This window comes from Camellia sinensis, chromosome 1 (assembly GCF_055761805.1).
Source record: "Camellia sinensis isolate YWXY chromosome 1, ASM5576180v1, whole genome shotgun sequence".
Lineage (NCBI taxonomy): Eukaryota > Viridiplantae > Streptophyta > Magnoliopsida > Ericales > Theaceae > Camellia > Camellia sinensis.
Window position 1 is genome coordinate 128,405,951 of NC_138961.1, and position 72,089 is coordinate 128,478,039.

Below are 72,089 nucleotides of genomic sequence, written 5' to 3' on the forward strand. Positions count from 1 at the left end.
AATAATTATTTAAAAAAAATAATTGAAAAAAAAATAATTGAAAAAAAAATTATTTCAAAAAAAATTAATTAAAAAAAAGATTAATTGAAAAAAAAATATTTGAAAAAAAGATTAATTGAAAAAAAAATAATTGAAAAATAAATTAATTGAATAAAAATTAATTGAAAAAAAATTAATTAAAAAAATTATAAAAAACATTTAATTGGGAAAAAAATATTTGGAAAAAAATTAATTGAAAAAAAAGATTAATTGAAAAAAATTATTTGGAAAAAAAATTAATTTAAAAAAAATTGTTTGAAAATAAATAATTTGAAAAAAAAATTAATGGAAAAAAAATTGAAAACTGAAAGCGTAAACTCATTTTTTAAGTTTATGTTTTTTTCTCAAATTTATAAACTGAGACAACCATTTATAAACAAAAAAAAATTATCAAACAAGTTTTTATGACAGTTTTTAAAATTTTTGTAAATATAAATTGAAAACTGAAAGCGGAATGGTTACCAAACAAGCCAATTGAGTTTATTTATTTATTTATTTATTTTACCTCATTTTTTTTTAATTTTTAGTGATTTTTTTGTTACTTTATACATATATATATATATATATATATATATATATTAACTTTCTAGATGCATTTAAAAAGTATAATATTTGTTTCATTTTTTTTAAAAACAAAAAACTAAATTTAAAAAATATAAAAATTCAGTACATTTTCGTAAGTACAGAGGAAATTAAGAGTTGTATAATGATAACATACATTTATTAGGTAGTTGAGAAATAAATAATAATTCATATAATGTGTTTTACAAATTCTTATTTACTAGGAAGATAATGTTAACATTATCATATAATATTCTCAAGCTATCTAAGTAATTTCCTTAATACAAACAAGGAGATTAGGGAGCAGTTGAGAGAAGTAGCAAGAGATCAAATGGTGACATACCTAGTTCTGCACTGGTTCCTTTGATCTTTCTTGAAATCATCATCAAAATCACACCCATCTTTGGAGAAGTTATTGATTGGTCTCGGGATCCCAATCTTTATTCTATTGAAAAACATAAAGAAACATGAAGAATTGTGATTGACTAAAAATTTGATCACGTGACGTTCCAGATCAACAAATAATTTTTCTATCCTTCAGGTTTCATTCTCTGTCAAAGTAGCTGTCCAATAAATTGAATACAAATACGTATCTACTATTACTGGTACTGCCTATCCCCTTCAACTGGCAACAATTATTTAATTTTTTTTTTTTTAATTTTATGGGGAACGAATTACAACAATAATTATAGCTTTTTCTGTTGCTCCTCAACAAAGCCAATCTCATACAATTATCTGATCGATTGTTTTAGTGACCCCAATGCCGTTCAATGGGATGCTTTTATGTACAATTATCTTGCAAAAAGATGCCGCATAACATTTCATTGGGCTACATCCGGCTTGGAAAGTCTCTCTTATTCTTTGTCATTTTTTTTTATACTACGTTAAGTGTTAATATGTTATTGTTTATTTAATTTTTAATAAAATGTAGTTTTAGAAATAAATAAAGAAAAACTTGATACATGACGGGTCAAAATAAAAATTAAAATTAAAATAAATAAAGTGGCCAAATATAATTGAGGTAAAATATAATTTACCATGACAAATATGATAACAAGTCATAATTTTCGTAATTACATGATCCGTAATATCTATGTCACATTGCTCATATTGTATGCAGTTCATGATTTTTACTTTACGTAAATTCCTGGGAAAATTTCTGGGCTTAGCCCTGTTAAATACCAAAAAAAAAAAAATTTATGGACAAATTTCATTTTGTCCCTTATAATTTAGCTCGTGTACGGATTACCTTTCATATTTGAAAATAACTACATAACTCTTTTATAATTTATGGACTGAAATTTACCGTTAAATCCGTTAACGATTTAATAAAAAAGAACAAAATATCTTATATATAAGTAACCTAAGTGTGTAAATTACGAATATTTTCGTTATTTGTTTGGAAGACAAAATGTAATTTTACTCCTTGTACTTTATTTCATGTGCAATTTATCCCATTAAAATTTAAAAATGAGCATATAACTTCTTATGTCTAGCACGCTTTTTACACTTGTTAAGTTAGACAAAATATTTAACGGTATATTTCAATACACAAACTACAACAAAATTATGTGAATATTTTCATATGAGAGGGATAAGGGATAGTGAAATTTGCCCTAGATAAAATATTGATTACTTTAATCTCAAAAATTCGTAACTCGAGAGAGAGTTAGCAAGAGATCAAATGGCTACCTTACTAATTCTGCTCTTGTTTCTCGACCTCTCGGCAGGACTCAGAGCAGGAGCAGCAGCAACAGGACGTGAGGATTGCAAGCCAACAACACGATGCAATAGTAACGGCCCAGAGATACGGTACCCATTCCGGCTAAAGGACAATGAGCAGCAGCAGCAGCCAGAACACTGGTTATCCTGGCTTCGATTTTTCTTGTGATCATGAAAACCACACCATGCTTGAGCTTCCATTCTCTGTTAAAGTAGCAGTCAAAGATATCGACTACATATCTCAGTTGATACACACGTATGACCCTCCTCATGACTGCTTTCCTCACCTGCTTCAAAACCTCAACTTATCTACTACTACCTCTCCCTTCCAACTGGCATCGAATAAAAACTATAATTATAGCTTTTTCAGTTGCTCCTCAACTGAGCCAATCTCAGACAAACCGATGACTTGTCGTAGTAGTGACCCCAATCACAAAGTTTATGCCTTTCCGTCGGACTATTTTATGTCCTATTTTCCCTTATTGTCTTGCAAAAAGATGTCCTTTAAGATTTCATCGCCAATTCCATATCGCATATTTGACCAACAGCCGGATGAACTTACATTGAAATGGTCCAAACCGACATGTGGGATCTGTGAAAAGCAAAGCAAGTATTGTAGATTGAAGGATAACAGCAGGGACAATGAAACTGAATGCGTTGACGACACAACAAAGTCACCAACTACAGGTACTTCTCTACTTTCTCATATTTTACTGGCTTTTAGATCATCTCTCCCATTACATGCTTAGAATGAACATCTTTATTCTAGTCTAATATAAATAAATACTAGAGGGCATGTCTAAAATTTAAAATAATGGTTAGTAGTATTTGAAAGAGTTGGATTTGATAATTATACCAGTTAATTGAATCAGTTGAATTTAAGAGAATTTTAAGAGAATTTATCTAGGGTATTTTGAAAAATAAATAAATAAATAAATAATGTGATAGTTTATATACCAAATCAAGTTTAGACTTTATATAATATATAATAATAACCAAAAAAAAAGTTTACAATGTGCACCTTCTAAGATATAATTTGTACCAAAAATATTTTTTGTTGACTACAAAAACTATTTTCATTAATTTTCATTTTCAATCAAATCAATCACCAGAAAATATAGAAAACATAATTTCTATCAAAACAGACAGCGTTAGCTTTTGAATTCATGTAGCACTATGAGATTTAAATTCAATGTTTCTTGGAGACAGAACTTTAAGATCATATTAGTTCACAAATTATTTGGAATGTTTAATTAATCAGGAGAGTGTAACTTTATTTATTTATTTCTCAAGACAGTCCTCACATCTTATTTATTTTGGAAGCACTATTTCATTTGTGACTACGGATAGACATAGGTTTATGATTGATATTTCAGCTCACAAGATAAGCTGGGTCAGTTTTTTAGGCTTGTTTAATTTTTGGGTTGGACTTGGAATTTAGATTTCTAGCCAACTCTACAAATAAAATAATTCTATAATTTTAAATGTATTATTTATATAAAAGTATTAGAAATTAATTATTTATAATTCCATTCTTCGAAGAATTTTTTAGTTCGAAAGCTTATATTATGCTGTTGAATTTATTACCCAATTTTTAACAATTAATTACTTAAGCTAACTTTGTTTCTCTTTTGTGTTGCCCCTTTTCCCTTTGTTTTTCCCTTTGTATGATGACCGTTATTATTGTTATTTTTTCCTTTTTGCTCATTTCACGAAAGGCCTATGCTGTTATTTATAGTGACCTCAATCTCAAATTTGATGAGTGGCTTATAGATGGAATCAATTTCCTCCTTTTTTATTATTTTATTTTATTAAATCACATGTTTATAGGATTTGGGAATTACAATGTCCTTAGGACTAGGCTTGGGGGAAACTTCCATTTGTGCACCAATTTTTTTTCTCAACTAATACTAATTTTTTATGTTCATATATAAATTATTGAATACAAATTAATAAATCAAATATCAACTACATAACAGAAAATCAATTATTCAGATATCAAGTATTAAATTGGGGTTTTCCATTTGGTAGTTGATATTTGAACTATTAATTTTTGTCCGGTACTTGATATTTGAATAAGAAAATGGTGTGAATTGAGAAATTTTGTGATGTAGAAATGGAAGCTCCTGTGTCTAGGTTAACCACATCAGCTTGATGCTTCGTTTGCACCAAGTTTGAGAAGACACAAAGGCCATGCTTGTTTGGGCAGACATGTGCATGAGATTGGACTAATAGTCTAATCAAGTTATTAATCCGATGTTTGGTTAAAAAATTGAAGTATCGAATAACAATTCATTCGGGTATGGTACTCTACATATGATGGACTATTCAATCCCACATAGGGAGTGGGACATAAATTGGGAGACTAAGTTAAATTCTAGACTAACTTATCAAATAACCATAATAGAGGTATTATGGTCAATATATTGAATATTCCATGTCCTGTCATGTCATATACATTCCAATCCCCTTAAACAAATATTGGGTTGTATAATATTTTGTTAATCCCTCCTTATAATCCTAACTCAATCCAAACATAGAATAGGATACACAATCCAAAATGATTCATAGTTTGAGGACTATTAGTCATGGGAATGCTAATCCAACCAAATACAGTCTGCTCAAACAAACATGGCCAAAGTCTTTTAATAGGTAGTGTAATCCCAAGCCGACTAATGCCCACTGGGCTTCTCATCAAATGCAAGGGAAATTATATAATACTCCTAAAACACCTCGTGACCATACTCCAAATCAATTACCAATTACTTAGGGTGTGTTTGGTAACGTTTACGTTTTCAGTTTATATTTACAAAAATTTTATAAACTGGTTTTTGTTTATTTTAAAAAAAACATAAACTACAAACGCGTTTGGTAATGGACAAAATGTTTAAAAAAAATTTAAAATTAAAAAAAAAGTGAGAAATGACAAATGGTGGCAAGTGGCGGCGGAAGACGGTGGTAAAAAGTGGTGACGGTGGGTGGGTGGGTGACGGTGGCGGATGGGTGGTGGGTGGTAGCGATTGGGTGGTGGTGGTGATGGTGGCAGGTGGGTGGCGGATGGCGGGTGGTGGTGGGTGGGTGGGTGGGTGATGGTGGCGGGTAGTGGGTGGTGGTGGTGGTGGTGGTGGTGGCAGATGGGTGGCGGGTGGTGGTGGTGGGTGGTGGCGGGTGGGTAGTGGGTGGTGATGATAGGTGGGTGGGTGACGGTGGCGGGTGGTTAGTGATAGCGAGTGAGTGGTGGTAGTGGTGGTGGTGGTGGCGGGTGGTGGTGGTGGTGGTGGGTGTGTGGGTGACAGTGGCTGGTGGTAGGTGGTAGCGAGTAGGTGGTGGCGGATAGGTGGCGAGTGGTGGTGGTGATGGGTTGGTAGGTAGTAGTGGTGGTGGTGGGTGGTGGGTGGTGGGTGGGTGGCAGGTGGTGGTTGGTGGGTGGGTGACGGTGGTGGGTGGTGGATGGTAGCGAATGGGTTGTGGTAGTGGTGGTGGCGGGTAGTGGGTGGTGGTGGCAGGTGGGTAGCAGATGGCGGGTGGTAGTGGGTGGTGGCGGGTGGGTAGTGGGTGGTGATGGTGGGTGATGGTTAGTGGTAGCGAGTGGGTGGTGGTGGTGGTGGCGGGTGGTGGGTGGTGGTGGTGACAGGTGGGTGGCGAATGGCGAGCGGTGGTGGGTGGTGGCGGGTGGTGGTGGGGGTGAGTGGGTGGGTGACGGCGGCGGGTGGTAAGTGGTAGCGAGTGGGTGGTGGCGGTGGTGGGTGGCAGGTGGGCGGCGGGTGGTGGTGGTGGTGGGTGGTGGCGGCGGGTGGGTAGCAGGTGGCTGGTGGCGGTGCGTGGCTGGTGGCGGCAAGTGGTGGATGGTGGTGGCAGGTGGGTGGTGAGTGGTGGTGGCAAGTAGGTGGCCGGTGGTGGTGGCGGGCGGTGGATGGTGGTGGCGGGTGGTGGATGGTAGTGGGTAGATGGCAGGTGGGTGATGGGTGGTGGCGGGTGGATGGCAGGTGGGTGGTGGGTGGCGGGTGGTGGTGGTGGTGGTGGTGGCGAGTGGGTGGCAGGTAGGTGGTGGGTGGTGGCAGGTGGGTGATGAGTGGTGGTGGTAGGTGGTGGTGGGGGGTGGGTGGTGGGTGGTGGTGACGGAAGACGGTGGTGGAAAATGGTGGTGGGTAGTGGCTAGTGTTAGGTGGTAAAAAAAAAAGAAAAAACTCAAAACTCAAAACGGAAACACGTTTTTTGTGTTTTCATTTTTTGGCCAAATTTATAAACTGAAACCACTGATTTATAAATCAAAAATTTTACCAAACAAGTTTTTATTTGAGTTTTTAAAATTTTTGTAAATATAAACAGAAAACTGAAAACGTAAGTGTTACCAAACGGCACCTTAGCGCTCATATTGTTCTCCATCCCCAACATAAATTGTAGGCCCGTACCACTTTTCACCAATTAAAATCTTATAGAGTACCACGTGTTCATACTACAGGAGTACTGAATAATCATCTCATATTCAAGATGTAAGAATTTTAATTAGAATAATGATATATAAATAAAAAAATACACATAAATTTTAGGGAAAATTATAAATAAAAAAAAAAAAACTCAGCATTTTATTTTGGTAACAAAATAAATCTTGAGTTTTAATTTTGTCAATTTAAACCTTTTTTTTTTTCAATCTAAACCATTCACCTATTTTTGTTAAATAAAACTGACGGAAAAAATGATATTTTAACTATTAAACTCAATATAAGTGTACATAAAATGTCTAAAATATTATTTTCGTTGATTTTTTTTTTATCAGCAAAAGAAAAGACTTTATTAATGCATTCAACATATAACACATATGAAATTACATCAATAAATGAGAGGTAATAGTAAAAAGCATCATAGTATACTTTCAGGGACGGAATCAGTATTTCATTTCTAGAGGAGCTAAAATTTGAATTAAAAATTTCACCATATACACTAGCAAAAATGTATATATAATATGATATGTAAGTTATATATAAACACAAAAAAAAAAAAATAAATAAATAAATAAAATTCAAACACTATGGAAGTAATTTGGTATTGGATAAAGAAGTTTTTTTTGTACAAAATAAAAAGAGAATGCAAGGTCGGAGAAGAGTGAGATATATAATTTTTGTTGAAGCACACAGTATCTTTCACAGAAGGAGGGGAGCGATGGCCCTTCATAGTCTTTTCCTAATTCCATCACTAAATTTTAACTATGTTGACACCAAGAAGAACACTCAATTATTTGCTAGCTCCAACCTAAAAGGTTGGTAAGAAACCAACAGAAAAAGGGGAAGCAAGCAAATAACAATCCTTAACAGTACATCAGCAAATGCCCCCAACTAGTTGAGCTCACCACGTTAGCTAAGAGCCTTAATAAATCTCAGCAGCAAGAACCAGCAAGAGCTGCTTCCACCTGTGTTCCAGTGCATCCTTAATAAAGATGGATTCTCCTGCAGATCAATGCTTCCAGCTTTGATTAGCCATAGTCTCCTTAAAGCTGTGTTTGGCTGGAGGATTTGGAAAGGGAGAGGGAAAAAGTAGTGAAATGTGAATAAAATATATCTACATTTCACCTAGTTTTACACATTTTTTTCCTTTTCTTTTTCCAAATCCCTCAACCAAACACGGTGTAACAGAACCAAACTCTATGAAGAAGTTCTCATCTCCTACAAATTAGCAACCACCTCATGGACCGTGTACAGAAACTTCTTGGAGTGGGATTTAACCCTAAGAGCAATTCTAATTTTTATCAATTTGCATAGCTTTTCAAATAAAAAATGCAACCAATTAAAGATACAATCATTCGTAGTTCCCCATATAGACCATAGTGCAGCCAATGGTAAAGCCCTCTAGATCATATTTACTGATTTCTTCCATTTGAATCCCCATCACCAGTAAAGTAACCCCTCCAGCATGTTTGTTTTGAGGGATAAGAGGGTGGGATTGGACTATCAGTCCCACCGGACTAATAGTCCATTGTTTGTTTGAAAATTTTTGCTCCGGACTAATAGTCCCCCGGGACTATTAGTCCCACAAACATGGGACTATCCTATTCCATGGGGGTGTGGGATAGAAACCATGGGATTGGTATCCCATGGGATTATTTTGTGAAATGTCCATTTTACCCTCCAAGCATTACTTAGTGAACAATTAGAAAATGGTAAAATAGTCTTTTGAACATTTATAAATTATTTTTTTAGTGTTGTTAATTTAAAACTATATATTAAATAAAAAATTTAAATTATAAATTATAAATTAAATTTAATTAAAAATAATAAATTATAAATTATGGCCTTATAAATTAAATTTTTTTAGTGTTGTTAAAAAATTAAATTTACATATTAAATAATTTTTTTTTTAGTATTGTTAATTTAAAATTATATATTAAATAAAAAATATAAATTATAAATTAAATTTATTTAAAAATAATAAATAATAAATTATAAATTATGGCCTTATAAATTAAATTTTTTTAGTGTTGTTGAAAATTTAATTTATATATTAAATAAAATTATTTTTTTATTGTCGTTATTTAAAATTATATATTAAATAAAAATATAAAATATAAAATATACATTTAATTTAATTGAAAATAATAAATTAAAAATTGTGGCCTTATAAATTAAATTTTTTTAGTGTTGTTAAATTATAAATTATAGATTATAAGGGTAAAATAGTCTTTTGAACATTTATCTTTATCCAGTCCGTCTAACCAAACATTGGATTTACTAAAAATAGTCCAATCCAGACATCTAATCCCATGACTAAACAAACATAGGATACAAATCCAATCCAACCAAATAGTCCCGGGACAATGTATCCTGAGACTAACAGTCCGATGGATTACAATCTCCCCTTATCCAGTCCGTCCAAACAAACACACCCTTTCAGGTATCACCCATTGTATTCCCCCACCATCTCATAAAATTTGACCACACCCTCCAAATGACAAGACGTAACATTAGAACATGGTTAACTCTTTCCAGATAAGAGTTGCAAAAGGCACATTCATTTCTAGCATTAGGGTCCAGAACACCTAATCTTTGAATTTAATCTGTGGTTTTGATTCTACCCTTCCAGACTGGCCACCCAAAGAATTGAAGATGCTATTTCAAATAAGATTAGTGACCTCCATAGTATGCATATGAACATTTCTACTATATAATGATAACACACTAAACAAACCTGAAAGGAGAAGCCTGCCACATGATGCAATCATCTCTAGTTGAAAAGGAAGGCTGTATAGGTGATAGCAATGAATTAAGTCTTCCAATTTCATCAACTTCCCAAGCAAATAAGGCTCTTCTGAAACTAAGACACCGTCCTTCTAAACCTTCTCTCCCATCCACCATACTTCTCAGAGATGCATCCTTCTCTAATGATAGTGAAAACAGTCTAGGGAATTTATCTTTCACTCACCAATTACCAGCCCATTTGTCTTCCCAGAACTTGACTCTATTTCCATTACCAATAACAATTTCAGAGTTATCCAAGAAGAAGTTCAGCAAATTGGGATTGGATTGAGCAACACTAACATTCCTGTCGGGAAGGAAATAAACCTTCTCGTATAATCCTGTTGATCAAGTCTACGCTCCTCTGTACGTCGTCGCTTTATCACCTGAAAACACAAACGTGGGCTAGCCGGCGGGTGTGTGCCGGAAACCTCTCTGATGCCTAAGTCAGCAAGCTTGACAAATAGACAAAAGCTCCGTGTATTCAGAAAGCAAAGTTGTGTGTTACCTCTTCAAAGGTGATGTTTGTGAGCTTTTATAGGTTTCGTGTGGCACAATCCTAGTAGGACTTCTACTTCTCCATACAGAGTCCTCCTAGGATTCATACTCCTGAAAGATAATGCTTATCCTTCAACACCCCCTCACTGCTTAAACCAAGTGAGATGGTTTTTACAATGGCCGAACTCCAACATGACCGAAGTAAACATGACTATGCATAGCCGCAGAATAAGCCGAACTAGCTCTTCCTTTTACTGCTCTTATGTCGGCTTCTCATGCACAACCCATGGCGTAGTTAGACCGAACTAGAATGTCATGACCGGTGTAACTCCAAGACCGGTCTAACTCCAAAGTACCGTTAGACCGATCTAACTTCGATCTTCTGTCGGACCGGACTAGCTTCACGGCTTTAGGACCGGACTAACTTCAAAATATCCACACGACCGGAGTAACTTACATGGCCATTTTACTCGGCCCTTTGTACTGCGACTCATAACGGCCCATTACCCAGCTCGGCCCAATTTTCACATAAATTACCCTCTCAATTGCCCCTTAATTCCATCTGCCTAGCATGTTTGGGATTATCTGTCAACCAGCCAAGCTATAAACTTTCAGCCTTTCCAACCGAGCTATAGATTTTTAGCCTATCCAGCCGAGCTACTTTCACACCGAGCTCAGGCTGTCCGGTAGTAACGTCTCTTCAATCACAGAGACTGAAACGCTTCCCATTCTAATGGCACGTGGCATGCTCTGATTGACTGAGGACGGCTGTCACGCCGTCTTCATACTTCGTGAAATTTGAACAGTCCCGCCTTTTTCTCTTTACCTAAAACGAGCCTCTTCATTTTGACATACTTTGTAACTTTTCCCTTTCTGAGCCTCAATTGCTTCTTCATTTTGACACACTTTGCAACTTTTCCCTCTCTCAGCCTTCATTGCTTCTTCAACTTCTGGGCTCGTGTTCTCCATAGCTGTTATTCTCTCTCCAGCTCTTGCCTCTTCATCGGGTAAGCACTGTACATCTACTTTGTTTTCATATTTTGTTTTCTGTGTTTTTGCAAAACATATTTGTCCATTTTGCTTTGCTCTGTACTTTTCTGGAAAAAACTTAACAATAAAACACATGAGTACATGTAATATCCTGTAGAAAACTGGTTTTCGATCCAAAATCATGATGCAACCGAACTAGGACACCGTTTAAGCTAGGTAAAAGTCTAGTCAGTTTACAACCGGACTAACACTTCATGTTTACACCAGTAGTTTTAATAAGTCAAACCACTTCTTGCGTTACCTCAGCCGAGGTAACCAACCGAACTAAGTTTGCACTTAGCATACTGAGATACCTGAACTCTAACCGATCTAGGCCTTTGGGGCTAAACCAGCTTTCTTAGTTTTTTAGACGGAACTCAGAAAGCTGCCCCTAGACGATCAACCGGTCAAACAGATCCGTTTCCACAACTGAGATATCGAAGCGCTTGCCATGGCCGAGCTAATAAAAGCCCTGCTCAAACCGAGCTACCAATCACCTTGCAGAAACCGAGACAAAACCTGTAGCATCCCACACAGTCGAAGTAGGACTTCTTTTTATCTTGCTTTTAATTTGTAGCACAACCCAATGATCTGTGCTTAACACCTTTGTTCTTCACTTTGCAGACTTAGGTTGCCCAGACACTCATCTGCGCGCTCAACCGAGCTACTAAGCAAAGTTTTGCGACTGAACTAATTTATATATAAAAAATAAATGGGGAAGTATAGATTTGTAGTAAATACCCCAGGCGGTCTAGCCGAATTCCGAAAAGATTACAATATACCCGACGACGTCCACCTAACCTTAGCCGAAAAGGATGTCGTACCTTGGGGAAACCAGGGCTTTGTACCTTTTACCCTTCTCTCAATAATAGAAACCGGGCTAAGATTTCCAGTCCAACCCCTTATTTGCGAATTCCTTAGGCAAACCAAACTATGCCCAACCCAGCTTTCCACCAACTCCTACCGTATAATAATGGGAATAGCCGAACTAAATCGCCAAGCCGGTCTCAACCTCGGTCTGGCCGAAATCTTTCACCAATACTCCATTGGTTCGAAGGAAGACGGCTGGGTGTACTATCTTAGAATACGCCGTCGTCGTGAGAAAATAATAAAAAACACACCGAATAAAGACTTGAATGACGACGATTTTTTCTGGGTGTCTGGGAACTTTGAGGATCACCAAGCCCAGATTCTTGGCCGAAGCATCAATTGGAAAAAGGGAACACCTGGTATAATTACTTCGGTTTTCTTGCGTGCTTTACTATATTTCGGTTTTCAATTTTCAGCCGAACTAACAGTTGTCTTCTTTCGTAGATTCTGCCCACCTCCATTCTCTATACAGCTACCCAAATTTAGCGACCTTGCGCGCCGCACTACGGTATCCAGAATGTAGTTGGGCCAAGCTGCTAGAGTTCGAACCGACCTATAGATACAGCGGCCCCCAAAAAGCGAGAGTGACCGACTTTCTGCTAGAGGAGGCCCCAGAACCGGACTCAACCTTGCCAGAAATCAGACTAATCCCACTGACCGCTGAAGAAGAAATGGCCAAGAGAAACAGAGTTAGGGCCCTCTTGACCGAAACCAACGGACCCGAAGTACCGCCACCAAGCCAAACGCAACCTGCCGTTGTGGCCCTTCCTTCTCAATAGCCTTCTTCATCACGCCCATCCAAGCGCGCCCGGTCTACCCCGACCGAATAGCGTCTTGTGGATGAGGACGAATCCATCCCTCCACCAATTCCACAGCCGGAGCCTTCTGACCGGGCTGGCTCTTCCAGGTGGGCACCGAAGCTGAAATTTCAGAATCGCCTTATTCAAGATATCGATTCGGTGGTTGCTGAGAAGGATCACTTGATGGCCTTCAATCTTGCCAAAAGTGTGTGCCTTCCAGCAGACATGGAACACCACCAGAACCTGACCGAGCTAAAGGCCATCCGATCGGCCACTAAGTCCATGATCCTGGTAAGATGCCCTTCTTCTCTAAAAATTTTTCTAACTTTCAGTTCGGTTTCGTCATTGATTTCTTTCCATTTATTTCAGTCTCTTCAGAAGAGCCAAATTGCCTATCAAAAGGTATTGGAGCTCAGGAAAACGGCTAAGCAGACTCTGGCAGAAGTTGAAGTAAAAACAACCGAGCTGAAGGAATCCCACCAAAAAACGGCCGAGCTGGAGGTTGAGGTAGCTCGTCTAACCGGACTAGTTACCTCGGCTGAAGCTGACAAACAAAAGGCGTTGATCGTAATGAAAGACAAGTACCTTCGTGAGCTAGTCAAGCTTGAAGGGAAAAAGGACGCCGAAATAGCCGAACTGAAGAAGAAGGTGGGAGATGCCAACGCCGAAGGTTTCAAGGAAGCGGAAGGCCTCTACATTCCACAATGTGAGGGAGCGAAAGACTTATTCTTCAAGTGCGGCTGGAGAAGTGCTGTGCAGCAGCTCGGCTGTGGGCCCGAAACCGAGGTCTACAATGCTCCTCAGTATTTCATTCCAGCCTCACTAGCAGAGTATGCTGCTTCCGTCCAGCAACAATTTTTGCAGTATTCAGATGATTAAGATGAAGAAAACGAACCAACTGTTACTCCGGTAGTCAACGAGCAAGGCAACGATCAATCAGCTCGGTTGGAGCCAACAGTTGAAGACCTGACTGTTAAGCCGCCAACTGACATAGTTGCTACTGAGACTGATCTTTCATCTGCAATCGGTGCTCAAGTTGATATTGACGCCGGCCTTGAAGACCTTTTCACTTGATTCTGTACTTTCTTTTCTTTGTTACTTTTTGCTCTTGTAACCGGGCTATGGCCCCCCCTTTGTAATTGCTCTTTGATGAATGAAAATTTTCTTGTTTTGAACTCTTATTTCGGTTGATCTGAATGTTTGTACTTGCAATGACTTTTTCATGAGCTTTTCACTTCCAACTGTTATCTCAGTTTAAATTTCTGTTTGAGCTTGTCTTCTTAATAGTATTGTGGTCGAGATACTTTAATCTGGTCTTAGCTGAGTAATCTGACTGAGCAGTCCAGCCAACCACTCTTTAGCCGATGTACTTACTTCGGCTAAAGAGTACTAAGAATTGGTTTAATCCAGCCAACCACTCTTTAGCCGATGTCCTTACTTCGGCTAAAGAGTACTAAGAGTTGGTTTAGTCTAGCCAACCACTCTTTAGCCGATGTCTTTACTTCGGCTAAAGAGTACTAAGAGTTGGTTTAGTCCAGCCAACCACTCTTTAGCCGATTTACTTCGGGCTAAAGAGTACTAAAAGTTTGGTTTAATCCAGCCAACCACTCTTTAGCCGATGTCCTTACTTCGGCTAAAGAGCACTAAGAGTTGGTTTAGTCCAGCCAACCACTCTTTAGCCGATGTCCTTACTTCGGCTAAAGAGTACTAAGAGTTGGTTTAGTCCAGCCAACCACTCTTTAGCCGATGTCCTTACTTCGGGCTAAAGAGTACTAAGAGTTGGTTTAATCCAGCCAACCACTCTTTAGCCGATGTCCTTACTTCGGCTAAAGAGTACTAAGAGTTGGTTTAGTCCAGCCAACCTTTAAGTTAGTTTTTCCAGCCAACTTTAGAAAAGAATGTTTGGTTATTTCGACCAAATGTCCTGCAGCCTGGATCCTTATCCTGGGCTTAGGAAGGGTGTTGGTTTAATCCAGCCAACCTCTAAGTTAGTTTTTCCAGCCAACTTAGAATAGAATGTTTGGTTATTCCGTCCAAACGTCCTGCAGCCTGGATCCTTATCCTGGGCTTAGGAGGGGTGTTGGTTTAATCCAGCCAACCTCTAAGTTAGTTTTTCCAGCCAACTTAGAATAGAATGTTTGGTTATTTCGTCCAAACGTCCTGCAACCTGGATCCTTATCCTGGGCTTAGGAGGGGTGTTGGTTTAATCCAGCCAACCTCTAAGTTAGTTTTTCTAGCCAACTTAGAATAGAATGTTTGGTTATTCCGTCCAAAAGTCCTGCAGCCTGGATCCTTATCCTGGGCTTAGGAGGGGTGTTGGTTTAATCCAGTCAACCTCTAAGTTAGTTTTTCCAGCCAACTTAGAATAAAATGTTTGGTTATTTCGTCCAAACGTCCTGCAGCCTGGATCCTTATCCTGGGCTTAGGAGGGGTGTTGGTTTAATCCAGCCAACCTATAGATTGGTTTTTCCAGCCAACCTTACTTTTGATGTCCCTAACTCACTAATACAATCTTATACAAAAAATAACTATGCTGAAAAGAATTGATTTTGTTTTATTGAGAGAAAGGAAAATTACACATACTCGTAAAAAAGAAAAACTAAAAATAAAATAGTTTGAGATTGATAGTGTTCCATGGCCTTGGAATGGCTTTGTCGTCCTCATCTTCCAGGTGGTATGCCCATTTGCCAGCTAATCCGACCACTTTGTAAGGTCCTTCCCAATTTAGCCCTAACTTGCCATCTCCTGATATCAAGGTGTTTCTCATCACTTTGCACAGTACCCAATCTCCGATCTTGAATTGCCTTGGATGCACCGTTTTGTTGTATTTCCTGGATAACTCTTGTTGGTATGAGGCAATGTGAACCAGTGCTTTTTCTCTTCTTTCTTCAGCAAGGTCGAGCTCCAATGCTATGGCTTCTTCATTCAAGTCTGGATCAAAATTTTCACTTCGAATTGTGGGGAGGCCAACTTCTAATGGGATTACTGCTTCCATACCGTAGGCTAAGGAGAATGGTGTTTCTCCTGTTGACCGCCGAGGTGTGGTGCGGTAAGCCCATAAAACATGAGGAAGCTCTTCCGCCCATTTGCCTTTGGCTTTCTCCAACCTTTTCTTCAACCCATCTAAGACTACTTTGTTTGAAGCTTCTGCCTGGCCATTTGCTTGGGGATATGCCGGTGTAGAATTATAGAACTCTATCTTGTACTCTTCACAAAAGCCTCTGAAGATTCTGCCGTCGAACTGAGTGCCATTGTATGAGATTAGGGCTTTTGGTATGCCAAACCGAGTGATGATGTTTTGCCAGACGAACTTCTTCACATCTTTTTCCTTGATTGATGCCAATGCTTCTGCTTCCACCCACTTTGTGAAGTAGTTTGTTGCTGCGAGAAAGAACTTCCTGTTGCCGGGTGCTGTTGGAAGTGGTCCTACTATGTCCAAGCCCTACATTGCGAAAGGCCATGGGCTAGTCAATGGTAGGAGTTCTCTAGCTGGTTGATGTATTTGGTGTGCGAATTTTTGGCATTTCTCGCACTTCTTCACATATTTCTCTGAGTCTGCCTGCATGTATGGCCACCAGTATCCTTGCGAAATGGTCCTGTAAGCTAGCGATCTTCCTCCTTGATGGCTTCCGCACGCCCCTTCGTGTATCTCGTATAAGAATGCTTCCACTTTGCTGGGGTGGACACACTTTAGATAGGGTCCTGAAAATGATTTTTTGTATAATGCCAGAGATGGGAAGAGCCAAAATCGCTGTGACTTTGCTCTAATTTTGTTGGCTTCTTTCTTTTCTTCCAGTAGGACGCCATCTTTCAAGAATAGTATGATGGGATCCATCCATGAGGGGCCTAGATCGGCGCAGCATACTTCTTCTGCTTCGGGGTCTTCGATGCTTGGTCTTGGTAAGTAGTTGATGAGCAATGGATGTGGGATGGATGTATCTGCCATTGAAGCAAAGCCTGCTAGTTCGTCTGCTCTACCGTTCTCTTCCCTGCCTATCTGTTCTATCCTCACTACTTCAAATTTCTTGATTTCTGTTCTGACCAATTCTTGGTACTTGGCCATCCTATCATCCTTTGCTTCATAGTCGCCAGAAATTTGGTTTACCACCAACTGTGAGTCGCTATAGACCATTAATTCTGTGGCCTTCATGTAGTATGCTGATTTGAGTCCTGCAAGAAGTGCTTCATATTCCATTTCGTTGTTTGATGCTGGGAAGCCAAGGTTGATTGCTTGCTCCACAACCAGGCCGTCTGGTGAGATGAGGACTATGCTGAGTCCTGCACCATGCCGGTTGGATGCTCCATCCACAAAGAGCTTCCACATCTCACCAACGAACAACTTCCAGTAAGTGGAGGGGTCGGATGATGTCGTGGGGTCAAGAATGTTGTTGGTGTTTTCTTTAAGATCCATGCTTGCTGTCTGCCCCTCGCTATCTAATTGTACCAAGTCTTTATTTGTTGGTGAGTCTTGGTTTGGTGTAGCTTGGTTTGCTTCTTCCTTGCTGTCTTTAGTCTGGTTTGCCTTGGAGTCTGACTGAGTACCTTCTGCTAGGGGTTACGCTATTCCGGCGTCAACTTCCATTCCTAGTTCGGTTGTGTCAGTTAGGTCGACTGGGCAGATATGATGTCTTCCAAGAGTAAACTCTGCGACGAAGTCCGCCAAAGATTGGGCCTTTACTGTGGTTCTGGGTTGGAACTTGATGTCGAATTGTCCCAACTCTACTGCCCACTTCAAGATTCGCCTAGAAAAGTTCGCCCTCTCAAACAAAGCTTTTAGTGGAAAAGCTGTGAGGACAACTATGGTGTGGGCGTGAAAGTAGTGTGCCAATTTCTTGGAGGCCATCATTAAGGCCAATGCTAGTTTTTCCAGTGGCAAGTACCTTGTTTCGGCTCCCAGCAATGTCTTGCTGACATAAAAGATGGGCAGATGTTGGATTCCTTTTGCACGAACCAACACTGCGCTAATTGCGTGCTGAGAGACTGCTAGGTACAAGAAAAGTTCTTCACCAAGTACTGGGGTAACAAGCAGTGGTAGGGAAGACATATATTCCTTCAAGCTTTCCAGAGCTCGGTCGCATTCTTCGTCCCACTCGAACTTGACTTTTAATGCTTGAAAAAATGGTTGTAGTCTGTCTGACGACCGGCTCATAAATCGGTTGAGTGCAGCCGCCGTGCCAGTGAGATGCTGCACTTCTTTTATTGAGTTTGGTCTCTTCAAATCCTGGATTGCTTTGATCTGAGAGGGGTCTGCTTCTATACCCCGGTTGGTAACAAGGAAGCCCAGGAATTTGCCAGATCTCACTCCGAATGCACACTTAGATGCATTGAGGCGCAACTTGTGCTTATTCAGGATTTCAAACATCTCTCCTAGGTCCTTGAGATGGTTATTCTCATCCTTGCTTTTGACCACCATGTCGTCGATGTAAGCCTCCATCGTTCTTCTTAACAATGGTTCAAACATCTTGGTGACCATTCGTTGGAATGTTGCCCCTGCGTTCTTCAGGCCAAAGGGCATGACCTTGTAACAGTATAGTCCTCTTGGAGTTGTAAAGGATGTGACCTCCTGGTCTGGTTCATGCATGGCGATTTGGTGGTAGCCGCTGTATGCATCCAGAAAGCTAAGTCAGTTGTGCCCCGCCGTTAGGTCTACCAGTTGATCTATCCGTGGTAGAGGAAAGCTATCTTTTGGGCACGCCTTGTTGACTGTTTTATAGTCGACGCAGACACGTCATTTGCCATTCTTTTTTGGCACTACGACTGTGTTGGAGATCCATCTTGGGTAGTGCACTTCTCTAATTGCTCCTGCCTCCAGCAAGTTACCTACTTCTTCCGCCACTATCTCGGCATGGTGGAGTGCCAATCTGCGTATGCGTTGGATGATTGGTCTGGCGGATGGGTGGACATTAAGTTGGTGACAGATGAACTTTGGATCAATGCCTGGCATGTCGTAGGGCGTCCAGGCGAACACTTCGATGTTAGAGGTTAAGAATTCTGGGACCTCTAATCTCTTAGTGTTGGATAACGATGAACCGAGCAAAAAGAACTTATCTGGGTTCTTTTCATCTATTTTTACCTCTACCAAGCCCTCCACTACTTTCTGATCCGCCGCTTTGCCGACATCTGCGAATAGCTCATTGCTCTCAGGTTCTTCCACCGAATGAACGTATCCTTTGACAGCGCGGCTGCCATTCACCATGACGAAGCATTGCTTCGACATGATCTGATCTCCATAGACTTCTTCAATTACCCTGGTATCGTTGGGGAACCGCATTACCTGGTGGTAGGATGACGCCACCGATCGCATGACATGCAGCCATGTTCTGCCCAAGATGATGTTGTAAGTGAAGGGGACCTTCAATCCCCAGAACTCTACTTGTTTCGTCACGCTTCCTGCTCTGACTGGAAGAATTATTTTACCGACGGGCCATTCTGGCATGGAGTTGAATCCAATTAGGGGGGATACGGCAGGCGCCAAGTCTTTGTCTTGCAGCTTCAATTGTTTAAATGTTTCGTAGTACATGATTTCACATGAACTACCTTGGTCAATCAGAATCCGCTTGACGTCAAAATCCTTGACTCGGAGAGTGACGACCAGGGCATCATTGTGAGGGCAGTATATCCGTTCCAAGTCTTTATCCGAAAAAGACATGACGTTTGTTGCCTATGTCTTTCCCTTTTTGATGGCAGGTTGGGCACTTAGCACCTCTCTTAAGTGTTCAACATTTTTGATTGATCCCCTGAGCTCGCATACACGCTCAGGCTCAAAGACTCCATGTATCACATTGATAACGCCTTGAGGTAGGGCGTCGATCGGCATTCCGTTGGGGTGGTTATGGTCCTGGGGGGCTGGTTGGGCCCCTCCTTCGATGTATTTATCCAGGTGACCTGCTGCCACCAACTCCTCTAGGTGCTGTCTCAATGGCGTGCAATTTTCAGTGCGGTGCCCCTTTTCTTTATGGAAGGTGCACCGTGATCTTTCATCATAGTCCTTCTGAGCTTCCCCTAGCTTGGCTGGCCATCTGACGAAAGGCTCATCTCTTATTTCACTTAGAATCCGATAGGTCGGTTTCTTGAAGACCGTGGTTATGGCCGTGCGGACCCTCAACAATCTTTTATCCGGGTCCTCTCCATTGTCACGCCTACCACGTTCGTTTCTGTTCTGACGATCTACCGCATTGACCTTTGCTGAGGTTTTCTTTTCTGGTACTGTGGTCGTGCCAGATTTTATTTTGGCACGTGCGCCATCTTCTTCTACCCTGATGTGCTGATGCACTCTTTCCATCAAGGCTTCCATGGTGAGGGGTGGTGTCATGGTGAGATTGGTAGGGCAGTCCCCAATTTGGTTGAATGTCTCCCAGTAGCGACTATTGTAGGACCTTAATGTCTCTTTTTCACCCATGTCAATGGAGAGTAGCTGGTCGATCTCCACTGGGGTCTTGGTGTTTGTTCTGAACCTTGTGACAAACGCTTCTGCCAATTGCGCCCAGGAGGCTATGCTGCCTTCTGGAAGTTTTTCAAACCAAGTCAAGCCTAGATCGCCAAGGCTTGATGGGAAGAGGATGCACATTAGAGCCTCGTTTCGCCGATATACCGGCATGACCTGGCGAAAGTGGCTTAGGTGAATGTAGGGGTCTGTCTTCCCCTCGTACGTAGTGAATTTGGGCTGAAGGAAGCCTGTAGGTAGGGGCGCGTTTTCAATTGCCGGAACGAACGGCGAGGTTTGCAGCCTTGCTAATGCTTTGTCCGTCGGTTCATAGGCAGGGCATGGTAATGGCATTCCAACCTCGATGCTTCCATGCGATCAAGGAGCCAATCGTTGAAGGGCAGAAATTCTGCGAGGGTCGCGCGCCCTAGTGTCCTCCTTCCATCGTGCCTTTTCTTCTAGCGTGATCCGCAAATCGGATGATTTGGGCAACTCCGTCTGTTTGGATGATGTTTGGTGTGAGTGTGAGGGTCGGTAGGTACTTCCCTCTGTGTAAGACCTCAATGATCTCGTTCTCTCAGACCTGGAGTAACGAGTTCTGGAGGTTCCAAACTGAGTATCGCCTGTCCTGAGGCTTCTATTTTCTGCTTGTGATGGCGTTGAATGCCTTCCATGGTCTTCTGAGCGGCGAGGGGCCGTCTTGTTTTTGCGCCCCTCTCCTGTCGCCACTCTTTTTTCCTTCATCTGGCGCTTTAAGGCTTCCATGTCAGCCGCCATCTTCCTTATTAATTCGTCTTGCTCCTTCACGCGGTCCTCCAGAACTTGAGGATCAATCCTCCGCCTTTGTCTGTCAGGACTTTGTGAATGAGAGTGATGGGGGCTGTGAGTCCGCCTCCCCCTAGTATCTCTCATGGAGTTATGTCGTTGGGGCTCCAAGTCCGCCATGGGAGGGATAGAAGGTAATCCTTCACGCCTTGCACCCCTATCTGGTGTTTGCCCATCGATGGCAGACTGTGGTAATTCTTCAATGTGTGCCATTGTTCCTATAGAGGTAAAGCTTGATCAAGAGGTTTTGTCCTGTCTGTTTTTCCCACAGACGGCGCCAATTGTAGGGGAAAGAAATAAACCTTCTCGTATAATCCTGTTGCTCAAGTTTGCGCTCCTCTGTACGTCGTCGCTTTATCACCTGAAAACACAAACGTGGGCTAGCCGGCGGGTGTGTGCCGAAAACCTCTCCGATGCCCAAGTCAGCAAGCTTGACAAATAGACAAAAGCTCCGTGTATTCAGAAAGCAAAGTTGTGTGTTACCTCTCCAAAGGTGATGTTTGTGAGCTTTTATAGGTTTCGTGTGGCACAATCCTAGTAGGACTTCTATTTCTCCATCCAGAGTCCTCCTAGGATTCATACTCCTGAAAGATAATGCTTATCCTTCAACACCCCCTCACTGCTTAAACCAAGTGAGATGGTTTTTACAATGGCCGAACTCCAACATGACCGAAGTAAACATGACTATGCATAGCCGCAGAATAAGCCGAACTAGCTCTTCCTTTTACTGCTCTTACGTCGGCTTCTCATGCACAACCCATGGCGTGGTTAGACCGAACTAGCATGTCATGACCGGTGTAACTCCAAGACCGGTCTAACTCCAAAGTACCGTTAGACCGATCTAACTTCGATCTTCTGTCGGACCGGACTAGCTTCACGGCTTTAGGACCGGACTAACTTCAAAATATCCACACGACCGGAGTAACTTACATGGCCATTTTACTCGGCCCTTTGTACTGCGGCTCATAACGGCCCATTACCCAACTTAGCCCAATTTTCACATAAATTACCCTCTCAATTCCGTTTGGATGGAGGGCTTTGGTAAGAAAATAAAAGAAATGGTGAGAATAGGAAACCCCTTTACTTGATTGGATGGTTAAGTAAGTGAAAAATAGTGAGAAATGATGAGAGGTGGTGAGAAAAGGATTCTCACCAAACCGATGTTTTGTTTCTCACCAAAAGTGGTGAGATTTGGTGAGAAAGGAATTGGATTAATGAAAGTTTTCTAAAATATTAAAATTACCCTTATGAAAAAACATAGCTTATTAATATGAAAGGTTATTTTGGTAAAATGAAATACAACATTTTCCTTTCTTTTATCTTATTTACTCTATCCAAACAAGATAGGTGAGAAATCAAATACTCTTCTCTTTTATTCATCCAAACATAATGGTGAGAAACCATAATCATTTCTTTTCTTTTTTTGGTGAAAAACTACACTCATTTTTTTTCTCACCTCACCTCACGATCCAAACGGAATGTAAGAATGTCACTCCACAGTCTTGACGAGGAAGCCACCTCCCACTTGAGTAGATATACTTGCTATACATAATATTTTTCCAAAGAACATTGGCCATGTTTGGGTTGATTTTCAAAAACTTATTTCAAATTTTTTTTCTAAAAATCTAAAAATTAATTTGGTGAAAGAAATTAAAAAAAAGCACTTATAATTTTTATATAATTTTATCTTTTGAGAAGTCGGAATTTTTTTTAAAAAATTTAAAATTATTTTTTTAATATTTATTTTTATCAAACTAGTTTCCATTTTTTTTAAAAAAACTTTTGAAAAAAATTTCTAAAACGTAAACAAACCATGGTAATTGTCTTCAGGGCCACATCTCCACCACCATTTGGCCAGCAAACAATCATTAGCCTCTAAGACATTCCTCACTTGACTTTTGCTTTTGGCAATGTCAGCCCATTTTACCATGTGTAGTTCTTCTTTAAATCTGGAACCCCCTCTCTCCAGGAATGTAGCTTGAATCCTATTAACTGTCTTAGCAACTCCTTTAGGCATCTTAAATAAGGAGAGATAGAACGCTATCAGACTTGACAGAACACCTTAATAAGAGTCACCCTACCCCCAAAAGAAAGAAGAAGCTAGTTTTGACTTGAATTTGTTGAGAACAGGAATTTTGGTGCTCTTTCTCCTTGGATTAGCCCCAAATGGAAGTCCAAGATAAGGAAATGGTAAACTCTGCCTTTTACAGTTCAATCTAGTTGCAAAATCATCCACCAAGGCTTTAGGAACACCTGCTTCGCATACATGACTTTTGTGAAAATTAATTTTCAGCCTTGATAGTACTTCAAAACATCTCAAGATCCTTTTGATGGTTGTTACCTCCATCCATTCAGCTTCAGCAAATACAATTGTATCATTAGCAAACTGTAGATGAGTTGCAGATATTTCCTTTTGTCTCACCACAGCTCCGTTGTAGAGGTTTTTATGGCAGAACTTAGCTGAAGGGGAGCCATTAACCAAGACTGAAATTCTGGTTGTATACAAGCATTCCTTCACCCATGTAATCCATTTGGAACCAAAGGAAAAGTTGGAGAGCATAGATAGCAGGCACTCTCATTCACTGAATCAAAAGCCTTCTCAAAAATCAAGCTTTAGAATCAGCCCCTTCTTGCTTTTCTTCCACCAATCCACTACTTCATTGGTAATTAAAACTCCATCAAAAATATTTCTACCCCCCAAGAAGGCAGTTTGTGCTTCCCCTATTACTCTACTTACAACCTGCTTCAATTTGTTAGAGAGGACCTTAGATAATACTTTGTACATGGACCAAATCAGACTGATTGGTCTATAATCTGATCTGCTGGTTGGACACTCCTTTTTGGGAATCAATAATATGAAAGAGCTATTGATTAATTTAGAAAAGATCCCATTATCATGGAACTCCTTGAAGAATTGCATCACATCTTTCTTGACCATAGACCAGCACTTTGGGAAAAACAGTAAATTAAACCCATTTGGCCTAGGTGCTTTGTTACCCTCACAGTCTTTGATGGCAGCCTAGACTTCAGCTTCATAAAATCTTTCTTCCAATCTAAGAGATGCAAGGTGTTGACTAATAGAATTGAAGCTTCCTTGTAGCTTAGGCCTAGAGATGCATCTCTCGGTGAAAACCTCTTGAAATACATGAATATCTCATGCTTGACCCTATGTGGTTCATCATACAACACCCCCTCCACTGAGATTGAATCAATCAGATTTTTATTATGTCTGCATATTGCCATAATGTGAAAAAAATCTTGTATCTTTTTTTTTTTTTATCTGTTTTCATAGTCCACTTCATCCTAGACATCTGTAACCACAACCACTCTTATTTTCTACTTGACCAAATATTCGTTCTTACTTTTCTTCTCCTAGCTATTCAGCCTCATCTAGGCTCCTAGTTTCAGCCCTAAATCCAGATCATGCAATTCCTTTTCAGCAGCTTTTAAGGAGGTTGCAACATTGCCAAGAACCTTTGTGTTCCATTTCTTTAGTGTCATTCTTCAGTTTTTTTAGCTTCAAAATTGTGGTAAATCCAGCCCATCCAGTAATGGTTGGATCATCCCAAGCCTTTTTTACCACTGCCAAGAAATTTGGGTATAGTACCTAAGCATTTATAAACCGAAAGGGTCTTGGACCCCTGTGACAACCACCTCCTTAATTAATTAAGCTAATTACATGATTTATATTGATTATGTTTTTATGTGTGTTATTATGTGCCATGTGTGAATTGAATTGTGATATGGTTAATAGATATGTACAAGACATGATTTGAACCTGTCTGAATCAGTAATTTATATAAGTTAGAAAGAAATATTTGGATAGGTAATTAAATTAGATTATGATGAGAATAAATTTAATTTAAGTGAAATTGATATACTTTAATTAACCTTATGAGTTAATCAAGGCCTAAGACAAAAAGTAGTAACTAAAATAATTTCGTAACTCTATTCATCTAGTTAAGAAGAGATATACTTGTGAGAGAGTAAGTGGGTTTTGTCGGGAGACATTTTCTAGAGAGAAACTCAAGATTGAGAGGAGCTATACTCATAATCTGTTAAGATGTAGGTATAATTAAGATGAATTCATGGTTAATTGGGACTTTTGTAGCTGTAATTGAAAGTTTAGAACATGCAAGTATAGTTAAGAGATGAATTGAAGAAAATAGTCCATGACTCTATCATGCATGTCGATTATTCAAGTCATTCATGTTCATCGATTTGATTTCCTTGCATGGCTCCTAACAAATGATAACAAATACATTCACATCATCACAAATTCCCATAGGCAACCTTTAATCTAATATTAACAATACTTGTCATGACCCGAACCCGCCCCTATGGGTTAAGGACATAATCAGCCAGTAATCAAGGGATTACCTACAGCCTCAAACCAAACCAGACATAACTCATCAGAGTAAAGGGGCCAAACGGAAGCAAAATTTAAAACTTTGTCCATAGAGCTGTGCTTACATGGCATATCATAACAAACCACGCGCATATATGTTAATAACTCACATCAAAATATGTACTAATACAAATAACTCTGTACATACAGGATCATTCAGTCTGGGTCAGCCAATCAAAACTATATACAAACATAAACCAAAGTCCTCGCCGACATGACAAAATAAAACAAGATAGCAAAAGGCCGAAGACAAGTCTCGTGCGTGAGACGTAAGGGCTGACTTTTCAAAAACCTTGGTTGTTCCACACAGACTTCACCGAGGCTGGGTTGGGACCTCTCTCGGCTCACCTATAAACACATGAATGAACGTGAGTGAAAGCCCAGTGAATAATATCAATAAAAAGTTACACAAATAGTGTTTAGAACAACACGTTTCAAACGGCCTTGGGCCCAATTCGCATTTCTATCTAACATATGTACAAATATAGGTCAAGTGATTGCGGTTCCAAACACATCATACGGCCTCGGGCTCAATCCATTCATGTCATGCGGCCTCTGGCCCACTTATCTTTCATTCATGTCAAACTGGCCTTTGGCCCATTCATTCTATCATTCAGATCATACTGGCCTCTGGCCCATTCATTCATCCGTTCAGATCATACTGGCCTCTGGCCCATTCATTCATTCATTCAGATCATACTAGCCTCTGGCCTATTCATTCATTCATGTCAAACTGGCCTCTAGCCCATTCATTCATTCATACATTCGTTCATGTCAAACTGGCCTTCGGCCCATTCATACTTTCATGTCAAACTAGCCTTTGGCCCATTCATACTTTCATGTCAAACTGGCCTTTGGCCCATTCATTTGGCATAGCAAACATTGTCCACCAATCGAATTACGAACTTATAAAACTTACATAGGAGTAAGCAATTGGACAATAACATATTTCAAATATCTTTGTTAAGATATTACTCACAGTGATCGGCTGGGTGATTTGCCCTGGAGCTTGACCCTACACATTACATGAACACAACGGGTCACAAACAATTCAATCCGTTCCTTGATTCACATATTCCTCTTTAGGCTTCTTTTAATTCATTCATAATGCTCAATGTATGCCTAAGAGTACTTAGAAGTGAAAGAGAACGGAAAACAAAACACAGAATGCATTTTCAAAATTTCAGAAACAGGGGCCCTCGCTCGAGGGTGGACTTCCCCACTCGAGCGGACCCAAGAGGTCTGCAAAAGTGCTGGATGCATCAAATTTATGCTCGAGCGTGAAGTCGGGCGCTCGAGCGGAAGGTCTCACTACATGGCTCCCCGCTCGAGCGTGAACTTCCCCGCTCGAGCGGACATCATGTCTACAGAAAATACTGGGAGCCCGTATTTCCCGCTCAAGCGGTAGTTCCCCTACTCGAGTGAACATCAAAATTTCTGGGTTTTCCAGCAATGTTCTTGAGCTCAAATTCAGCATTCAAATTAACATGTCTTGCATATAATAGCTCAAACTTCACATATACATGTACTAACACGGTACAAACACCAAATTATAACATTATGAAGCTCAATTTCTTGGATCAATTACATGCATGACTCAAATTGTTCCAAACTCATCACCAACATACCAAATTCAAACATTCAAGACTTACACCTCCATAATTTGTACTTGCATGTGGGATATACTCAATGCTTTCAATTTAGTTGGTGAAGAGATGATTAAATACATGGACTTTAAATCAAAATCCAACATGGATCACACACATTATGCTCAAACATAGAAATTCATAGCAATATCTTTCATGCATGCACCTATTGACTTCAAATTCATCAAACACAACACAATCCTTGTTCTTGATTACCATTCAACTTTGAATTCACAAAATTACAACATTAAACCCATGAATTCATAATCAATCACTCACCTAGAAGCTCAATCTTCCCAAATTATGGTCAAATCTTGAATTGGTCTTCAAGTTATTCAAGCTTTAAGATCAAAATCTCAATTTGAGCTTTTCTTCTCTCTCTAAGCCGGCCTCTCCCTCTCTCCTGAGAGTGATTTCATCCAAAATGAAATGAAGAGAGAAGTTGAGTGCATAGTGCCCTTTTATGTAAGTCCCACTAATCAAAGTTATCAATATTAAATAATTGGGCATTTAATTAATCGTTCTGAATCTAATTATTTTGATCCGAATCAATTTTCAATTAAATTTCACCGTAGGCTCTAAAAATTACGCTAATCACAATGGCGTAATCAATTTCGGGTTTTGTAGCCGATAAGGCCTTCAACTTAATTTCCAAAGCAGATAATCAAACAGATATTCGTATGGTGAACAGATAGAAATTCAAAACCACATATTTTCACATAAATTGCACACAAAATCATATCAAACACATAATCACATTCATAATAAGGACCAATTAGCATAGTACAGAACATGGTTATCACAATACTAATATGAAATTCACATTAAAGAAGCACACAATATGGTAACAAGTAGTCTCACTCCCATCCATTCTTCTAAATCAGCGTCATAACTAACAGTTCACAGCAAATTCAATTCGATAAATTCCCAAAATAGAAGTTCATCACTAGCTCTCAAGAGTATTCAACATATAAAATTCAATTCTCACACTAATTCCCACATAACCATTTTGCACATAATCTGCGTCAATTGTCTTGGTTAGAACTTCCACAATTCATACTTTCTAGTCGGTCAATTTGAGCACACAATTCTTGTTCTTTTCATTGTCCATATGTAAACATAGGTAACAATAATCATAGGAAAATGGGTCTCATAGATTTCATTTTCATTTTTAGATATGTTTACAAAAATTCACATATTCACATTTCATGTATGCACATAACAATTCCACACACACCCACACATGTTGATATAATGCCCTAATTTCTTTTGTAGGACATCCTATAGCTCATTTAGACGCATGTGTGTGATAAAACTCGTGCTCTGATACCACTCTGCCATGACCCAAACCCTCCTTTACAGGTTTAGCATTATGATAGGCCAGTAATCTGAGATTACCAAAGGCCTCCTTAACAAGAATACAATAATAGGGGCTGCAGAAGCCAATAATTAATAAAATATAACGTCCAATAAGCTGTGCAGACTTACATGGAATAAAGCAAACCAGTATATAAACATATGTACATATGTCCATGTCAAGCTTAGGTACACAAAACATAATCATGACTTGGGGATTAAATGCCATTAACAAAATAAAACCAGTCATAAACAATTTCAAAAGGGTGAACTCTGAACCACCCAAAAAGCCTTGACACTTGACAGTTTGGAACCTCACAGTGAGGCACGGTATTTGGCTTGACAAAACAGAGTTTAGGTTGACGCCATTAAGTCCACTCTTGCACTTGATCACCTACATACATATATAAATCAATGAGTTAGAGCCCAGTAAATAACGTCAGTCTGAAGAGATTAAATGAATGAGGCCCATAATTTATAAAATCAAAACAATGTTCTTAACATGATCAAAGTATTTTCCGGATACTTGGAATCAGAAAAAAGTTCCTCGAACCTTTAACCCTTTCGTAGTTTAAGACATAGCGCGGTACAGTTCCAAAAGCTTTATTAAACATTTGACAAAATTCCATACAGAACGTTTGCACCGAAACGAAGCATTTATCATATATACACATTTAGAATTCATAAAGTTTATCGACTGTTTAGAAGTACTTACATTTCGGGGTACAATAATACTAAACAGAATATTAGCAAAACGACCACAAAAGACCGAGGACATAGGCATAACGATCGTAACGGATTGACATATACATAATGATCGTAACGAATCGACATTTATATAACGATCGTAGCGGATCAACATATATATAACGATCGCAATTGATCGACTTAGACAGTGTTAAGTTTTGCTATGGAATTTTGAAATAATTATGATATGATAGGTTTTCTAAAAACTTATGTTTGATAAGAATGAATGAGATTCCCTATTTGATCATCGAAAGTGACACCATGAACATGTGGTTTGATTTTCGAAAATCTCCATTATGTCTAAGTCGATCCATAGTGATCGTTATGTATACGTCGACCTGTTGTGGTTGTTATGTCTAAGTCGATCAATTGCGATCGTTATGTATACGTTGATCTATTGCGATCATGATGTATATGTCAATCCGTAGTGGTCATTATGCCTATGTCCTTGGTCCTTTATGGTCATTTTGCTAATATTCTGTTTAGTATAATTGTACCCCGGAATGTAAGTAACTCTATACGGTTGATGAACTTTATGAATTCTAAATGTGTATATATAATAAATGCTTTGTTTTGGTGCAAACATTTTGTATGGAATTTTGTCAAAGGTTTATTAAAGTTTTTGGAAATGTACCGCGGTATGTCTTAAACTATGAAAGGGTTAAAGGTTCGAGGAACTTTATTTCTGATTACAAGTATCTGGAAAATACTTTGATCATGTTAAGAACATTGTTTTGATTTTTATAAGTTATAGACCTCATTCATTTAATCTCTTTACACTAACGTTATTCACTGGGCTCTAGCTCATTGATTTATATATGTATGTAGGTGATCAAGTGCAAGAGCGGACTGAATGACGTCAACCTAAACTCTGTTTTTTCAAGCCAAATACCGTGCCTCACCGCGAGGTTCCAAACTGTCAAGCGTCAAGGCTTTTTGGGTGGTTCAGAGTTCACCCTTTAGAAATTGTTTATGACTAGTTTTATTTTGTTAATGGGATTTAATTCCTAAGTCATGATTATGTTTTGTGTACCTAAGCTTGACATGGACGTATGTATATATGTCTATATACTGGTTTGTTTTATTCCATTTAAGTCTGCATAGCTCATTGGATATTATATTTTATTAATTATTGGCTTCCGTAGCCCCTATTATTGTATTACTGTTAAGTAGGCTTTTGGTAATCTCAAATTATCAGCCAATCATGGTGCTAAACCTATAGGGGCCGTTTGGGTCGTGACAACCCCAATCCCTCCCATCCTCCATCTAAAGTAATGGACAATGGTCAGAGATTCCCCTTGGAAGACCCCATAACTTAAATTCAAACCTCCTCAACCATTCTATTGAAATCAAGATCCTATCAATTCTACTTCATTTTCCTCATTCACAAGAATTGCACCATGTAAATTGCCTTCCAAGCATAGGCAAATCAAATAATTCCATAAGCTCAATGAAATCATTGAATTCCTTCATTCCCCTATCACTTCTAGAACACCCTTTTCCCTCCCCTAAATTCTTGATTTCATTAAAATCCCCCTTAGACACCAAGGCTTCTCAAACCTAGATTTTAATCTAGAAAGTGTTGAAAGTACATAGAATCATTTTATTTTTAGTATTATGGATATAATTTGTGATTGTGTCAATCACTGATTTAGTATCATTTCCTTATTTATATCATTTCCTAAATTATATCATGAATCTATTATATATACATGGCCTCTACCTCATTTATGAGTAAGCCAAATAATTCTTTTCATCATTTTTGGTATCAAAGCTAGGTTAAGTACCTAGTAATTTTGCTTCATCGGCGGGCGACAACCTTGCCTTGGCCGCCTACCAGACCTCAACCCATTCTACTGTTATATTTTGTTTTTGTATCACTTCGTGGAGATCACTTCCTCTATCCACTAGTTTATTACTATCCCAATTATCTCTATCATATTTTTTTTACTCGCAATCCATTTTTTTTTTTGTTGTTGTGTGTTTCTGTTCCACTTTGTCTTTCTCTTTATTTCAATCTCAATTAGGTTTCTATCTTCAAAGCTATTTGAGTTTGATGGAGGGTATTATACCTATATCATGGTGAGCATGGTGATATACTATGTGAACCACCTAAGCCGCACCATCTAGCGCACAACCCAAGCTGCTCTCTCTGGGGTACAACTAAAGTCGCCCCCTCTTGCGCACCACCAAAGTCGCCCCTTAGTGCACTTTCTAATAAGTCGCCCCTTGGCGCACTCAACCATCTATTGCCATCATCGTTCAGCACCACATCATAATTTATGTGTGTGTCACATGCTGGTTCAATATCCAGTTCTCTACATCGGTCTGGCATGACTCCTTTAAACTGTCTCGACATTGATTCCGGTTAGTTCCTACAACGCTCCAGCATGACCCCTTAAACTATTTCGACATTAGTTCCGACCAGTTTTTACAACAGTCCGGCACGACCATAAACTATCTCCCAGCATTAGCTTCAGTCTTTGATGCTGACTAGTGTCTTATTGGCTGTCGACTAGGGTGTTTCCTGGCCATAGATGCTTCGGCAGCTCTTCTAGGACAGTTTAGTCTCTATTTTTTTTCCTTTTCTAGGGTGTGGTGCTGATGTATTAAGCACTTTTTGACCTTTTTTATTTAGTGGACTACTAGATTTGTTCTATAGCATTTATTTAGACTAGCCGTTGAGTTTTTTCCAGCTTCTTCCAGTCATCCATTAGCAAGCTGCGATTGTTAAATATCTTCACACCAGCTTGAGGGGGAGTGTTGAGTACAAAAATTAGATTACATAGAATCTTTTTATTTTTAGTATTATGTATATAATCTGTGATTGTATCAATCACTTATTTAGTATTGTTTCCTTATTTATATCATTTCCTAGATTGTATAATGAATCTATTATATATACATGGCCTCTACGCCATTCATGGGTAAGCCAAATAATTCTTTTCATCCTTTGGGAGGTACTTTTATCCTTTTTAGGTGCATACACATTCACTTGCACACAATCAAAATTTGGAAGTAAAGCACCTGGAAGTAAGATGAAGTTCCTTGTGCTACAACATTGAGAAAGCTTGAAAACATTTGGATTCTAGATGCATAGCAGCCCACTAGCTAACCCATCCGAGTCAACAATCATGAAATCCAAATCATCCGTAGGCCATAAAGACTTTACAAAATCAGCTGACAAACATGATTTCTTGATTTCTTGAATAAAGGCAAAATCAATATCTCTCTTTAAGTTGCTTCCTTATCTTTCCCCTTTTCTCTGCTCTGCCCAAACCCCTAACATTCCAAGATAGTAGCTTCATTAAAACAACAACAAATCTCCTTATTTCACCTGATGCAATTGCTTAATCTTGAGCAACCACATCCTTCTAAGCCACTATTTCCACATCATCTTCTTTTAACTCTATGATTTTATGAATGGATTCCTTTTCTTTTCTTTGAAAACAAATTCCCAGAGCTTTGCCTAATTGTACCGTAGCTTGCGCTTCATTTAGAAGCACTGTGTGTGTGTGTGCGCTTGTGCGATGTCAGATCAACCTAGATGATTCAACCCATAAGATGACTGAGTTGTAACTGTTGCTCTGAAGATTGCACCTTTGCTTCAACTTCCCATTACCATTGATCCACCTTTTCTTGCCTTCTTTCTCCTTTAGCCATCCTTCTATGTATGCTTACTCCCTTTTCTGGTAGTGAGCCTCCTTGCAAATAACGGACTACTACAGGCTATGGAGCTTCTTTTCTCCCTAACTACTTTCATTGAGTTAGGTATGGGCTGGATAGTAAGTGGGAACGATGGTATAGCCATTTGGGCTTGAACTTCATTATTATTCCAGGCTCAATTCCCCCAGATCCACTAAGGTATAGTAAGTGGGAACGATGGTATAGCCATTAGTAACTCCTCTAGGCCCAAGAAAATCCCCTACCTTTTGGACTTCATTTAAAGCCACCTCAAGATTTATTCCAGGCTCAATTCCCCCAGATCCACTAAGGCTTATCATGAACCCAGATGGGTTGGCCTCTGACTACCCTTCCTTATTTGCTTTATTAAGAATCTGATTGGCATTCAAATTTGTCCCTGTAGTGATTTCATTGCATGCTTCTCTAACATTTAGGTTTCTCATGAGCTCACACTATGTCTCTTCCACTTTTGAGGAAGATGAGCCATCCTTCCTTTTTCCTTTTACACTTGTTCTGCTAAAACTCCAGCTCATTCTTTTGGGTAGGTGCCACTTCATCGCATTTGTCCACATCATCATGCACCCTGCCGTCCACGCCCTCATCTTTTCCTTCCTTGCTATCTCCATTGTCAAGATTCTGCTCATTAACTTCATTGGAGCTGTACAATTCCTCTCTTCTTAGATGCACAACATGATTACATGATTCCATAACTTTGGTTAGCATGACTTGCTCTTCACAAATTCTTACTGGATAGAAATTATCTCTACACTTCACTTGCACAACTGTGTTGATAAACTTCATAGTTTTTGTAGCAATTTTCACCTCCCTACACTTGAAGGATAAAGAGTTTGAGGTTTCTTCATCTAAGACCACCATCTCTCTCCATAAAATTCCAATTTTGTTGAACACATCAGTGCTCCATAGGTTTAGTGGCACACCATAGCAGCTTAGCCAAACCATTCTTTCTTGTTACAAATACATCCATTTCTTCCATTGAGTGACATAATCACACCGTTCCTTAAGGTAATCATCAATTAGTACTAGCATTTCCTTCATAATTGCATTTGAATCGAAAGATTAAACAACCATTCTTCCTCCACTCTTCCTTGCCAAAATGTCCTTAGACCCTTTTTTATGGAACCACATTTTGAAACTTAGAGAAGGCATGGTAGCTTTTCAGCTTAACAATAACACTATCATATAACCACCCATTTCCCACCTCGTATGCCATGATAGTTAAGTCTTGATTCTCTCTTCGATTCCATTTCTTGACACCTCTGCATATGATTTTTCCCTGTGATCATCCTCTTAGTCATATCCACTCCATCTTCATTGAACTTTCCACCAACCTTGCTTATGGCTATTGTCTTTTCAGTTCTAGATCCTTTTCCAAAAGTTGTTTTCTTTACTTTGAGAACCATGTCATCACACCAGATACTATTTGTTTTTTAAGTCGCAACATCCAGTGCCACTGGACAATCAAATTTGAGAAATCCAAACCTGGACTTTGTTGCTTTCCTTGTTTTGTTTGGGATAAAAACATCCTTAATTACCCCAAACTACATAAACCAAGAATACAGTCCTTTTGGATTCATGGACATTGGTATGTTATCAACAAATAGAGTGAAGATATCCTTACCATCCTTCATAGCTTCATACCTTTGAGTTTGTCTGTATTTACCATACATAACTAGTTGCCATCCTCCTTTAGTTCTCTCTTTAGCTGCCATATGATTTTTTGATAGTGACTGATATAAGGAGAGGTTAAACTTAGTTGTGTTTAATGACTAAAATACTACTTTTTTTGTTGGTTTTACTTAACGAAAATAGGCTGATCGTGTAGATTCAAAACAAAGTAAAAGACTAGGGTTTAAATTGACAAAATTAAAAGCTCAAGATTTATTTTGTTACAAGGATCAAACTTTGAAAATTTTTTATTTTATTTTATTTATTTATTTATTTTTGTAATTATTTCAAAATTTTATATAGATTGATGCAGCTACATTAGGACTTATTATATTAAATTAAAATGTCCATTAAAATGACATTTAATTACATAATACCACAGTCATATTATTATGGTAAAAAATAATGTATTAAACTTCTATAAGAATACTATTTTCCTTTTAATTAATAAATACATCAAGAATAGTTTACATAACAACAAAGGAAAATAAACACATACACCAACATTTCAATTTAATATCTCTGAGAACAGAGCTTTAATACCATTGATTTTCAATTATTCCCCCCCAAAAAAATGAAATTGATAAAAAAAAAAAGAGTGTAATTTAGCAATTTATTTCTCAACCTAGTGTTTATAGGTCTTTAAAAATAAATAAATAAATAAATAAAAACCTAGCATTTGTTGGTGAATTTATCCATCCACCTTATTTATGTTGTTAGCATTTTCTTAGTTTGACTGTTTTAAATTTCAGGTATACTCCGACACAAGTTTCTTGTTGCAGCAGTCATTTTTGCAATTTGTGTCCTTATTGCAATATGTTGTGTCCTTCGATTAATAATAAAAAAGAAAGAGGATCAGGAAAAGATTGAAAGATTTTTGGAGGATTACAAAGCCCTCAAGCCTGCAAGATACTCTTTTGCTGACATCAGGAACATTACCAATAAATTTAAGGACAAAATAGGCCAAGGTGGCTATGGAACAGTGTACAAGGGAAAACTATCCAATGATGTTCATGTTGCAGTCAAAATCCTCGACAATGTCAAGGGAAATGGGGATGAGTTCATCAATGAAGTGGGAACAATAGGTACAATCCACCACATCAATGTCGTACGTTTGGTCGGATATTGTGCGGATGGATTTAAAAGAGCTCTTGTTTATGAGTTCTTATCAAACCATTCCCTAGAAAAGTTCATATTGTCTAAACGCAAAAAGAATTCACTAGGTTGGGAGAAGCTGCATGATATTGCTCTTGGCATAGCTAAAGGAATTGACTATCTTCACCAAGGTTGCAATCAACAAATCCTTCACTTTGACATTAAACCTCATAACATCTTGTTGGACCACAATTTCAACCCAAAAATCTCTGATTTTGGCCTAGCAAAGTTGTGTTCCAAGGAACAAAGTGTGGTATCTATGACTGCTGCAAGGGGCACAGTGGGCTATATTGCACCCGAAGTGTTCTCTCGAAATTTTGGAAAGGTGTCATGCAAATCAGATGTATATAGTTTTGGAATGCTGCTGCTAGAAATGGTTGGAGTAAGGAATAATAATGTCACACAAAACAAAAGTGAAGTGTACTTTCCTGAATGGATTTACAACCGTTTGGATCATGGAGAAGATCTAGAAATCCAGATTGATGAAGATGGAGATGCACAAATTGCAAAGAAACTAACTATTGGGAAACTGTGGTGTATACATTGGTATCCTATGGACCGACCATCGATGAAAGTTGTGGTGCAAATGTTGGAAGGAGATGGAGGTAGTCTGACCATGCCTTCCAATCCATTTGCCTCTGCAAATCCAATGACGACAAGGGGAAAAATGAGGGGAAGGCTGTTAGATAGTGAGTTAGAAGAAATTTCCGAATCTGAATCGTTTTCTCATTGATGCTAGCAGCTACATAACATCAGTGGTCGTTTTGCAATAAATATTTTCTTTGTTTTGATAGGTCTACAATAGATATGGAGAACTTTGAATTATTTACAAACAATAGGTATAATGTGTAATTACTATAAGAAATAAATAAACATCCAGTGTCATGTGTTAAGCTTTGTGCTTTTTTTTTTTTTTTTTTTTTTTTAATAACTGGATATCCAAATCAGTTTATGTTCATCTCAACTATTTCTTGAAGACCAATCCCACTGCCCACTTGTGAGGGTCCCATTTAAAATCAGAGCAAATATCCTTTTTTAATAATTGGATCCCATTTAAAGTCAGTGCAAACACCATTTTTTAATAATTGAATGTCCAAATCAGTTTACACGCACTTCAACTATTTCCATAAGATCAATCCTACTGCCCACTTGTAAAGGCCCCATTTCCAGAAGACCAATCTTATTGCCCACTAGTAGGGCCCCATTTACCAATTAGTAAGTATAGAAGACCAATCCTATTGCCCAGTTTACGTGTACCTCAACTATTTCCAAAAGATCAATCCTACTGTCCACTTGTGAGAGCCCCATTTCCAGTAGACCAATCCTATTGCCCACTTGTGAGAACCCTATTTACTTATTAGTAAGTACAGAAGACCAATCCTACTGCCCACTTGTGAGGGCCCCATTTAAAGTCAGAGCAAACACCCTGCCCACTTGTGAGGGCCCCGTTTACCTATTAGTAAGTATAGAAGACCAAACATATTGCCCAATTGTGAGGGACCTATTTAAAGCTAGAACAAACACCCTGTATAGACTGACCCTAAAAAGATTATTGTAGTTAATAAGTATTGAACTTGAGACCTAGAGAGAGCACACCCCCAAGTGTCAAGTTGTGTTCAAGAGACCAACCCCTTAGGGTTGAACTTTGTGCTCTAGTAGTTCGTTGAATGCCAAATTGTTAGACTTATTTATTTTGATGATTTATTTAATTATATTTTTAATTTATTTGGAAGAGAAAAATATAATCAAAATTTATTTTGATGATTAATTTGAAAGAGAAAAATAGAATCAAAATTTATTTTGTCCCAAAAGGTTCAAAAGGTTCAAGTGAAAGATATTCAAATTTGTAATGATGGAGTGGAAGATATTCAAATTAGTAATGATGGAGTACAACGGTTATAAACGACTATAAATTCAAATGAATACAACGGCTATAAAAGGTTATAAATTCAAATCAATACAACGGCTATAAACGGCTATAAGTTTCATTATATATACCAAAGCCTCTAATGTAAACAAGTGACAAAAAAATCAGAAAATATTCTTTGATCTATAATCACTCACAGCTATTCTTTAAAAAATTCTTTGAGAAGTGTTCTTCAATTTTTGCTTACATCCTCTTTTAAAAATTATATACTGAGCCTTATAGCTTTAAGCCTATCTTTCTTGTGTGAGGTTTACAGAAAAACTAGAGCTTCATTTTGTATATCCATCTTTGAGAGATATTTATTATAAGCTTTCTTTGAAAGAAAAAAATACCATTTCATCTTGTAAAAGTGTTGCAAACATTGTGTTCTTGAAATCTTGAGAGTGATTGTGAATCACCTAAGATTTGCAACGCTTTGGGCTTGTGAAGTTTGTGTAAAATCCGTGGAGGATTGCTCAACTTGTAAAGAGGTTGCTAGCACCACCGTGAAGCAAGAGCATAGTGGAAAATCTTAAGTGAAGCTTGAGGAGTGGATGTAGGCCGAGTTGAAACCGAACCACTATAAATTTGTTTGTCTCTCTCTCCCTTATCTCTTTATTTTATTTAAATTGCTGTAACTATATTTCACATTTTCAATGTGCTAAAATCATTAACTGACATAGTTATTAGAACACTTGTTTTAATTATTTTTATTTCATTAACTATATTTATCTGTTGTGCTAGTCATAATTTTTATTAGGGTATTATTAATTTTTAATTGTAAAAACTAATTCACCCCCTCTTAAGTTGTCTTTTGGGTAACACTAATTAATTCATAAAGGCTCTGATGAACTTGCATGAGTATTAAAAAAGGGAAATCACAATTTAGTTAAATTTAGAATAAAAAATTGCACATATGTGGTAAAAATTATAAATATTAATAATTAAAATCATAAAAAAATTTAAAATTTTATCCAAAAACCATTTAATTGTAATTACCCCTAGTAAAAACAAGAGTAAGCGATATATGGTTTATCACTTGGCTGTATCAATTAGGCAAGTGTTCTTAGGTAGTTAAACATTCCAAAAATTGTAATATCCAAATTCTGTTTAATATTTTTTTCATTGAACTTTAATTTATAGAAAAGAATATTGGAGTTTTAACTATGAACTACATGTCATTTTACAAGTTGGGGGTTGTTGCATTTGGTGGCCACCATTTTGGGGAAAGTAAAACCTTAAAGTGTTTATATTTTTGGTTTATATTTATAAAAATTTTATATATTGGTTTTTGTTTATTTTTAGAAAAATATAAACTACAAACGTGTTTAGTTTAAATAAAACGTTTGAAAAATTTTAAAAATATAAACTAAAAAATATATTTGTTCAAGCCTATAATATTTATATTTATTTTTTTAATATTTATGACAATGAGATCATACACATTATAATTGAAAAAAATTAATGTGAAAAAAAATTGAAAAACAAAATTATTTGAAAAAAAATTTTAATTGGAAAAAAAATATTTGAAAAAAAAATTAATTGAAAAAAAATAATTTTAAAAACCAGCGTAAACTTATTTTTTGAGTTTACATTTTTTTCTCAAATTTATAAACTGAGACAACTATTTATAAACAAAAAAAATTATCAAACAAGCTTTTATGATAGTTTTTAAAATTTTTATAAATATAAACTAAAAACTAAAAATGAAATGATGACCAAACAGATCCAATGTTCCTACGTGGATTAAATTTATACAAATAGAGATTTTTTCTGTTGTCACAATTTGATTGTGCCATACCACTAAAACTCTGATCCAATGTTCCTACGTGGAACAACTTTTTTTTAGATTATATTTTTTGAAAAAAAAAATATTTTTCTATATTTCGGGTAAAAAAAAAAGGTTAATATTTTAGGTTAAGGGGGAAAAAAAAAGTGATGATCAATATTTGATTAAAAAAAAAAATTTGTTGTTTATATCAGAGTGTGCAGTGGAAACGTAGGTCGTTATTAAATTTTGAAGTATTAGAGATTATAAATTTTGAGAAAAAATTTGTTTGAGGGGAATAGATTTTGAATTCCCGATATTTTTGAGGTTTTAAATATTTTTGTGAGAGGCATTGGTGATTTATTATAGTGGTTTGATAGTGAGATTTTTGAATAAAAATTTAACTTAATTACTTATATTTTTTTATCTTTTTTTTTTTGTTTTTTATCTCCACTTCATTATTGCTCATCTTTTAAAAACAGATTTTTGCCATTTACTGTTATGTTATCCCTCCTTATCAAGGGGAAAAAAAACAAGAAAGAAAAGAAAAAAAGAAAAGTACAAGCATGGCCGGCCACCCCATACCCCTTCTCTTGATTGATTCACCATGCCATACCATGCCTTTGATTATCATCTTTACTTCCCTTACTTTTTCTTCTTTTCATTTTCGTTCCATGGTCACCAAGGCAATCCACTATATAAATTGAACACTCGTTCTCAACTTTTCTATTTTTCCACCTCTTTTGTTTCTCTGCCTTCGTCTCTCTCTCTCTCTCTCTCTCTCTCTCTCTCTATATATATATATATATATATAGATTTTGAGTTTAGATTAAGAATAATTATGGTGGGAATTAGTAATTTGATCTAAAATGAGAGTTGTAGATTTTTTGAAACCTTACCTACCTTATGTCTTAGAATTTTAATCCATTATTTTTAGAGATTTATTGAGAAATAACAGATAATTAAAGTGTTAGTGACAGAGAAAATTAATTTGTGATAATTTGGGTGGTATACAATATGTTATCTTTATATCTCTTTGTAAAGAGCTTTTATTTTAATTATTTTCAATTTGTACTCTGTTTATTATATTGATCATTTGATAAATTCTGTGAAATTATTTTGTGTTGATACGTTTGATTACTTTGTTTATCTGATAAAATTCCGCGAAGTGATGTTGTGTAGAAATGTTGATTTGTTTGACTAAGTTACGAGAAAAATACTCCGTACATGAATCGAGTGAACCCTGCCAATAACATGCACCAATATGCCCAAAGTGCTTGCTGATGTGGGTGAGAACGGTCATTGGTCATGTATAGAGTAGAATTGTGTATTTGGTCCGGGACAAATTATCATATGTTGAGTTGATCTGTTTGTGCAATTTGGTAAATTGCTTGATATCTCAAATTGAATTGTTTATGCAATCTTGTAATTTGTTGGATCCCTATTGATTTATTCTCTATCCGAGTTTTGTTATTCCTGTCGTATTGTATACTTTCCGAGTTAATTTATTTTTCAGGTGCGAAACAATTTAGTGGGAGTTAAAGCATTTAATCGATTAATTGAGTTAGATATTTGGGGTCCACCACTATATATTATTTTTAGAGACAAATGTATGAATTTATTTTGGAGACATTTGTGTAGATTATTTTGGAGACAATTTGTATATTTGATGTTATTAATTATCTAAAATTGTAATTTGAGATTGGTTTGATTTATTAATAGTTCGGAAGTTGGAGCGTTACAGAATAGCATCAGAATGAAGGGATTAAGTTTTACATGGGATCTGTTGGATGGTTGATGTTTGAGGTTCAAAAATATCCACCCAAAAAAGAGGTTAAAACAAAATTTGGTTGATATTTGAGGTTTAAAAAAAATGGTTGATATTTCAGGTTAAAAAAAAAAAAATCAACATTTGAAGTTTAAAAAAAAAAAATTGTTGTTTATATCAGAGTGTGCAATAAAAATGTGTGATTTAAGGAGTAGGTTGTTATTAAATTTTGTAATATTAGAGATTGTGAATTTTGAAAAAAAAAAAATTGTTTGAAGGGTGTAGATTGTGAAATCTCATATTTTTTGAGTTTTTAAATTTGGTAATTTATTATAGTGATTTGGTAATGAAATTTCTAGATGAAAACTTTTTTTTTTTTCTTTCTACCTCATTATTCCCCATCTCTTTCTAAAAGCAAGTTTTTCTCGTCTACCATTTTCCTTTCTTATAAAAAAATAAATAAATAAATAAATAAATAAAAAGTACAAGCATGACCGGCAAACCCATCCTGCTTTTTTTGATTAAGTGACCATGACATACCATGCCTTTGATTACGATCTTCACTTTCTTTTTCTTCTTTTCATTTTCGTTTCCTTGGTCACCAAGACAATCTACAGTATATATTGAACACTCATTCTTAACTTCTCTCTCTCTCTCTCTCTATATATATATATATATATATTTGTTAAATAGATTTTGAGTTTAGATTGAGAATTATTAGAGTGAGAGTTAGTAATTTGAACTGAGAGGAGAGTTGCAGATTTTGTGAAACGTTATATATCTTATACTTTAGAATTTTAATCCACAATTTTGGAGATATATGGAGAAATTGCAAATAATTAAAGTTTTGATGACGGAAGAAATTGATTTGAGATGATTCGGGTGGTATACAATATGCTCTCTCTAATCTTTTTGCAAAGAATTTTTATTTTAGTTACTTTCAATTTGTACTGCATTTCTTAGATTGATCATTTGATAAATTCTGTTAAATTATTCTGTGTTGATACGTTTGATTACTCTGTTCATTTGATAAAATTTTGAGTAGTTATTCTATGTAGAAATGTTGATTTGTCTAATTAAGTGACGTGAAAATACTATGTACATGAATTGAGTGGACCTTGCCAATAGCTTGCACCAATATGTTCGGATAAGCGGCTGTGTTTGGGTGAAGTGGGTGAGGACAGTTGCTGGTCATCTACTGAGTAGAATCGTGTATTTGATCCTGGACAAATTATCATATGTTGAGTTGATCTATTTGTGCAATTTGATAAATTGCTTGATATCTCAAATCGAATTGTTTATGCAATCTTGTAAATTGTTGGATCCCTGTTTATTTATTCTCTATCCGAGTTTTGTTATTCTTGTCGTATTATATACTTCCTAAGTTAATTTATTTTTTAGGTGCGAAGCAATTTAGTAGCGATCGGAGTTTAAGCATTTAAAGGATTAATTGAGTTAGATATTTGGGGCCCACCATTATATATTATTTTTTAGAGACAATTATATAAATTTTATTTTGGAGACATTTGTATAGATTATTTTGGAGACTATTTATATATTTGAAGTTATTGTTTATCTAAAATTGTAATTTGAGATTGATTTGATTTATTAACGACCTAGAAGTTAGGATGTTACACGGTAGCAGTGCGAAGGAAAGGAAGGCACAGAGGAGTACGACTCAAAGGAAATATGGCATTCAGGCCACAGCTAGTAAAATTTATCCCGTCTACGCCATCCATATTAGCCTTCCAATCTTCAAGCTGTGAGATAAGTGGAGCATCCATGTTTTATGAAGAAAGAACAGGAATCTATGTTTTGGCTCAGAAACTAAGAAAGATCGTGTTTTAAAGCAGTTGAGATGACTCAAAATGCATGCCAGCTATTTCTAGCTCAGCTAGCCAGAATAAATACCTGGTCGTACTGTAACACCCCGAAATAAATACAATAACCCATCCACAACATTAATAAATGACAACAATGATAAAGTAATTATCTTCAATTAATTCCAATTTCTTGTACGAAAGAGTAACATATTCAGATATATATTCAAAAGCCTAACCCTGAATCTATACTATATGTTACATGGTAAAGAAATGGAATGAGAGTTGAACAAGTAAGAAGTGCCTTAAAGGCTTACAGCTTTCCAAGACAGTCTTGGTTACAACAAAATGGACTTAAATCCAATACAGTTAAAGCTCTAGGCTTGTACAATTAACTACAACAAAACAAACAAAATGAAGCTCTTGCTTTCAAGTCCTCCCAAGTTATTGCCATGGCGGAGGCATATCATCAGCACCTAAAAATAGTTTTCCTACATAGGTTAAGCCAAAACCCAGTAGAAATAATCCAATACAGTATATGAATCTTAACAAAGGTATAAGGGTGAAATGCAAATGCAATGTTCGTGACAAAACATTTTATATTCCTTTCCAAAACCATGCAATGCCAAATTCGTACCACAATTCATAAATCATTTCCTTTACATTAGAAGACAGGAAAGTGAATCGCAACTCTGGGAATCTCAAGACAAGTATCACATTTCATGAAAATTTCATCCGCGGGAAACCGTAAGTCGGCACCCATGTAAACGTAGGCTATACAAGCGCTACTATTGCCATTTTACGGATATTTCATCCGTGGGATCGGCACCGATGTACACGCGTGGTTTTTAGAACTTTCACTATAGACACACATGCCAACTTATTTGATGTAACAGCAACTCCTTCCCAGATTTACCCCCTTTTCAACACAAGATACATTTTCAATGAAATGACTATGCAACAATCCTCAATGCAAATGGATGAGACATTAGTTTTTAATTCCCATAATTCTCATGCAATTTCTTGAACAATCAAAGCTATCCTCTACCGATAGCCCAAAACAGATATCTCTAAACAAATAGATAATTTCAATAAAGATAAACTTTCCAAAATTACAAGATGTGAGTGATAATACATATCCAACTTCACCATCCTTATCCACAACAACTCAATTCACTATTTCAATATCAATTCCACTTATCAACACAAATCAACATTTGAGATTTCTAGGACCAAGACCCTCTTTCCTTTATAAATCATTTTTCAAAGTAAAACCCATCATCTCAACATATCTCATAAATAACTATCCATCCACAACCATTCCCCATAACCCATTTGAAAACCCCTCTTTTTGACTTCGAATCAAAACCCAAGATTCGCTCAAAATCCACCTTTTTTGCAATGTTGTTTCATAAAAGCAAATAACTAAGTTAAAACTTATAAGGAAGTACGGAGAATCCCTACCTCAAGCTTAGAAGGTGGAAGAGAAGAACTTGAAAAAACTCAATGTCAATGAAATCACGAACCACTTGGATGAAAAGAAAGCTCTTGAAGCGATCTACACTCTATTTCAAAGGACCAAGATGAGAAGGTACCTCTAGGTGAGTAGATTTGAAGATTTAAGTGAGAAAAGTTGAGTTTTGAGAGAAAGAGAGAGAAGTCATGGGTGAGGAGGGAAAAGAGAAGTAATATAATGAGGGAAAGGTGTTTTGGGGTCAATTTATGGTGACTAGGAATTAATTAGATAGTAGCTCCAAAGTCAAATGAAAGAATAAGTCAAAAATCCGTAAAAAGGTAGGGCCCAAATTGAACAAAAATCTAGAAATAACTCATAGGGGTCGACCCTCAAGATAGTGGTGTCGACCCTCAAGAAGAAAAGCTGAGACACTAATGTTTTGTAGCAGACGAGGGTCGACCATCGAAATCAGTGGTGTCAACCCTATTTTTCAGTAGGCAATCCAAAACAAAACAACAAGAGAAGGGTCGACCCTCAGAACCCATGGTGTCGACCCTTTATTTCAGTAGTGATTTCTAGGATTGAGCAACAAGATAGTGTCGACACCCCCAGCTTGGTGTCGACCCAAGAGGCCAATAATAGAACAAGTGCCGACACCACCAAGACTGGTGTCAACCCCAAATATTAGTAGCCACACCAAGAGCACTGGAAGGAGGTGGCGTTGACACCACCAAGATTGGTGTCGACCCTAGTAGCATAACAAAACCAAGAAAAAAAGGTAGTGTCAAGACCACCAAGGATGGTGTCGACCCTCGAAGCCAGAACCCAACAAGAAAAGAGGGAATGACAATTGCTATAGATATGGTTTCTCGAATTCAAAAGCAATAAATGGGTAGGGTCTAAATCAAGATTGCTATACGTACAACATTTGCTCTAGCCACTCAAAAATGTGCTTGGCCGGACAATAGATTCCCACCTGTTTGAAATCTTCAACTTCACCCATGGAAAATACCTGTAATCCTTAGAAAAGGTATGACTCAAGAAATAAACCCACGATCATACAAAAATAAGGCCCGACAGGACAAAAAAGCTATGGTTAAGGTCGAAAACAGTACAAAAGAAGCTAAATCACGGCGGATTTGGCTCGAGAGTGTTTTGGGCCTGATGAAGTGCTTTTTCCTTTCTAGCCAGTGTAGTTAGGTGTCGTTAGTTTGTTTTAGTTTTATTTTTATTTTTCTTTAATCAAGTTGTATTTTTCATTTTGATTAGTTATAGGCTCAATGTCTGACTCAGAAACTAAAAGAAATACAACTATTTTCACTTTTCTAATTAATAAAAGTGTTTTTGTGCTCATATAAAGTGATGTGCCATCCACGCAATCATGTGCAAAAAAAATTCTTTATTTATAAGCAGAGGGTTTGAATGCCTAATCAGTTCTGTACAAGAGTTTACAAAATAAAAGGGAAAGCTATTTAGATGTTCTTGTTACTCTACTATACTAAGCAAGGTTTTGAAAATGAATCGGCCTGGCCAGTTCGACTAGTTGGCCCGCCAACGTACTCAATTTTTGGTCTAGGTAACCCAATTAACCGTTTTGAATGTAAATTCATTTTGGCTTGTTTGACCCCCCCCAGTTCAATCGACGACCCACTTGACCTACTTGCACTAGTGAACTGATGGGTTTGAAAGAAGCAATGCTAAAGTATTATGACGGTGAAACGATTTGAACCTTTGACCTTCAGGTAGTGTTGTAACATTTAATCCACCAAACCATTCATGCACTTGTTACTAATTATGCAAAAAATAATTCTATTATATCTTTTTTTTAGTATTTTCATTTCGTTTATTATATATATAGATTTTCTTTCCTTTTAACTTATTTTTTGTTTTACAAATATATTATAAAATTATTTATGACACCGCGGTTCAATTTCGATTCACCCGTGGTTGAACTAGTGTCCTGTCCACCCAGTTACTTTTCTGGTTTGCTCACCGATCCGGTCTTCAAAACATTGCTACTGAGCAAAGAATAGAAAGAATTACAAAAGAGAAAATCGTTTCAAATCGCTTTTCTCCGCTGGCACAATGGAAGAGCTCAGTACATCAAAGGCGGGCTTGTCCCCACTATCCCCCGCATCATCACCATCATCCTCATTATCATTATCCTCCTCATTATCGACTGAAGGAGTCTCCTCCCTAACAGTCACATGATGAAAGGTTGATGAACTATGAGGGCCTGCATGCACAGACTGTCGTGATTAGAGCATCAGAATGATAAAAAAGGAGGTAAACAAATAGTATAATGGAAATAAGAGTGTAAGAACATCACATGTGGGAAAAGTAGAATAGAGATATGCGGAATAGCACAAGAGATAACAATTCAAAGAGATAATAGTAAAAGGGGTAAACGAGAGAATCAAAAGAAAACCTCATCAGGGACATTTGGAAGAACCTCCATCGTCGTACCTCAAACTCGGCCTCGACTTCAGCCCCGACCTCAACCAAGCGTAAGAATAGGGGAAAAGTTATAGGAAAGCTAAAAGTAAGAAAAATAATCCTCATCTAAACCTGAGGGGTCAAAATGCTCCATTAAAGCGTTAATATTGTCAGAACTATCACAAAGGGGTAATGTTGGAGGTGAAATACCCTTGTCAGCCATGAAAGTGAATGAGCGAGAGAAAATCAAAAAGTGAAGAAAAATTAAAACCCTAGGTCATCCAGGAGGGAAAACCAAGAGTGAAACGGTGAAAACTTGAAAGAGAGGTTGAAACCCTAAGGAAACCTGTAAAAAATTGATGAAAAACCTAAGAAAAACCAAACTCGATGAAATCGAATTTCATTCAATTCAAAATGTAGATGGCGGCAAGGGTTTTCAAGGAAAAAATGGTGAGGGTTGAGGAAAGAGAAAATCTAGAGAGAGAGAGAGAGAGAGAGAGAGATGTTTTAGAATGGTACACGTGAAGAAAATGGTAGAAATGAAGTGTTTAAGTGATTCAAAAGAGCGAAAATAAAAAATTGTTCCCAACATCACCACGGTCTTACGACCGAGTAAAAATGGGTCGGTCAGATGAAATATACACAGTTGGAGAAGAATTATATGACCAAGTTAGAAAAAGGCACGGTGAGTGTAACAACCTCGAACTGTGATTAGTCACTAAAACATGATTAAGAATGCCTAATATGTAATTAAGAGGAAATTCTAAATTAATTGCATGTGTATTGTGTTATTTGTGCTTATATTTGTTTGATGTAGAAATATTTGTTTGTATTTCTGATTCGGTATGCTAATTGAAGGCCTTGTCGACACCCGATCACGAAATTGGCTCGGTTTATGTGTTATTTAGAATTTTTAGGATTTTATGGTAGGTTTAATTGAAATCTGATTCGAAACCAAATAATTTGAATAAAATAATTGTAATTGACTAGTCTTAAGCTAAGCCTCGTTTGTGAAGTAGTAGTTTTATCCTAAAAGTCAAAAAGTTACTAAAAAAACCAAAAAGCTTATAACCTATACCAAAAAGTCAAAGATTCTCTTTTCTCTCTACTTTTTGCACATCTTTTCGTAAAAAATCAAAAAGTCATTCCAAACATACAATTTTTTTTTACCTTATATTTTAGCAAAAAAGTCAAAAAGTTACTAAAATAGTCTGTTTCCAAACGAGGCCTAAAGTCTAATTAGACTCCACTAATTGAGCCTATATAAGGCTAATTGATTTTGAACTCACTCATATTTTACACTCCCTTATCTTCCTTGAGCTCATAAAAAACATGAGAGAGACAGAGAAGCCTAGAAAGAGTTTGGATTTAAGGAAAGGAAGAAGAGTTGTAGGGAATTGAAGGATTTGACTTGGAAACTCAAGCAATTGAACATCTAGAACACAATTAAGCATCTAAGGTACCAATTCAAGCCTCTAGTTTTGTAATTGAGTTGGTTAATGCATGAATTCAAGGGAATTAAGCTATGAGATGTATGAAATGAGCTAAAGAAGTAGGAAAGAAGAATTAACCATGCATGCATGTGCATTTCATGAAGTTTTGAAGTTGTTCTCAAAGAATTCTCACTTGCATGTGTTCATCATGACTTTATTTTGTGAATTCATCATAGTTCATGACATTTTATATCAATTGATCATGTTTTGGAAGAAATGAAACCATGTCACTTCTTGCATGTGTTTTAACTCAAGTTTGGTTTTGCATATTTGACTTACCTTTGGGCTTTGATTTTGTGAAATGATCTTTAATTGTTGGTATATTACAAGTTTAGACACGTTTTCTTAAGTTTTGGGCCCAAAGGATGTGTTTTGATGCTTTGAAGTTGAGTTTTAAAGTTAGGAGTGCAATTTGGAAATTCAAGAATTCGTAGACTTTGCTCGAGCAGTGGAGCCTACGCTTGAGCGAAGAATGCAAGCTCCAAGTACTTTCACAAAGTTTGGGGGTTGGCTCGAGCGGTAGAACCTGCGCTCGAGCGACCACCCTTATTTTTGATCCTTAGCTCGAGCATAGGAAGTTGCGCTCGAGTGTAAAATGAGAGCTCCCAGAAGTTTTGCAGGCGCTCGAGCGACCAAAGTTGCGCTCGAGCAAAGACCCCGTTTTCAGTAAATTTGATTAAGTGTTTCAACTTATATTTTGGCATCCTCATTGCATCTTAGGCATTCCTAAGCCTTAATGAAGTCATAATATTAAGGATAAAGATTAGAAACACACCTAGATAAAAAAAGGAATGAATTAAGTGTTTTCCGGGCATATGTTTTAATGTGTATCCGCTATGTGTTTGTGTAGGTCGTGCGCTGTGGAGAAGTGGTTTTGAAAATACTCTACTGATCCTGGGGGACACTCTTGATCGTCTTCTAGTCACCTGAAAAAGAATGAACACTCCGGTTGGGGGTGCCGAAATTAGCACTCCGACGGGCAAGTCAGTCTCACACTTAAGATTGCTTGTATTCTAAGTTAAGCACAATAATTTTCACATACCTCCTCCTGGCTGATGTCTCTTCTATTTATATCCTTTCCTCTTTGAGCCTCGGGATTAGATCCATTTCCAACCTCCTAATCGGCACATTTTATAATAGACCGATCTTCACTCGGCCCCTTGCTTAATTGGCTATTTGGCCGAGTAGGGTTGGATTTGAATATTCGAGCCGATTGCCAAGTGCTTCGAATCTCGACTCTCCCAGATTCGACTATCCGGAATCACTACGACTTCCAATACTCGGCCTCCACAATTGCCCCCCAAACGCTCCGCTAACGACAGTTGGTTGGAGTGTTTGGCTTCGAACTCAAAGAGTCAGAGCCGAAATTTGGCGGCTGACCGTATTCCAACGCAAATGTCTGTGCTCACGCTTCTCGGTTATCATTTCAACTTCCCGCCTCTTCGTACACCTTTATTTATTGTGATTTAAAATTTTGACGTCTTTTCAAATGTATACACGCTTTTAGACGCCTGTCCCTAGACTGCCTTCCAAGCTACCTCTGCAACTTCCTACTCTTCTCTATCTCCTTCGCCTCTTGTAAGTTCTCTCTTTTTCTGCTTTGAATCTCTTTCCTTGCTTTATTTTTTGGCTTAGCATAATCCTATTGGCTGGGGGGAATGGCGAAACATTTGAAACATCTCCTCTCACCGAATCGAATTTCTAGCTTCCAACGCCATTTTTCCATTCCTGACGACGTCCGTCTGTCATTTGTGGCAGACGGACCCTCGATATGGAGAGGGCTGATGAAACCACGATCGTCTTCCCTCTTCTATCAATCGCGGAGGGTGGGATCCGTTTCCCCCTTCACCCACTCCTTAGGGCCGTGCTTTGCCATTGGGGGTTAATCCCTTCCTAACCCAACGTCAACTTCTTTAGGATCGTGATGGGGATTATCGCTCTAAACCGCTGCCTTGGGCTTAACCTTGGCATTCCGGCTATTCGGCATTGCTACGCCTTGGCCAAGTCTTCTGGTCGGCATGGGCGTTATTTCCTTAGGGCCAAAGACACCGACCATCAACTAGTGGCTATGCTTTCCAGCTCTGGGAAGCGAGTCCATGATGTTATGGTCGTCGTCCAAGGAAACTGGGAATTCGACGAAGGTGAGGATCGCCTTGATCGTATTCCCAGACGGAGGGGCGAACTAGGTGGCCGAATATCTGCTTTTATTTATTTACTTGTTATATTTATAAAACTTCATTTTCGGGACCTCATGGTTTTTCTTTTGCAGGAAACGATTTGAAGAAAGTCTTGACCTCGACCGACGACGTCATCCTTTCAGAAATCAAGACTGCGCTAAAGTATTTCGGTCGACCGAGTCTTCAGAAGCGGGGGAGGGTAGCCCACGTTCTGCTCCGCTACGAGCTGACTTATACGACCTTTTCGACGGCAGAAAATATCCTAATTCCGAAGGGTGAGGAGTTTCTTATCGCCCTTATCTTGACTGATTTCAGAAATTTGAGACAAATCGGTTGCGAGGGCTCAGATTCGGAGCGATCGGAAGTAGCTGAGGCCGACGAATCAGAAGAATCCAAAACTGAGGTTGACGAGGCTTTGAAGTTACATTTGAAGAAGCCGGCCTCAATTCGGCTGACCTCCGTCCACTTCGGGTCGAGAGGACCGTTCACTTGACAATATTTTTCACGGTCTGGAGGATTTTCCCGGCGCGTACCCAGAGGATATGGCTGGGTTGAGCCTCACTAAACTTGCCAAGAAGGCGAACGTGGAAAGGATGACCGCGCGGAGAAGGGCGGAGGAGATTCGGGCTGCCGAATCTCAGTCCCAGTCCTCCTTTCCTGTTATTGAGCGGACGACAAAAAATGGAAGGACAGAGGCGGAACCTTTTGCGCAGGCAAGTGTAGAAGCTGGGCAAAAGGTGGAGAAGCGCCCTGCCGATGTCGAGACCGGCTCAGAAGAAGATCGTGCCGACAAACGACCTCGTTTGGAGGAGTCGGATGTGATTGTACCCTTTATTGTTCAGTCCAAGATAAAAAATACGCCGATCTCCTCCGATGCTTCGGTGATCAGAGATCCAGCGGTTGCACTCAGCTTGGCGACGTCCGTTTCACTGCCAGCTGACAAGGCAGGTTTTCGGGCAGAGCCTGATCTGGTTGCAATTGCGTTGGCCGCGTAATCGGCTCTTTTGGTATGTATCTGGACTTTGTCTTTTTTCTTTATGCAAATATTATTTTGTCCTTAACTTCCTGTCTAACAGGCCGTCGGGAGGATAGTTGACATAGGCCGTCGTTATCACGAAGTTGTCGAGCTAATTGGCCGTTTAGAAGCGGAGGTTGAGGGCCAAAGGAGTAGGGCGCAGACGGAGGGCGCCCGTGCCGAGGCCGAGATGGAGAGAGCCTGCAATGCTGAAGAATTGGGCGCGGTGGCCGAGAAGAGGGCGGATGCGAGCGACGACGCGCTTAAATTGGCCCAGGAGGCGGTCTCTAAATTGAAGACTGAGTTGGAAGAGATGAAGGCGGCGAAGCAAACAGCCGACCTGAAGGTTTCCAGCGCATTCGATGCTGGGAAAAAATCTGCTTATGATGAATATGTGGGCGAAGTCACCAAATTTGAGAATCGGGAATTTAAACACGGCTGACTCAAAGCCCTTGCTGCTGCTGATATTACATTGGCTACGCCAATTCCATACGAGCAAGTGGATGTTGAGCCGCTGGAGTCTGACTCCAATGGCTAATTTGGGCGGCTTTTGTTTTTGTTTTAGGATTTGCGTGTAATTTTCAGCTTTTTACAACTTTTTGTTTAGTAATTTTCATATATAAAGTGGTTACAATTTGTGCCCAATTTACTTGATGAAAATTCATTTTGTACTTTGCTGTTACGAATAAATGGAATTGTTTGGTTGCTGTTTTGCATAAAAACGTTTTGTATACTTGCCAACTAGATGATTAGGCCGTTTAAAAAGTTAAGCCGTTTAAAAAGCCAAAAAACCAGTGCATGAAGTGACTGTGGCATATGTCAATTGGCATGAGGCCAAGTTGTTCAGCCGGTTAGATTAATAAATCTGCCCTTGCCCCAGCCAGTGCATGAGCTCCAAGGCATTCATCTATAATTGTCGTTTAGATAACTAGGCCGTTTTAAAAGCCAAAAAATCAGTGCATGAAGTGGCTGTGGCACATATCAATCGGCATGAGGCCAAGGTATTCATCTATAATTGCCGTTTAGATAACTAGGCCATTTTTAAAAGCCAAAAATCAGTGCATGAAGTGGCTGTGGCACATATCAATCGGCATGAGGCCAAGGTGTTCAGCCGGTTAGATTAATAAATCTGCCCTTACCCCAGCCAGTGCATGAACTCCAAGGCATTCATCTATAATTGCCGTTTAGATAACTAGGCCGTTTTAAAAGCCAAAAATCAGTGCATGAAGTGGCTGTGGCACATATCAATTGACACGGGGCCAAGGTGTTCGGCCGGTTAGATTAATAAATCTGTCCTTGCCCCAGCTAGTGCATGAACTCCAAGGCATTCATCTATAATTGCCGTTTAGATAACTAGGCCGTTTTAAAAGCCAAAAATCAGTATCCGTCGTTTGGAGAGTAGCGTTAATGAAATTGCCTCGGGGTCGCTGCAAGCATTATAAATAAATGGGATGGGCTCTTCGCGGCAGTAACTTCGCTTACTGTGTTCAGACTTAATTCAGGACTTGTCGCGAATGTCGAATAGAGTTTTCTTCAACAGCAGGGGTGAAGGTCGAACTTTGGCTGAGCTTGATACTGCAATGAATCGCGGCAGAGAAACCACCCGTGCAGGAAGTGGGGCGTCCAAAGAACGGGAAAAACGTCAACCTCCAAGTCGTCGAAACAGATCACCCCGAAAGGAGAAACAGCAACGGGAAAGCTCTCCGCGACCGTTGAGTTTTGCAGTTTTCGTGGGGAATAAACCGATGACGGAGGTGGACTCCATTAACAAGCACCCAGGGGTGGCGGTCGAGTTTGCTTGATAGATTTTTCCATCGAAGGTCCAGCTGTCGATGGTTGGACGACAAGATTTCGACGTATTTTGAGAGGGCATCCATGGGGCGGTGAAGGGGTTGTACACCGCCTATGAAGTCGGCATGCGCCTGCGCGCCACGTGGCGGGAGATAGAGAGGATGGACCAACAGATCCGCAGTTCGGAGGCTCAGGCAGAAAAAGCCGAACGCGAGCTTAGGGAGCTTAGGACGGTGAAATCCAACGAGCTGCATGCGGCGGGTCAATCTAACCCGATCCTGGACGAGAGGGTGACCCAAGGGCTATTGAGTCATGCCATCGCCGATCGAGATACGACAAGCATGTTTGTCGTAGAAAATACAAGGTCCAAGGGTTATGAGCAAGGCTTTCATGCAGGCTGGAAGGTTGGGATCGACAAAACGAAAGAGAAACTTGCAGAGGAGGTCTGCCGCTACGAGAATCGGGGATTTAAGCACGGTTGGATCGCGGCATTTCAGGCTGTAGAGGCCCTTTGAGCAAAAGGTGCCAATTCGGCGTTGCCGCGGTATTGACGTAATCATTTGCCCTTTTCTGCCTTTGAAGTCGAAAAGAGCGACGATGCGGGAGACGCCATATAAAAATAGTTGTTGTAATGTTCATGCACGGATTGCGTCGAAAATTATGTAATTACTTGTCGAATGAATAAAATGCTCCGTTTTTAATATTCCTGTTGCGTTATAATTTTTTCTTTGGTGTACTTATATTTGCATATTTTGTGCTTTATTGGAGAAACATTGCTCGAATGAATGGTTTTTTGCCGGCTCGTCATAATGGAGCACTTTTCTTAAAGTATTTATTCAGTTCCAGGTTCAGGTTTCGAAACCGGGTGATATCCACGAAGGGCGCTCCGAATCCGGAGACTTTGATTGGCCGATCGTGATATCCACGAAGGGCGCTCCGAATCCGGAGGCTTTATCGGCCCAACGATGTCATGAGCTGAAGGGGCTCCGAATCTGGAGACTTTTATAGGGTAATTGTGACATCCACGAAGGGCGCTCCGAATCTGGAGGCTTTATCGGCCCAACGACGTCATGCGCTGAAGGGGCTCCGAATCCGAAGACTTTCATTGGCCAATCGTGATATCCACGAAGCGTGCTCCGAATCCGGAGACTTTCATTGGCCAATCGTGATATCCATAAAGGGCGCTCCGAATCCGGAGGCTTTATCGGCCCAACGACGTCATGCGCTGAAGGGGCTCCGAATTCGGGGACTTTCATTGGCCAATCGTGACATCCACGAAGGGCGCTCCGAATCCGGAGGCTTTATCGGCCCAACGACGTCATGCGCCGAAGGGGCTCCGAATCCGGAGACTTTCATTGGCCAATCGTGACATCCACGATGGGCGCTCTGAATCCGGAGGCTTTATTGGGCCAACGACGTCATGTGCCGAAGTGCCTCCGAATTCAGAGACTTTTATTGGCCAATCGTGATATCTACAAAGGGCGCTCCGAATCCGGAGGCATTATTAGGACGCTTTATCAGAACACTTTATCAGAACACTTTTTAACAAGAATCCTCGTATTACAAAAGTGGAATTTGTATATGGCGAATCGTTTTAAAACTGAAATCATTCCCCACAGGTCGGGTTTAATGATAAAACTTTCGCAAGTGCGTCGAGTTCCAAGGCCATGGAAGACTCCTTCCTAACATATCTTTCAGCCGATACACCCCTGCTCCTACGATAGAATCTATTTGATAGGGGCCATCCCAGTTTGGACCAAGTTTTCCATCAGCCGACTTTCTGTCAGCTGGAAGCACCTTCTTCAGGACCAATTCTCCTAGTGTGTAGCGGCAGAGCTGAACTCATTGATTGTACGACTTTGCCAGCTGTTGCTGGTACCATGCCATGGACGCAAGGGCGCGTTCTCTTCGTTCCTCGATTAGAATCAAATCCAAAGCCAGCATCATGTCATTTCGGCCCATATCAAAAACTTGCGACTTGAGAGTCGGGTGGCCGATCTCCACGGGTAAGATCGCCTGGTTTCCAAAGCATAACGCAAATGGCGTTTCTCCAGTTGATCTCCTCGGCGTTGTCCGATGAGCGCACAATACACTCAGCAATTCCTTGACCCATTTGCCTTTGGCTTTCTCCAGCCTTTTCTTGATGCCGTCCAAGATGGATTTGTTAGAGGCTTCGGCTTGACCATTGCTTTGGGGATAAGCCGGCGTAGAAAAATACGGCCGGATACCATACTTGTCGCATAGTTCTCTGTAAACACCACAATCAAACTGGGTGCCGTTGTTTGAGATAAGGGCTCTTGGAATGCCGAATCGTGTTATGATGTTCCTCCACACAAAGCGCTTAACATCAACATCTCGAATGTGTGTTAATGCCTCTGCTTCGACCCATTTTGTGAAGTAATTTGTTGCGACGATCAAGTATCGCTTGTTCCCTGGGGCCCTCGGCAGTGGTCCTACGATATCAAGCCCCCACTGCGCGAACGGCCAGGGACTGGTGATAGAGTTTAGCTCTTCTGCAGGCAAATGGGTTAATGGGAGAACTTCTGGCACTGTTCACACTTTTTCGCATAACACTCGGCGTCTGCTCTCATTGTCGGCCAATAATACCCCTGCGTTATAGCTCGATGGGCCAAAGAGTGCCCGCTAGAATGGGCACCACAACTGCCTTCATGTATCTCAGTCAGAAGCTCCTCGGCTTTGTCCGGGTGCACGCATTCCAAATATGGACCAGAGAGGGATTTTTTATAGAGCCTTCCTTGCGGATCCAAATAGTATCACATGGCTTTGTTCGTAGCTTGTGCGCTTCTTTCTTGTCCTCTGGGAGTTGTTCAGAAGATAGGAATGCAGCAATGGGATCCATTTAACTCGGGGCAGATTCTATAATGTTGATCTGGACTTCCTCCGAAGGGCCAATGCTTGGCTCCAAGACGAAACCTACTTCGATGGTCCGTTTAATCTCTGAGTTGATGGCGGAGGCTAGGCAAGCCAAGGGATCTTCATGGGTGTTCTGATCACGTGTTATCTGGTTCAACTCATGATGGTCAAATTTTGCCAACAAGGAATTGGCCGTTTTCATATAGGCCGCTATACGGTCGTTCCTTGCTGCGTATTCCCCTTTTAGCTGATTGATCACCAGTTTTGAATCACAAAACACAAGCAAATGCCGAGCACCAAGAACGTGCGCGTTCCGCAAACCGACTAGAAGGGCTTCGTATTCGGCTTCGTTATTTGATGCTTCGTAGCCAAGCTTGACGGCCTGCTCAATTATTGCGCCGTCGGGAGACATGATCACAACTCCAGCTCCACTGCCCTGCTGATTGGACGATCCATCGCAATACAACTGCCAAATATCCCCAACGTAAATCCTCCAGTTCGGTTTCGGTCGAATTTCATCATTCTTGAAGTCGACCAGGCCCCTAGTAAATTCGGCGACAAAGTTGGCAAGCACCTGCCCCTTGATTGAGGTTCTGGGTAGAAATTGAATATCGTACTGGCCAAGTTCCAGAGCCCACTTTGATATACGTCCGGAAGCTTCCGCACTGCGTAATACTGACCGGAGGGGATAGTCTGTTAGCACCCCAATGCTATGCCCCTGGAAGTAATGCATCAGCTTCCTCGCCACCATGACTAGGGCTAGGATGAGCTTTTCCAGCAGAAGGTAGCATGTTTCGGCGTCAACCATTGTCTTGCTCACATAATACACTGGCCGTTGCTCTCCCAGCTCTTCTTTTATCAGTATGGCGCTAACGGCTCGGTCGAAAACTGCCAGATACAAAATGAGCGGGTCACCAAGAGAGGGCGTTGCCAAGAGTGGTACTAAGTGGAGGTAAGTTTTAAGGCCGTTGAAAGCGGCTTGGCATTCGGCGGACCATTAAAAAGCCTTGCCCTGCCGTAGTGTATGAAAGAATTATCGGCAACGATCTGTGGACCGGCTGATGAACCTGTTGAGCGCAGTGGCCATCCCCATTAACTTTTGAACCTCTTTTACTGATCGAGGGGAGTTGAGCTCCAGGATTGCTGTGATTTGCCTTGGGTTAGTTTCGATTCCTCGGTGGTTGACAATATATCCTAAGAATTTGCCAGAGCCGATTCCAAAAGCACATTTGGAAGGATTCAGCTTCATTCCATATTCGCGTAAGATGCCGAATGCTTCTTCAAGATCGGCTATATGATTCTGCTTTACCTTGGATTTGACCACCATATCGTCAATGTACACTTCCATTGTGCGACCGAGTTTCTTTTTGAACATGGTGGTGACTAGTCTCTGGTAGGTTGCCCCTGCATTCTTCAGCCCAAAAGGCATAACCTTGTAGCAATAGGTTCCTCTTGGGGTGAGGAATGCAGTTTTGTCCTGGTCCTCCAGATGCATGGCAATTTGATGGTAGCCTCTGTAGGCATCGAGGAAACTCATGTGTTGATGACATGCTGTAGCATCTACCAGTTGGTCTATCCTTAGGAGAGGAGGCTTTGTTTAGGTCCGTGAAATCAACGCAGACTCGCCAGGTCCTATTCTTCTTCTTCACAACCACAGTATTAGAGAGCCATGTGGGGTAGGTCACTTCCCTGATTGCCCCTGCATCAAGCAGCCGGTCAACCTCTTCAACGACGGAGGCAGTGTGCTCCGCAGCTGATCGCCGACTTTTTTGAATGATCGGCTTGCACTTAGGGTCAACATTCAAATTGTGCTCTGAAACAGATGGGTCTACGCCCGGCATTTCATATGGGGTCCACGCAAAGACATCAAGATTGTCGAGCAGGAAGGACACTAGCTGCTGTTTGTCGGATTGACTTAGGAAGGCGTCGACCATGAAGAACCTCTCTGGATTGCCATCAATCTCAACTCGGTCTAGATCTTCCACGGCTTTCTCATTTGGGAGTCGCCTGACATTGTCGAGGCTATCTTGATTCGGCACCTCAATGGAATTAACGTGAAACTCCTTTGGCGTCTTTCCAGAGAGGAGATAACATGCTTGTGCGGATTGCTGGAAACCACGGATCTGCTCAATGCCGTGTTCTGTCGGGAAGCGTAGAGCTAATGATAAGTGCTTAGGACGGCCCACATAGTATGTAACCAAGTTCGTCCCATGATGAGATTGTACAACGAAGGAAGCTTGACGACTAAGAATTCCACATCCACTGTTCGGAAACCCGCTCGAACGGGTAGTATGATTTTCCCCAACAGATATTCTGGATTTGCGTTGAAGCCGAATAGTAGATAAGGAGCCGAATAATGGATAAGGAGCCGGAGGCAGGTCTGATTCGTTGAAGCCAAGTTTGATGAAGGTCTTGTAATACATAACCTCTGAAGTACTTCCCTGGTCTATGAGAACGCGCTCGATGGTAAATCAGTTTACGTGTAGTTCAATGACCAGTGGATCAATGTGGGGGACTGTTATGCCGATAAGATCTGAATCATCGAAGGTGATACTTGGAGCTTCTCGTGGCCGTTTTGCTGGCGTGAGTTGCTTCTGGGATATTGGGTGTGATTGAATTGTATGCACGGCTGGGGGCGTTGACAGGCTGTATATCATATGAACGACACCAAGTGGAGGTGAATCCTGCCGAAGTGCAATTGCTTTGGTTGCGCTCTTTTGTACATGTTGCTGGGGCTGACCATTTGGGACCGACTCCTCAAGGTGGTCTTTCAAAGCATAGCTATTGTCAGTGTCACGACCGTGATCTTTGCGATATTCACACCGCCTATCCCTTCTTCTCGTGTCGGGAGGTCCCACCATTTTTTATGGCCATTTGAAGAACGAGAGAGCCCACCTTATATGCGGACTCTCTTCGGAGGAACTGGAAACTTCAGGTCGTCCTTTTTTCTTGGGGATTGGGGATAATAAGTCGGAGTCGCTATCAGCGTCGTGTCATAGGGCTCGAAATCGTGGACCATTTGCCTTTAGAAGTTGTTCCGGGGCTTGGCGTACAGCTCGTTTGGACTTTTCCATCTTCGAGGCCAAATCCTGACGGAGACGTTCATTTTCAGCGATCATGTTCACCAATCTCTGTTCGTTTTGCTTTACTTTTTTCATGATCGCTTGCGTTGCCTCATGCTCCGGAGTTGAAGGTGAGGCGTAGTGCAAAGCGTGTCGGGCAGGGATAATCTCCGGTCCATGCATGTTTGTTGGAGTGAGGTCGTTTCTCTGCGTGGTATCATCAGTGACCATTGGAGGGTCCTCCGTCACGTCCGCCATGGATATGCTTGAGTTTTCCCACAGACGGCGCCAATTGTGGAGAAGTGGTTTTGGAAATACTCTTCTGATCTTGGGGGACGCTCTTGATCCTCTTCTAGTCACCTGAAAAAGAATGAACACTCCGGTCGGGGGTGCCGGAATTAGCACTCCGACGGGCAAGTCAGTCTCACACTCAAGATTGCTTGTATTCTAAGTTAAGTACAATAATTTTCACATACCTCCTCCTGGCTGATGTCTCTTCTACTTATATCTTTTCCTCTTTGGGCCTCGGGATTAGATCCATTTCCAACCTCCTAATCGGCACATTTTATAATAGACCGATCGTCACTCGACCCCTTGCTTAATCGGCTATTTGGCCGAGTAGGGTTGGGTTTGAATATTCGAGCCGATTGCCGAGTGCTTCGAATCTCGACTCTCCCAGATTCGACTATCCAGAATCACTATGACTCCCAATACTCGGCCCCCACATGCGCCATAGACTATCCAATCTATCTGCTCTGTCCATTCTACTACTGGAGCTATCTGTGAGTAATAACTCTACAACGCTATGTTTGAATAAAAGTAATTTCAGAATGATAAGTTATGATTTGGTTTATGAAATACTATTTTATGAATAATGAATGACTGTTCAATTTTTCTGAAATGTGTTTGTGGCATCCTTAGTTCACATGGCCTTCAGCCAGGGGAAACAATACCATGGCTTACGATCATATGGCCCTTGCCCTAGGGAAACAATTTTGTGGTCTATGTTTACATGGCTGTGGGGAAGTGGTTTTTGGAAATACTCCTCAGATCCTGGGGGACGCTAGTTCTCCACCGATAGCCACCTGAAATGAATTAAACAATCCGGTCAGGGGTGCCGGAATTAGCACTCCGACGGACAAGTCATTCTCTCGTTCTAGATTACTTGTATTGTAAGTTAAACTCTATCATTATCACATACCTTTCTCAGTCTGCTATTCCTTTATTTATATTCATTTCCTGGCCCTCGGGGCCTAGTCCACTTTTCGCTTATTATGCCCATATTTACTCGGCTTCATAACTCGGTGCCTATTCGGCTCATCTACCCTTTATATTCGGCATCCTTAGGGTTCTAAAAAGAGCCGGCAATACCTGTGTTAAAGTATGCCTCATTTAAAATTCAGCTCCCACAATGGCCAGTGCTCGGAGGAAACAATATCATGGCTACTTGTGCACAAGATATGGACCTTTAGGGTCATTGGTACTGACTATGCATGTGGGTCTCAGGACCAATTTGATATGATAGCTAATGGATGTACCACGTATAACTGCTTATGACTTTTGGTTAAGTATGTGAATCTGAATCTGTTTGTGATATGAACTCTGATTTTTGAAACTGTTTGGACATCATTCATAAACCCTTTACTCTATTGTTATTCAGTGGGTTTCACCTCACCGTATTATTTATGTATGTAGGTGACCAGGCGCATGACCAGACACATAGTTGATTCCCTGGAGTTCCATTCTATCAGCCAGCCACTGTGCCTCCCGAGAAGGTTACCATCTGAGAAGTGGTCCTATTTTTGTGAACAATGTCTAAGACTTATCTTTTGTTTTGTTTTGTTTTTATTTTTGTTTTGTTTTGTTTTGTTTTGTTTTGTTTTGTTTTTTTTTTTTGTATTTCTTTTGCTACTGGTTGAACATGTCTTTTGTTTGTTTGTATATGGTGATGCAGGGATGACGACTTAACTATGTAAATTAAGTTTTAAATTTTCTATTCCATGTATGTCTACACAACTCCATGGACACTGTATGTTTGCAATTGCGTTCGCTAGCCCCTGTATTTTGTTTAATTTGTTCAGAGGCCTTGCATAATCCCAAAATTACTTGCTAGTTACGATGATAAACCTATAGAGGCAGATTTGGGTCGTGACAGAGTGGTATCAGAGCGTGTGTCATACCGTACACACGAGTCCAAATGAGCTATAGGATGTCCTAGAAAAGAATTAAGGACATTACATCTGCATGTGCGAGTGTGTGACATCATGTGAACATATTTGAACCAATAAACATTGACAGTGAAATGAATTGACATGAACATATGTAAACTGAACATGAACATTGAGGAACTGTAAAGAATTATTTGCCTGTGTTTATTAGTACTTTGTTTACCTACAGCAATGGAAATACAAAAAGTAATGATACAGTTGAATCTTTTGAGGTCTGAATCAACTGCATGGAGTAGATGCTAGAGGCCTTAACAGAATCACTAAGACAACAACAAGGACAACAACCTCTGCCTCCCATACTCCCTCCGGTCCAAGTGGAGCCGGTCAACAATAACATTCTCAATTTGACTCAAAAATTTAACATGATGAAGCTACCAACTTTTATGGGTGTATTGAACCACTAAAAGCGGAGACATGGATGTTAGAGACAGAGAAGTTATTTGAAGTGTTTATGTGCTCCAAAACTCAGAAAGTACTGTTGGCTACTTATACTCTAAAGGAAAAAGCTCACAATTGGTGGATGCTTATTTGACATGACAATGGAGCCATGACTTGTGATCAATTTAAAGAAATTTTCTATGAGAAATACTTCCCTCAGTGCTTTAGAGACAGAAAAGTGTCAGAGTTTGAGCAACTGAAGCAAGGTTTCATGTCTGTGGCTGAATATAAAGCCAAATTTATTGAGTTGGCCCATTTTGCTCCGCATATGGTAGATACGAATTAGAAGAAGGCCAAAAAGTTTGAAGGAGTTCTTAACCTAGATGTATTTGATTGGATCGGTGTATTAAAGCCGCCCAAATATGTGAATGTTCTTGATCAAGCTCTAATGACGGAAACTAATTTAGCTGCAATGAAACAAACAAAAGCTCAAACAACTGAATTGAGGGGTAAAAGATTTAGGTTTAATTCTAGAAAAGGTCGGTCAATTTCAAAGAAGCAAAATACAGGGTCCTCCAGTATTTCAAGTCAAAGTAGTGGTACAGCACCTACTTACTCAGAATGTGGAAGGAAACAAAAGGGCCCCTGCTACCGATCAACAGGAGCTTGCTTCTGGTGTGGCAAGATTGGCCACATGATGAAAGATTGCCCACTCACAATTGAAAATGCCAACCGTCCTGTGGTAAGTTTAGCCGGATCCACTCTTGCACCAAGAACTAATACCAGAGCTGACACCAGATAGGAAAGTTTGAGATAAAGCCTAGTTTTTGCACTTGTGCCTGGAGACATCTAGAACACTAAATCAGTAGTGTTAGGTATAATCCCTATTTGTGCTCAAAATGCATATGTCTTAACAGACTCTAGATCTACCCATTCGTTTGTGTTGTATGCTTTTTCTCAGAAATTGACTAGACCCTTAGAAACTATGAACTATTTGCTGTCAGTATCTACACCATCTAGGGGTTGTATGATATGTGCTTATGTGTATTCTGCATGTGATATTGTAATTGGAGAAGTACTTTTATATGTTGATTTGCTGCCATTGGATATAGATCATTTTGATTGCATATTGGGTATGGATTGGCTAACAAAATATCATACTACCATTGATTATATTGCTAAATTTGTTGTGTTTCGGCTGCCGGGGTTGCCTGAATTTGTGTTTGCTGGGAATGGTCTCCCCTATATTTAATCTCTGAAATGAAAGCTAATAAACTGTTGAGAAAGGGGTGCCAGGTTTATTTGTGTTGTGTATTGATTATGCCCACATATAGTACTAATGTAGAGAACATCCCTGTAGTCAATGAATTTCTTGATGTGTTTCTAAATGAACTACCCGGTGATTTGATTGATAGAGAAATTGAATTTACCATTGACGTAGTATCTGGAACACAACCTATTTCCAAAACCCCATACAAAATGTCCACCTCTAAACTGAAAGAATTAAAAATTCAGCTTCAAGAACTGTTGGATAAGAAGTTCATTTGTCCGAGCATTTCACCTTGGTGTGCTCCAGTTTTGTTTGTTAAAAAGAAAGATGTGTCTTTGAGGCTATGTATAGATTACAGGGAATTAAATAGAGTAACTATCAAGAACAAATATTCACTGCCCCGAAATAGATGATTTGTTTGACCAACTCCAGGGAGCCCAAGTGTTTTAAAAAATAGACCTTAGGACCAGGTACCATCAGTTGAAGGTTAAAACAGAGGATGTAGAGAAAACTTCCTTTCGAACTAGATATGGACATTATGAATTCCTACTAATGCCATTTGGAGTAATGAATGCACCTGTCGCCTTCATGGACCTAATGAATAGGGTGTTTAAACCATATTTGGATGAATTGTTGTTGTATTGATTGATGATAATTTGATTTACTCCAAAAGCAGGGAAGATCATGAAAATCATTTGAGAACCGTACTACAAATTCTAAGAGAAAGGAGATTGTATGCGAAACTCTCAAAATGTGAATTTTGGCTTGACAGTGTGAGTTTTCTAGGGCATGTGATCAATAAAGATGGCATATCCGTTGATCCACAGAAAATCGAAGCTATTGTGAATTGGCCAAGACCAATAAATGTGTCAGAAGTTAGAAGCTTTTTGGGGCTTGTCGGCTGTTACAGAAGATTTGTGAAGGACTTCTCGAAACTTGCCATGCCATTAACACAATGGATATAGAAAAATATACTGTTTGATTGGAATGATGAAAGAGAGTTCGCTGTTTAAGAATTGAAGACTAGATTGGTGACTGCACCAATATTGACTCTACTTAATGGTACAGATGGGTTCCAAATCTACAATGATGCATTGTACAAAGGTTTGGGATGTGTGTTAATGCAGAATGGGAAAGTAATTGCATATTCTTCACGACAACTCCGACCACATGAAAGGAACTATCAGACCTATGACCTTAAACATATAGCTATGATTTTTGCGTTGAAAATCTGGCGCCACTATCTATATGGAGTGACTTATGAAGTATATACCGACTACAAAAGCCTAAAATATTTCTTTACCTAGAAATAATTGAATATGAGAGAAAGAAGATGGCTCGAATTGATTAAAGATTATGACTTACAGATTTTGTATCATCCTGGGAAAGCAAATACAGTTGCAGATGCTTCGAGCAGAACATCCATCGGGAATTTGGCATGTTTGCTTACTGGGTGTAGACGCGCCCGCGGGCCTCGTGCTACAGTTCGGACTCGATTTTTGTTGTCGCGGTTCTTAATCTTGAACCAAAGAGTCCAAATCTGGAAAATCGTTTTGAGAAACAGATTTTTGAAAAAGTAGTGCCAAACATGGACTGCTTTGCCAGATACAAAGTCGCCACCTAAATATTTTTTAAAATGGGGAAATTTAGGAAACCCTGACTCGGTGCCGAAGGCCACATGTCCGTCATCACCGGAGTTGTCTCGGCTCGGGAGCTTGGGTACGATCGGGGAAGGTCAGCTATGAGCACCCCCTTTCGCCCGGTCCGAAGACCGGCCTCTACTAACCATGATATCCGATTTTGAAAACGTTTATGTGTTCTTATTCCATTTATTAGCCTAGAATTACTATGTTATGCGCGCAGCAAACAAGTATAGACTAGATTGCCTAATTTGGAAATAAACATTGCATATCCGTTCGGTTTTGAAAAAGGTTTTGGATTTGCTACTCGCAAGTAGGCTAAAACACGGATTTCAATGAGTTCTTCCAACTCAAGCAATCCAACCTTCACCCACAGGCATTCAAAACAGTTTAACACATAAGCATCTAGCCACATGTTAAGCATGCTGTCATGGCAACATTCACACTCATGCGATATGCTAAAGCGGAAATACTTACATCGTACTCCGTGCCAAAACAAAGAACTCGTTAGCAAACATGCATGATCCAAGTCCATGTTAAGTGCCTAATGCATCGCATACAAAGTGTTGCTAGAATAGGCTCGGCTATCCTAAACATGGCATGTGAGAATGCACAACTATCACATATTCAGTTTAGAATTTGAAGTACAAATGCAGTTAGCGTGATGTACCGAGGCTAATGCATGTAATACAAATGCATGGATGCACACATGCGTAGCATAAGGTATGCTAAATTAAACGTGCCCTAATCTACCATCGTAAGCAGGTAAATAAAAGGGAAGAAAGAAGTGAGGTTGGAAGACATACACACCACCCACACACACTTATTACAGATTTGCCCTCGCTCGGAGGGACCAAATAAATATTACAAATTAATTAACTATGCAAGAAAATTAAATATTACAAATTAATTAATTTAATTAACAAATTAAATAAACTAATTAAAGCAGGAAAATCGCCTCGGGAAACGCGCCGCCATGCATAGGCTGCCTCTGTTTTCCTTCCTTCACTCCTCTGGAGGCTGTCAAAACCTCAGGACTGCTCCCTTGGATAGAGAGGATCACCACCGGCTGAATGAAATTGCCACCGGCAGTGTGGTATGGCCATCGGCACAAAATTGAAGCTGTCGACAGAGAAATTGTTGCCGGCCGGCACCTTACACTGCCGGTCGGCAGAGTGTTCCTGCAGAACCTGCAACTGACAGCAACAGAGGACAAGGCAAAGCATGGCAGCACAATTCAAGGCATATATGCACCAACCATGTCCCTTATCATTGTATTGACTTAAAAGGGCATGTGCCTCGATTCTCGGACCACCAATCACGCATCTCCATGCATGATGGCCCAAAGAACCAAGTATGCAACTTTGATTTCAAATGCATGCAAACCAATTCAAACCAAAGTCCTAATCCCTATCACCAAATCAAGGGACAAGGAATGCATGCAAAATGCAATGCAACCTAAGCATACAAGCTAAGGATGCAACATGGCATGGTGACAAGCTCATGCAAGCACACATGCATACATATGGCAATGCAAATTGATGGAAAGATGGACTTATACATGGATTAGGCAGCTCTAATAAGGCCCAAAACAGCAGCCATAATGACCAAAACAAGAAGCCAAAACACATGCACACATACACATGATATGGTCCAAACCTTAGGCACAAATCAAGCAACATTCAAGCACACTTGAAAGAGGCAATCATGAACAATTAGCATGCAAGATGAGCTCTAAAATCAAGTTATAAAATGATGCCAAATCATATTAAACAAGACAAGCAAGTGCATGCAAGAATGGTCCAAGCACTTGAAGCAAGTCATGAAGCTTTGAAGCATGTTTATCACGACGAACATGGAATGCATTAAACTACTAAAAACAGATTTTTAGCATGTCAAAACAAGGCCAAAGGACTCCTTAGATGGCATCTAAGTGACTCAAATGCAAAGGCATACACAATGACCAAAACATGGAGCATGCAACACATGCTTCCAAAGCATTAAAGAGTCATGCAAGGCAATCAAGCAAGCATGAAAATGGGACTGAAATAGCATGTAAGGTGGCCCCAAATCACCAAAACAATGCAAAGGTGCCATGCTATGCATGCGCATGCTCAAGGCCAACAAGCCTAAATACAAAGGAGCTATATGATGCATGCCAAATTCGACCCAAGCAACCTAGGACAGACCTAGAACATGGCAAAATAAGCACATAATCTTCACAAGACTAAGCCTAAAACATGCTCCCACAAAGGCTAACAACCTAAGGCACATTAAGGCATAAACAAGGCATTACATGGCAACTATGCTAAGCATGCATGGAGTACCAAAACCAACTTAAAATCATGTTATATTACGGATATATAAGCATGAAAAACATCCTAAACATGCTCAACACACACTCAAGCATAGGCTTCCTTAAGAGGCCAAAATATGCCCTTTTCAAGGACAACAAGGAGAGGGGGTGGCCCTCTCCTTCTTGGGACTTCAAGGCATCATCTTCACCACTGAAATTCCTCAAGATTTCAGTGGTGAAGAGACCCCAACACCAAAATCCCGGAGCTAGCACAAAATGGTCCAAAATGAGGCCTTTCAAGGCCTAAGGGGGATCAACAACCCTCAAACCAAGAAACACTCTTAATAAACAATAAAGAGGGCCTAAAAAAAGAACTTTTTTATGTTATATAGTAAGCACAAAAACAGCTCTAAGATAGGTATAAAATCAATGCAAAAATGGGGGAAAATGGAACTAGATTCTCACCGTTGATGACCCCTTTACAAATGATGCTCCAATGGCCTCCTTTGGCTCCAAACCAGTCAAGAAACTCAAGAACAAGCCCTTAGAACCCTAGTTTCAAGAGGAAGGTGAAACACTAGGTGCTTGTGTGCAATAGTATGGACTAAAACACACACAAGAGTAAATATAGAGATAGGATATGTATGCAACTCAAACCCTAAAACCAGAGCTTCTCTCTGTGTTTTTCCCTCTCTAAAATGTCTAAAGTCTCCAACCTTAGCCACAAGAGAGAGCCTCTATCTATCTCTCTCACCAAACTTGCAAAACTTACAAGTTAAGCAAAACTAGAGGGCCATCCCTCCATACACGTGTATGGAGGGAAAGTCACTGCAATACAGCTGCCTAAAAATATCTCAAAAAGCAACTGCACAGTAACCGGCCGGCCAAAAATGCCATCTTGGCCAAAAGGAGTGCCGACCGGCACAAAATAGTGCTGACCGGCAACAAATAGTGCCGGCCGGCAAACTATATTTCCGGTGGCAGCAAAAACCAGCCGGTGGCCTCTAGCCACTGCCGGTGATGGGTGGGGATGGTCTACAAGCCCTACCCTGCCTCTCAAGGGCAAGATGCAAGTGTTTGGTGCAAAACCAGACACTAAACGGTCGAGTTCGGGGATCCTGAGGCAAGGCGCGCGAGCTGAGACCTCCGGGAACTCCAAACGAGCACAAACATGGATAATCACCGAGTGTTCAAACGGTGACGTCCAAGTCTTGAGGACGGTCAAAAATGGGGTGTCTACAGTTGCCCCTCTTTGACAGAACTCGAAAGTCATAACAATGACGGGAGTGAATGTCAAAGCCCAGAGACGACCCATTTTTGACAAGGCCGAAGACTTAGACAAACATGCAAGACAATCAAGATATGTGCCCGAAGGCAGGGGCAAAATGCAAGACAATGCACGAAGCCGGACATAACTTATGATCATGCAAATAAAGCTGTAATGAAGCAAACATGCGACAGTTTTAAGCTAGCATACCAAACTACACTACAATGCAGAAAGGATGTAAGAGAATTATGAAATTCTCAATGCGTCTCACTCGGGAGATACAATACCTGTGCGGCTCGTCTGGTTGCACCAGCCTCAAATGAACCGTACATACAATATCGTGCCTGCAAAGAAAACAAACTTAACAGGTACAATATTGTTAGCAACGTGCATGACAATGCAAAATGGATGCAAAATGATATGTAATATATACAAAACAATGTATAAACAATGCAAATGAAGATGCAATGTAATTGAAACAATGCAAGCTACATGCAAAGCATTTGAATCGTGATCCAATCACGAGTGGTTCGAAACCACACCTATGTCAAATAGATTGATGGAGATAACAAGTCTGTCTACTATAGAACGGTCAACTGAACTATGAGCATTGTAGACAGACGCAAGAACAAGTATTGGGTGGAATTGACATAAGTCGGGAAACGACCCGCTAGAGAAAGGACTACGATCCTAATGCCGGATGCAGAAATTACACTACAATGTAATATGTATGGATATGCTAGGAAGATGGCAATGGATATGGCACGCAGGCCAAACCAAATCTTGCCTAGGAAAGGTATGTACGCATACAGGTCATGTGTAACACAGAAAAGGTGCCGCAACCCTCAACCAACATATCAGCGTGGAATCGGCGCGATACACATGCAGAACTGTGTTTTAACATGAACAGTAAGGGCACATACCGGACCAAGCTCAACCTGGAAAGACGCAAGCCATAGGCGGAAGGTGATGCAGTGAATGTATGCAAACTACAATGCAATATCTACAAATATGCAATGGAGTGGATATGGATACAATGGATATGGCACGCAAGCCAAACCAAATCTTGCCTAGGAAAGGCATGTACACATACGAGCCATGTGTAACACAGAAAAGGTGCCGCAACCCTCAACCAACATATCAGCGTGGAATCGGCGCGATACACATGCAGAACTGTGTTTTAACATGAAAAGTAAGGGCACATACCAGACCAAGCTCAACCTGGAAAGGCGCAAGCCATAGGCGGAAGGTGATGCAGTGAATGCATGCAATCTACAATGCAATATCTACAAATATGCAATGGAATGGATATTTACAAAATGCATGACAATGCAGTACAATGCGACCTACTGGGGAAAATGCAATGGATGCATGCAAGCTACAATGGAAATGCATGACAATGCACTATGATGCAATGACTATGATTGCAACTTTCCCTATCTTACCAACAGGGTGATATACTAGGTTGGTTCAGTACCCAGAACTGAGGCGTAGACATGCCGCCTCAACCTATGGGGCTTCCATACAGATTTCAAGCCGAGGGTAAACCCCTGGGTATTTAAACCAGACTTTAGTCTCGGAACTCCCGAACCTTTGCGTTCTAGGCATAAGCCGTTCGAACTCTAGTTTCCATCGTCCCAGTTGGTCTTCTAGGAACTCATCGCAAACATAGGCAGGTGGCTTTACCAGACCATCGAAAGTCGTTCGGGCACGACAAACACCAAAGGAATTGCACCTTTAGAGGATTTAAGGTCTCCTAGACCGGGATGCAAAATGTATGCATGACAATGCATGTTTTTGTTTGTTTTTTTTTTGAGATGCACATGATGCAAGTGCGGCACGCGTGCCATACGGAATGTAAGATGATGCAAATGAGACACGCACGCCTCATAAGGTGCAAAAAAAGATTTTGACAATTGGACTTATACGCTACGCGGAGCCGGTTTTGAAAGTTGGACTTATACGCTACGCGAAGCCGGTTTGAAAGTTGGACTTATACGCTACGCGAAGCCGGTTTGAAAGTTGGACTTATACGCTACGCGAAGCCGGTTTGTGTTCAAAACAATGCAATGTACTAACAAGTACAAGCAAGATGCGCAAGATAGCGCGAATGGATACATGCAAGATGTAAGTGAGGTGCACAAAACAGTGCGATGCGCAAAACAACGCGATTGAAATACAATGCACAAAACAGTGCGACAATTTGAAATGCACAAAACAGTGCGACGGTTTGAAATGCACAAAACAGTGCGACGGTTTGAAATGCACAAAACAGTGTGACGATAAGTGTGACACGCATGCCACACGGAATGTAAATGGGCTTAAATGCGCAACAACGCACGTATTCCAGAATGCATGACAATGCATGGAATGGAAATGCAATGATGATGCATGAGAAATGTGCACGACAATGCAAAGGGGTGCGTGTTGCAATGCATGTAACACGTGCATAACAATGCAAATGTGTGGCGCATGACAGCGCGATGTAATGCACTGAAGTAGTGTGATGAACTCGTGCAACACACATGGGGCAACTTTTGAATTTAAAAGGATACAAAAAGGATACACCTTGAACGAATTCAAGTGCCACGCACTGGAGACACGGCCTGCGGTCAGAACGGAGGCCGGTTGAGCATCGGAGATGCACTTTCTCGCACTTTCTTGAGCTATGAAGACCAAAAACAACTCAAATGGCCTAAACAAGGCTGTGGGAACCCCACCGGCCGAAAGGGGAGGCCACCGGCTGGCCACCGGCATCAAAATAAGTTCATCGGCACAAAAAAGTGCCGGCCGGCACAAAACATTGCCGACCGGCAAACAGTTGCTGATGCGGGGCAGTTTTGACTTTTCACCTTGGGTGTTTTAAAATAGGGCTTCAAGCCCTATTTCTTCACTTCTCCACCGCCGAAATCCCTTGCTCTCTCTCTCTAGAGTGTTTCTCTCTCATTTTTCGCCCGTTTCTTCGCGTTCTACGCCCATTTCGTCGTCGGATTCGCGATTTCCTTCGCGTTTCAGACATTTTCCACCGATCACATTTTCGTTTCGGTGCCTCGTTTGGCGTTCTCGCCTTTTCGGGGTTTGTTCCCCTCACTTTCCTCTTCATTCCTGTGCCTTTTCACATTCCGGCCTTCCCGGCCATTTCCGACCCTCTCGGGAGTTGACTTTCCGGTTGACTCTTCGTATTCCGGTCTGGTTTTTCTTTTCCTGGCCATTTTCTCATCATTCTCTACATGGCGGACGACATTCCACGTGGCGGGACTCCCCCGGACCACGAGATGGATCCCAGGGTCGAGCTCTTACCACTGAACGAGCGCCCGTTCGACCCGACGACCTACCGGCCGGCGATCCATGTTCTGCCCCCCGACGACCTGCGTCAGTTCCGGAGCTTCGAGAGGCATGTGGCGCCTGAGCTACTATTGCGTGAGCCTACCTCCCACCTTTCATTCGGCACTTCCGAGGTAACTCTCTTCTTTCTGCTTTACTTTCTGCAATGGAGGATACAAAACTGCCGTAGCTAGTTGTACTCTTTAACTGCTGAAATCTGATACACCATAGACCATAGTTGACTGTAAACATACATACAACTGATATCTGCTTGAGACTGACACATGCACACACACTGCACTAGCCCTGAATCATTCAAACACACTGTACTCACTGTATTTTACTGCATATACACTGGCACCCAGTATTTGTCTGAATCTGTCAAACTTGCACACATGCCATATCTGTTCTGAAACACCCAAACACACTGACACAGCACACGTAT

The 72,089-nt window shown here is 39.8% G+C and overlaps 3 protein-coding genes across 3 annotated transcripts; all 3 read left to right on the forward strand.

The window, feature by feature from the left end:
• Positions 1-2,435: 2,435 nt before the first annotated feature.
• Positions 2,436-36,568, forward strand: LOC114303404 (rust resistance kinase Lr10-like). The gene is made up of 2 exons (XM_082884019.1): positions 2,436-3,009; positions 35,273-36,568. The coding sequence occupies exons 1-2, from the start codon at positions 2,436-2,438 to the stop codon at positions 36,406-36,408; spliced, it is 1,710 nt and encodes a 569-aa protein (XP_082740145.1). The 3' UTR covers positions 36,409-36,568.
• Positions 12,781-13,755, forward strand: LOC145797282 (uncharacterized). Its single transcript, XM_082884027.1, has 2 exons — positions 12,781-13,036; positions 13,115-13,755. The coding sequence occupies exons 1-2, from the start codon at positions 12,929-12,931 to the stop codon at positions 13,622-13,624; spliced, it is 618 nt and encodes a 205-aa protein (XP_082740153.1). The 5' UTR covers positions 12,781-12,928; the 3' UTR covers positions 13,625-13,755.
• Positions 36,569-62,016: 25,448 nt separating the features above from the next.
• Positions 62,017-63,530, forward strand: LOC145819939 (uncharacterized). The gene is made up of 4 exons (XM_082913981.1): positions 62,017-62,178; positions 62,260-62,589; positions 62,809-63,082; positions 63,193-63,530. Exons 1-4 carry the CDS (start codon positions 62,017-62,019, stop codon positions 63,528-63,530), a joined length of 1,104 nt encoding a protein of 367 aa, XP_082770107.1.
• Positions 63,531-72,089: the final 8,559 nt, after the last annotated feature.

Coding starts and splice junctions, on each gene's coding strand:
- LOC114303404 (XM_082884019.1), top strand. CDS start 2,436: ATGAGCAGCAGCAGCAGCCAGAACACTGGTTATCCTGGCTTCGATTTT. Junction 3,010..35,272: donor AACAAAGTCACCAACTACAG/GTACTTCTCTAC, acceptor TTTAAATTTCAG/GTATACTCCGACACAAGTTT.
- LOC145797282 (XM_082884027.1), top strand. CDS start 12,929: ATGGCCTTCAATCTTGCCAAAAGTGTGTGCCTTCCAGCAGACATGGAA. Junction 13,037..13,114: donor CCACTAAGTCCATGATCCTG/GTAAGATGCCCT, acceptor CATTTATTTCAG/TCTCTTCAGAAGAGCCAAAT.
- LOC145819939 (XM_082913981.1), top strand. CDS start 62,017: ATGACTTGTGATCAATTTAAAGAAATTTTCTATGAGAAATACTTCCCT. Junction 62,590..62,808: donor AAAATGCCAACCGTCCTGTG/GTAAGTTTAGCC, acceptor GCTTTTTCTCAG/AAATTGACTAGACCCTTAGA. Junction 63,083..63,192: donor ATTTGTGTTTGCTGGGAATG/GTCTCCCCTATA, acceptor GTACTAATGTAG/AGAACATCCCTGTAGTCAAT.